Source organism: Pteropus alecto, unplaced genomic scaffold (genome assembly GCF_000325575.1).
Source record: "Pteropus alecto unplaced genomic scaffold, ASM32557v1 scaffold25, whole genome shotgun sequence".
NCBI classification, from domain to species: domain Eukaryota; kingdom Metazoa; phylum Chordata; class Mammalia; order Chiroptera; family Pteropodidae; genus Pteropus; species Pteropus alecto.
In genome coordinates, this window is record NW_006441955.1 from 30950271 (window position 1) to 31000949 (window position 50679).

The 50679-nt window shown below is 32.8% G+C and overlaps 1 protein-coding gene across 3 annotated transcripts; it reads right to left on the reverse strand.

Moving 5' to 3' along the window:
- Window positions 1–9759: 9759 nt before the first annotated feature.
- On the reverse strand, window positions 9760–45149 carry ODF2L (outer dense fiber of sperm tails 2 like). Of its 3 annotated transcripts, XM_015595306.2 has the most exons (17): window positions 44931–45149; window positions 37996–38165; window positions 36050–36182; window positions 35265–35393; window positions 33837–33896; window positions 33613–33684; window positions 32946–33062; window positions 29190–29375; window positions 25898–26007; window positions 24815–24950; window positions 20185–20295; window positions 18843–18947; window positions 16768–16926; window positions 15391–15476; window positions 15152–15314; window positions 12729–12854; window positions 9760–10350 (listed from the first exon to the last, which is right to left on the reverse strand). In XM_015595306.2, the coding sequence occupies exons 2-17, from the start codon at window positions 38106–38108 to the stop codon at window positions 10222–10224; spliced, it is 1935 nt and encodes a 644-aa protein (XP_015450792.1). In that variant the 5' UTR covers window positions 38109–38165; window positions 44931–45149; the 3' UTR covers window positions 9760–10221. The 3 variants fall into 3 exon arrangements, with proteins under 3 accessions (XP_015450792.1, XP_024907854.1, XP_024907855.1); XM_025052086.1 differs by lacking the exon at window positions 35265–35393; XM_025052087.1 differs by lacking the exon at window positions 16768–16926.
- Between the last annotated feature and the right edge of the window lie 5530 nt (window positions 45150–50679).

The window sequence follows — 50679 nt, forward strand, 5'->3', positions numbered from 1 at the left end:
AACAGGTCTTAATCATCTTCGCAGTTTCAGCATCTAGCAGCTACGTTTTCTGAAGGGGCAGTTGCTGACATTGGACATGGCTAAAAGCTGAGAGTTCAGGCTAGGTGCCTCACAGAAGACTGCTTCTGGGGGTCAGAGAAACGAGCAGAGCTTTTAGCGGTTGCTGGGAAAAAGAGGGAAAAAATTGGAGGCTAAGGGTCCCAAATATATAGCATGTTTCCTCGTCAAGCTATTTCCTGAATTCTGACAACTATGTGGGACAATTGGCCAAAATCTTAACCTAAAACTCTGTGAAAACAAAAGAAAATTACCTGTAGTCAATAAATGCTGAATTATTTGCAGTCCATCAGACTCTCAGTGCCAAGACCAAAAGGGAGATGTCATTGGAAAACAAGTGACCAGAGGTTGATTGAGTCTTATCTAAACAATAACTCAGGCTCAAATCAGCTAATTGGATCAAGGTGACTATTCCATCATCATTCAATCTGCCTGGAAAAAAAAAAGTGTAGACCTCTGTCAAAAAAATAATCTTCAGCTTCTACAGCCTTTTAGTAGAAGGAAATTTGTAATAAAAAAATACTTGATTGATCTAGAAGATAAATCAAAGGAGAGAAAAAGAAACATAAAACAAGTGGATCATTTCTGTCAATTCTTTTTAGATAAATTTTTCCAGCAGACTTACACTGCAAAACACTTTAAGGAAGTTTTTTGGACATAAGGGATATTAAAAATGAATATAAAAAAGAAAGAGTGCAAGAAATAGTAAGAATGAGGGTAAACATAAAACACGTTTTTTCCTTATTTTAATCACTTTGAAAGATAATCGTCAAAGCAAAAATAATAACAATGTGTTGTGAGGTTTACAGAATATATAGGAGTAAAATCTTACAACAATAGCAAAAAGACTTGCAGAGAGGCAGTGAAATTATACCATTGTAAATTGTCCTAGACTATGAAGTGGTATGTTAGTACTTGAAGGTAGACTATAAAGACTTAAAGATGCATATTTCAAACCTTAGAGAAATCACTAAAAAATGAAAATAAAAGGAAAATATAATAAGCCAATAGTGGAGATAAAAATTAAATAAAATTATATTGTTAATCCAAAAAAGTCAGGAAAAGAGGTAAAAGGGAACATAAAATGACAAATGAGACAATTAGAAAACAATTAGCAAGAAAGATTTAAATTCGATCATATTATTAAATTACATTAAATACAAATGTATTTAAAAAGCAGAGATTGTCAGATTGTTTTCTATAAGAAAATTCTGTTAAATATAAAGGTATAGAAAATTAAAATGAAAGTATTAAAAGTGAAAGTCATAGCATGCAATCATTACTTAGAAGAAAGCTAGAATGGCTCTATTACTATGAAACAAAGTAGACTTCAGAACAAAGAATATTGACAGAGAGAAAAAGAGACATTATGTAATGTTGAAGGGTCAATTCACCAAGAAATGACCATCCTAAATGTATATTCACCTAAAAATAGAATTTCAAAATATATAAAACAAAAACTGATAAAACTGAAAGGGAAAATGTACAAATTCCCAATTATAGTTAGGAACTTCAATACTACTTTTTTGGTAACTGAAACAAGTAGACAGAAAATATTAAAGCTATTTTGAAGGACCTGAAAAATATTATCAACTAATTTGACCTAAAACAAATCTCAACAAATTTCAAAGGACTGAAACAATATAAAGTATGATCACAAAAGAATTAAACTAGAAAACAATTACAGAAAGATATCTGAAAAACCTCTTAGTGTTAGGACATTAGAAAGATAATTAGAAAATACTCAACTGCCTAGAAATTAGAAATGTATTGATAAATAATCCATAAATTAAATGTTAAATCAATATAGAAATCTAAAAATATTTTGAACTAAATGATAATGCAGATATACCAAACCTTGAGGGATACAGATAACTAGTGCTTAAAGGGAACTTTTATGTATATATAAAAAGGAAAAATGCTGAAAATTAATGTCCTATGACAACAATATCTATTCTCACTATTTCTATTCAAAATTGTATAGGAGGTCCTATTCAGTGCTATAAGAAAAAGAAAAGAAAGGCATAAGAATTAGAAAGGAGAAATAAGAATATTTTCATTTACAATTATGTACATAGAAAATCTGAAAAAACATATAAACTATTAGAATTAAACAATTTCATCAAATATCTGAATACAAGATGAGTATACAAAAATTATTATAAATCATTATAGCAACAAAGATATAGAAAATGAAATTTAAAAAAATAATACCACCGATAGGAGCATTAAAAAAAAATCAGACACCTAGGACTTACAAAATCTGTGCAAGGCATTTAATTAAAAACTACAAAACATTATTGAGAGAAAATTTTCTAAAAACTCTAAATAAATGGAAGGATATACAATATTCATGAATAGTAAAGATGTCAGTCATCTCTCCCAAATTATGTATATAGATCCGTAAATTTGATACAATCCCAGTTAAAAGCCCCAACATTGAATTTTTTAGATGGACATTGACAAACTGAATCTAAAATTTATATTGAAATAAAAAGGACAAAGAATGGCTAAAGCAATCTTGAAGGACAAAGCTGGAAGATAGAGTGGTTGGTATCGGTGCAAATACAGAAAAAATGAACAATGAAACAGAATAGAGAGTTCAAAATGAACCTACACATCTGATTTATGACATCTGATCTATCTGCCTCATGACAAAGGTGACACTGCAGTACACTGGGGAATGAATTTTATTTTCAATAAATGGTGTCATGTCAGTTGGATATCCACATGAAAAAAAATAATCTTATGTCATAGTTTGAACCATATACAAAATCTATTCAATATGGATTGCAGATTGAAATATGGAAGATAAAACAATAAAGCTTTTAGAAGAAAACATAGGAGACCATCTTCTGTAGTTTGGAGTAGGCAAAGATTTCTGAAATAAAACACAAAAGGTACTAACCATAAAGGAAGCAACTGATAAACTAGACTATATTTGTGATAACTTTATGTAACAATTTGACTAGATCACAGTATGCCCATATATCTGATTAAACATTAATTCTGGATGTATCTGTGAAGATGTTTCTGGAAGAGATTAGCACTTGAACTGGTGGACTAAGTAAAGCAAACTGCCCTCCCTGATGTGGGTGGACATCATCCAATCCATTGAGGCCCTGAATAGAACAATAAATGTGGAGGAATGGAAGATTCACTGGCTCTCTGCTTGACCATTTGAGCTGGGTCATCAATCTTCTGTCCTCAGCACTCCTGGCTTTCAGGCCTTCAGACTCAAACTAGAATCTATACCACTGGCTCATAAGAACACCACAGGATCTCCTGGGGCTCCAGCTTGCAGATAGATCATGGGATGTCTCAGGCTCCATAATCATGTGAGCCAATACCATACATATTGTTTCTCTGGAGAATCCTCATTAACTCAACATTGAAATAAAGAACTGTAATCATAAAGTCACAGTTAAGAAAATGAAAAGGCAATTCATAGACAAGTAGAAAATATTTTATATATCTATCTAAAATAAAGATTCATATTTGGAATTTATTTTATACTATGATCTAATGTGACTTTTAACAACATAAGAAAATTTTAATACAAATGGATAATCAAATAAATAGATGTAAGAAAACAAATGTCAGCTTTAGGTATTACTTGAACTGCCATCGACTGAGTATTAAAGAGAAAGAAAAATACAGTATGACTAGAATTATGAACATTAATACTACAATTTTAGAACTCCTTATTTTCAAAGCATCTTCACATTCCTACTTTATAACTAAAATTAAGAGATGACCAAATTGGTAGTCATTTGAATGTCAAACGGCAAATTTTAATTGTTCTTAGTGGGTGCCAGGCATTGGCTAAGCAATGGAATGGCATAACAGAAGTATTTCCTGCCAGCATCTAGTTATTACTTTAGAATAAATGCCTAAGTTGTAAATTATTGAAGCAAATGGCATGAACAATTATGTGTTTCAAGAACTTCAAATTTTTTTCATGGGATTTGGTAGAATAATTCACATGTAAGCATTTGTGTAAAGTAATAATTAAAGGCAGACAAGGATTTGTGCATTATGATATTCACTGCAGAAAAAATTATAACAGAGAAAACATGGAAACAACATAACTCTTCAACAATAGAACAATACTTAATATATTATGGTATATTGAGAGATGATCAGATAATAAGTCCCATTGTTAGTATGTGAGAATTCTCATTTTACCCCATCTTTTCAATAGTAGGAATTCTCTCTTAAAACTTATTAGTTTCTTGGTACTAAAGAAACTTATCTTTAATAAATCTGAACATTTTATAAACATGTTTATTGGCCATTAATAATTCTTCTGAGTTGTCTGTTTTTGTCTTTGGTCCTTTTATATGATTTTATTAATTTATTAATTTAATTATATTAATTGTATTAATTTATAAGAGCTCTTTATATGTTGGACAGGAAAAAGTATAGCAATCTTTGTGTCTGTTATATTCACAAGTGTTATGCTTTGTGTTTTATGAGTCACTTCATTTGAAATTAAAATTCTTATTTCTCGAAATGCTTCAACATCTGAAGTATTCAGGTTAAAATACAGCTTATCGAATATGACAAGATCAAAAGAGTAAAAATCAAATTAGACTTCTAGTGTGGAAATAAAAATTTATGCAGGTTTAAAGTAATTAACTGTGCCTATCCATAGAAGTAAAAACAAATCTTTTAAAAATAAATTTTTAAAATGAATTTATTTATTTTAATTAGTTTCAAGCATACAGTACATTGGTTAGACATTTAACTAGTTTATAAAATGATGCTCCTAATTGCTCCTTCTCTCCTTTGGTTTTCTACCTACCCAATATATTAATGCTAACTGTATTCTCTATGCCATGCTCCCCATCCCTGTGACCATCTACCAACTACTAATTTGTACTTCTTTAACCCTTCACCCCATTCTTCCAGCCCCTCAACCCCTTCTCCCCTCTGTCCATCACCAAATTGTCCACTATATTTGTGTGTCTGTTTTTGATTAGTTTGTTCTTTTTGTGCCTTAGATTCCGCATGTAAGTGAAATCATATGGTATTTATCTTTCTCTGACTTATAAAAATAAAAGTTTTGGATAGTATCACATTCAAGTTTTTGTTATTAATTATTAAAATCAAATAATGATTTTTTTAAAGGATCATTTATATATGCCTGCCACCTTGGATTTAGATGCCCTTTCTATTTAGTTCTTTAAAAAAAGATAGGAAAAGATATCTACTTTACAAAAAAGTTGCAAAAAATAAAATTTAAGCTTGCAAAAGGTGGTCACAGTGTATAATTACAATGTTTCTAATCAAATAATGTATGACAGTCACAGTTTTAATTTATGTAAACCATAATCTGTTGTCAATATTAACTTCATCTTACAACAACAAACTAGATATAGAGGATTCCTCACAGTTTTCCCTTTCTCCAAGCTCCACCCCAAACTATGCCAAAGTAAGAAGAAAACAAGCAAGTTATTTTTAAAAATAAAACTGAACTTCGCAATTTTAAGTTCTCTTAACTTTTAAGGAAAAAAAAAAATGTTTATTTTTTATGTTTTTTTTTCTTTCGCGGAAGTGTTAAATCTTAAAGTACTACCATAAATTGTAATGTTAATAAATCAAAAACACTGTTACACTTGGGATTTAAGCAACTTTCCCAATCCAGTAGTATCAAAAGAAAACACTTGAGATTTTAATTAATTTTTAGAGAGAAAAAAATTAAAAAAAAATTCCTCTTTAACTATCTAAAGCAAGCAGCTATAAGGGAAGCCAACCTCCTTCCTGACTCACTCTCAGTACCAACTTCCTCCCATTTTCCACTGTAGCCTCTGGAGCATGTCTGATTATAAACAAGGTCTCCTGCACCCCAAATCTCTTTAATCTCTGTATCTGCCTGAAAGAAAACTAGACCCCTCACACAAAAAACTGCATCACTTGTGGCCCTCAAGAGTTAGTTATTCATTCTCCAAGGCTCTCTATAATTTCCCTACCTTTCTTAGGCAAATGCCCTCGCCTCACTTAAAGCTCACTATTCCTCCTTCTATATACCCTTCCAACAAACATGTACTAATGCCTGCTATATAGCAGGCTTCAGAACTATATACCCTTATAGAGGTTAAAATGCACTGAGACATGAGACAAATACACACACACACACATACAAATTGCTAATTATGAAAGAAAAGAATAAAAAGGTATATGAGAATGATTTAGTCAGGTCAAGAGTAGGGGAAAGAACATTTTAAGATAAAAGGAAGGAAGGAACTTGGTTTTCAAGGAAATCAAGTGCAAGTGGAGGGGAGTAGTATGAGAGGGTGAGGAGGTGGGCAGAGTCTTGAGGGTCATGTGAAGGACTTTGAATTTTATTCTAAATACAACAAAAAATAATTGATAGAGTTTTAAAACCTCATTCCTATCACAGTCATCTACTTATCTGCTCACATTTAATTTTCTTCAGCTCTACCCCAATTCCTTCCAAATCCTAGACAGCTTGAACATCCAAAACTTTACAGTTCCTCAACATCCAGGACTTCAGTGGCATCATCTCCACCTCAAGCAAACTTCCCTTTACTTTTTCCTTGTTCCAAACTACTCCACCTCTGAAAATCAATTTTAATATTTCATTCTTAGACAATACCCCTCATCGATCCTATTCTTCTATTTCCTACACCTATCATGCTTGTCCTTCAACCATTAAAAATTTTCATCTGATTAGAAAAAATTGGAAGTAATACAATTTCATTGGAATAAATAAAAATTTATTACTATTTCTTCCATCCCGACCAAGGCATTTAGGCTTCTTGACACCCATCTCCATGCTCATACCAGCATATGAGAATTTATATACACAAAGAAAGAGATGCTTGTTTTGATTATAAAAAGTGAATCATGCCAAATACATAATTATGTGACTTTTCTTCACCTAAAAATAAAAACCATGGACAAATCTCAAGCCAGCAGATATAGATTGAATTCCTTCTTTAAACTGCTATAACATACTTATTGACACCAGAATATCTCAAAGCAGGCTCTTCAGTGAAGTGCTTCTAATTTTTATAGTTGGAAAAGAACTGATGCTTGTGACTGAAAATGTCTAGAAGAATGGTTTCTCATAGCACTTCAGCAGAGGGTAACAGGTCTCAGGCCCATGAGAACTAAAGCCATCATCATGCATTTTACCATTTGGTTTGCTACTGCCCAAGAAATATGCAAGGCAGGCTGCTGGCAGATATTGAAGGGACCACAATCATGAGTAGGCAAGGAAAATTAAAACTCACTTATGGGGCTTGGAAAGAAAAGATGGCTAGCAGAACAGAAATCTGAGATGCCTACTGAAGTAGAACCAGTGGAAGAAACAGAAGAGAATTTTAATAAAAATATAATGGAATTATGACACTAAACAAAACAAACCTCAACACTTTCAGGAACTAAAAAAAAACACAATTTCTGAATTAGAAATTGCATGTCCAACAGAAAAAAAGAATGACTGCTCTGAGAACCACATTAGTGGTCAGAAAAATCAGGTGGAAGAAATATCTCACAAGAAACCCAGTGACAGACACCCTGAGGAAAAAGTCAAGTTGGAGGTCAGACCCAGGAGACAAAATGAGGAAGAGGAAAGAACATGTGGAGAGGCAATATCATATAAATAATGGAAGAAAATTTTCAGAATTTAAGGAAGGGATGAGGCCCTGAATATTGAAGACAGGAAGAAAATCCTGCCAGACTGTTAGTACTGTGAGGACAAGGGCATTCTGGGACAGTGGGAAGCTGAAAGCTGGGACAATTTTAGGGACACCAGGGCACTGACTCTGGACCTCCCTGAGTTTGGTTCACACTCCAGAAGATCCCAGTGTCATGTGCTTAATGCTCCATGTGGAAACATTAAGCAAGAGATTGTGAAAGTTCTTCTAGGGTGTGGCAAACTTCCTTTGTTGTCCTGTGACACTAGCACTGAACATCATCCTTAGGGACTGCACAGTAGTCTTTCCTTCCATAGTCCATCTAAAACATTGCAGGTACCAACTTTTAAATGCCATATACAGAAATTACTTTGATAAAAATTAAAAATATAAAAGAGAATGCATTCAAAGATGAGGTAAATGCATGATTGTTAAATTTTAAAAAAAAATTTATTTATGAAATGTATATGAAGGTAGCATGGTCATAGTTAAAATCAGAGATTCTGGATGCGTGTCATTTACTAGCTGTGTGACTTTGTGCAAGTTACTTAGCCTTTCTGTGTTTTGGTTTCCTTAAAAGCAAATGGAATAAATAGCACCTAGTTCATCAGACATAAAGATTCAAAAAGTTAATACATACGACATACTCAGAACTTTGATACACAATAAGTACTCAATAAATAATAGCAATGCAGCTGCTGGGCTGCTGCTTTTCTACTGCTTACAGTAGTAGGAAAGCAGCACTGTACACAGAGCTTCGATTTTGGAATCAGAAGACTTGAGTTCAAATGCCAATTTTAAAACAAGTTTTATACCACAGCCACAGTAGTTAATCCCTTTATGCTTACATTTTTTCATATCTACAACAGGAATATGAATATCTTCCTCTGTCAACATTCAGCCATCTATCCACAAACATCAACTGAGTATCTCCTTTATACCAAATATTGTTAGTAGCTGAAATAGAAATATGAATAAGGTACAGTTCTCCCCTTAAGGAGCTCACAGTCTAGTGAGCAACACTCAAGAACTTTAATTTCCTTTCATGTGAGTATTTCTTAAGGCTCCCTTTGCCTCAGGGATGAAGAAAAAACCACGAAGATCAAGCATGTGTGCAAGTACCTCAAGTACTATGATTTAAAAAAAAAAAAAAAGGAAAAGAAAAAGGCAATGCTAATATAGTTAGCAACTGTTGAACAAAAAATGTATCTAGTTTCTGAAATTAATATCTTTGCTATTTTAAGAAAAACACTATGAAGCAGTTGGGTCACTGGGGACTAAGTCCCTGCAGGTGATATAGCTGTGTTAGGAATGAGGGGACCAGAGAAAAGTAGGTCCCCATTTCTGATCAGAGAAGAGGATAAAACATCTTGGGGAGATCGAGCTTTGTTTATAAGCTGGACTGTGTAGTACACAACCTGCCTCTTTGAATGATCTTTTGAGACCTGGGCATCCTCTGACTAAACAGCTCTCAAGCCATTGTCTGAGAGGAATCACTATTACGTGATCCCTTGTTAAGTACATTCACCCCCTTTCAGGACTGTCCTGCTTTAGCATGTAGGGTGGGAGACTATGGGGAACAAGTTCTCCTCTACATATCTCTTTTACATCATTCCCAAAATAAAGGCCTTATCCTAAAGCTTCTTAGTATTAAGAATGCTTATTTTGATTGATTCATGTGAGTTGGTCATGGGTAAGGGTGAGTGAGACAAGTTGTTCCCCTTGAGTCCTTTAGTTAACTCAAAGGCTTTAGAATGTCTAAATTCTAAATTATCAGATAATTACTAATATAAAATGAAGAACAAAATAGACTATAAATTCAAAGGAGAGACTGAGAGCCTATTCTTTATAAAGAAACACTGTATGCCAACATGTTTTCATCTATTGCCATCAGTTGGCATTTAATAGCTATGACTTAAAATTCAATATTTAAAACCTCACAGATATTATAATGGCATCTTAGCATATACCTGAAATAATATTAAGTAAATTGAGGCATTGGGTATCTTTAGAAAATATGTAATTATATCATTATTAAAAATTAATATGCAGAATATTTCCTTTATTATATTAATATATATGTACATAGCACCACAATGTAAAACAATTATGTGTGTTATTAAAAATCATGTATTTGGCTCATAAATAGCCTAGATTTATTACAAATTCACTTGGATGGTGGGTACAGAAACACAAAGAATGATTCTGGCTTCTTTTATGTGCACATAAAAAACATTCTAAAAACCAATATAATATAAATAGAAAATAAACCAGAACTAAGTAAAAATTATCCAGCAAAAAAAGAATACTGATATCTATCTTGTTTTAAAGTTTCAATTGGATAATAAATTATGTTTCAAAATCTTTAAATAAAAACTCTAATTCTACCACCCACAAGTCATAAAGTAGAACAACAGATAGTATATTTATTTTTTACCTAATCACTTTGTAGACTCACAGTAAAAATCTATTGCTTATAGAAAACAAATTCAACAGTTTATCCAAACATTGTTACATAAGAAGTTTTAAGAAATTGTAAATAATTCTTAATACTCTCGTTTTGATTCTCCGACTTTTCAAGACTATGTTGTATTTCTTTCAAACATACTTCCTGATGTTGTGCTTTCTAAATAAAAAAAAAGAAATAAAGATAATCATTAATGACATTCATATCAAAGGAGAGTCATAATATAAAATTTATATATGTATACAATGATTGACTACATGATTTTTAGTTTTTCTAAAAGAAAGAATCCTAACATCTGATTTGTTCATTATTAACTCATCTTAGAGCTGACTTTCTTTAAAATCCCAAATAACTAAAGCCCATACATGGCTGATCTTACTATGAAGATATAGTTTGTGGTAATATACATTCACTTAGCCCCAAATTATTACATATTTAACATGATTAACTGAATAAATGAGTTTTATTTAAAACCATCATAATTACTCTTACATTTAACATGACATATTTAAACACTAGTTTTTACCATTTTCTCTGCCTAAAATCCATATTTTATGCCATAAAAATGACTTTTACTATCTTAAAATTGACAGAATTTTAGTTCTGATCATATAAACATTTTATTTTTAGAATCCTTTAAAAAAATAAAAAAGAACTCTTAATAATATAAATGTTCTTTATTTGTGAAAAAAATTTAAAAAATAAAAAATAAAAATCTAATTTGAGAAAAAAATAAAAATGATATTTTAAAATATTTTTTAAAATATTCAGTTGCATATAAATTCCCAAGTACATCTGTTCACTAAAAATACTTTAGACAGGCCACAAATACTATTTAACTTCCAACTGAAATGTAGGCATCTTGAGAAAAAAATCTTTTATTTCCTTCCTATCAGGTGTTCAATGATACCTGATACCTTCTGAAACTCAGTAATGCCCCTCAGGTGAAGAGAGATGATATGAAGCAGTGTGCTACAGAATGAATATAATGAATCTTTGTGGAATGTCAGTTTTCCTCAACAATTTGGAGGGGAAAATATTAATACAAACACACTTATATTGTTGGGCAGAATGCAAAATGTGCATGGATTTTAGGATAATACACGTGACTCCAAAGATATTTTAGGCCTCAGGAACACTGGCTTGTTTTAAGCTACTGAGGTCGCCATTGGATCTATGCATCCACTCTGCCTCTGACTGGAACACTTGGGCAAAAAATCTCAAGAGGCCTGCTACTATGGGCAGAACACTGTGGAAGACACCAGGATACAATCAATTATGAGACAGGCTCTCAGGGTGCTTACGATTCAGTTGGAGTTCAGGCATGTATACAAAATAAATACTGAACTGTCCTCTGGAAGAGAAAGAATACATAAACTCATTTTCAGCAATGTCTAAATCAATGCTTAGAATTCTAGATTTTTATTACTGTAAAAATCACCGGGTTTAATAAAATATCAAATTTTAAATCTATATATTTTGGCAGCTTTTGCCAAGTACTGGGAACATTATAGCAAAACCCATATCATCTCAGTATACCTATGTTATTTTTTCAGAGGCTTTAATTACACAAAGAACATCACACATATTTACAATATCAGCAACTCTGACAGTGAGTAAAAAGAAACAAACAAACAAACAAACAAACAAAACATTTAGAAATAAGGAAAAGCCTGTGCTAAATTAAAAGTGGAAAACATTTAGTTCTGATTAAACTGCCATGGAGCTTTCAATGGTGATAAAATTAAAATAATATGGCATGCCAAAAATCATTTAACTTTTGAATCTTTCAGGTTTTCAACTTTTAGATATTTGGGGATGAAAAACTAGTTTTCATGGAGTCTCTGGCTCCTGGAAAAAATTAAGCATCATTATTTTCCGTGTTATGGTTAAATAGAGTTTTCAAGTAATTTAGTCATGACTAGTGCTAGCTTTCATAATATCTCCTGCCAATTGGCTATCTCATGACTATTTAGGAAAAAACATTATAAGACTAATTAAACACAGCCAATTTGGTATTCTCATTTCATGACTGAGTGGACCAAAGCATCCATTTCATATGCAGATATAACAATGCTAAATATTTACTTAATACCAACTTATAACTTTCTAAAATATAATATTCATTATTCAAAACGGGTATCAAAATCTAACTCATAATAATAATTTAAATTGTGTTTATCTTTAAAAAAATGAAAAATTTATACCAGAATGAAAATAAGTAGATTATATCTGTAACTTTCATTAAGCAGCTGTCATGCAAAAGCAATATGTAGGAAAAGGGCCCAATGAGAATTTGGGGGAAATGGAACAGAAGCCACCAAGGATGAGGACAATAATTCTTTGGCATAATCTTGACATTTTTAATTTTTATGATTTGCTATTTTTAATGTTATCAGTAAAGCAAAAGGCCTGATTCCCCTTACTTTGTACTTTAACTGTTTAAGAAAACTGACATGGAATGTTAAGAATGTTAAGAATGTTAAATGCTAATTTATTTTTTTTAGGAAAATACATTAAGCCATATTAATACTTACATTGTTTATTTTGCAAACGAGTTGATTTTGTTCTTCATTTTTCTTTCTAAGCTCAGTTTCCAGATCTAATATTTTAATTTGTAAAGCCCTCTCTCTAGATGACATTTTCTCTATTTCTTCGGAAACCTGTAATTTTTATTAAAAGAATAAAGTAACTAAACGCACTTTCTTTAAAGTATGATTGAAAGCCTTGACATAGTTACACCATATATCTTTTTTCCAAATAGATATTAATTGAATGCTAGACATTTTAATTACAAAATGTTTAAAAATGTTCTATCTTAAAGAAGCACATGTAGTATAAGTATGTATATTTGCCCTTGCAGTACAAGTGTCTGCAAAATTAGCTTGGAGGTGTATGCATCTGCACCGCTCTGTGACTTAACCAGGTGTTTTCCCTAATACTATATTTTTATAACCTATTGAGACCAATTGCTATGTTTTATGGTATTTATATTCACCATGGTGGCTAGAGTGCTAATGGAACATAGAAAGTTGTTATTAAATACTGATTATAGACTTGAATGGAAAGAATTGGGGGCAGGGCAGGTGATATATACACCTCACACATAAAAATGAAATTGATTTTTCACTCATTGACTTCTAAAGTGGTCTGAATTTGAGTTTTCACATTTCTCTAATTGATAATTTTAGTAGAAAGTCTAACTTCGCTATGTTCATCCAAGGATTCAGATATGTGGGAGCCTATTTGCAAGAATGTTAGGTTGGAGCCACCAGAATGAGAGTGGAGGCAGAAACTACTTAAGCACCAAGGAGCTAGTGGGAAGGGCTGTCCTCTAATCTAACTCCTATGGACTCAGTTCTAAGTTATTATAAAGTGATTTACAAACATATCTTGTGCACAAATTCTACGGGTGACTGTGAAAGAGGGATGCTGGCAGTATTTGAAGCTGTGGGAGAACGAGCACTCGGAACAAATGTCCATGCCCTTGACCATGTCTCTTAGTGTAGACAATGGTGACAGTGCAGTGACAGCACTCCTCATGGGGCAGAAACTAGAGATAGCCCCATATTTCATGGCAGCAGGAGGAAAACGAGAGGGCAGACATATCTCTGAGGACTCTGAACACATTTGAGCAGGAATCTGAGAGACCTATCATTTCCAAAGTTCACTTAGGCTGAAAACAAGATAAAAGCACTTATTTTCCTCCCAAAAGTTGGTGGCATTGACAAATCTGGATTACATTTCTACCATTGGCAGTACATTTTACTACTTAGCTCTTATCCAATGATATGTCTTTTAATATCAATTTAAATTGGTTTCCTGGAGTTAAAAAAAATTAAAAATATATATGACACTTGTGATATGAGAGCCACATTTCAAGGATATCAGATTTTATCTGACTCATGAAATTACCATTAGCAGGCTTGAGAAAGAATATGCATAGCAGAGACTTTAGAAGAAAATACTCAGAATTTGATGTTGGAAATATTAAATTTGAGATGCTTCTGTTAAGTGGACATGTCAAGTAAGTAGCAGAATATATGAGTTCAGATTTCAGGGGAGAGAGGCTGGGGTAGAGGTATACATCTGAGAGTCATCTGGTATTGACAATCTCTCTTTAGCATCATTCGGTCCTATGAGAAACACATCATCCCCATCTTACCAACTAAAACACTAAAGTTTTAAGAAGTAACTTGTCTGAGGTCAGGGTATAATATGCCAGAGACAGAATTCAAACCCAGTTCCTGCTGGACTCCAAAGCCTACTTCCTGTCCTTTCAAGATTACACTTTCAAATCATTTGGTAAATTTACCTCTTCTTTGAGATCTTCCTGAATCATTTCTCCTCAACCCCAGGTTCAACTGCTTTGTACCCTCCCTTTATACCTACATGCTGGATAATGTTTATTCATACTCTATCTCCCTACGGAACTATGAATGTCGTGAGAACTGAGGCCAGATCTTACTCATCTTTGCATCTCAAGGACTAGTAGAGACACACAGTGAGATATTTATTAAATGCTAACCAAATGGATTTAACCGGAATTTAATTCTTGCATGCATTTATGTAACAATATTTGCCAAAAGAAAAGGGATCTGAGCTTTATAGCTTACTGGGTCTTGACCAAAACCAAAATGTTCAATAATTTGCACATTTGCTTTGGTTTGATTAAAAAAGCGGTGGGTGGGGGAGAACATTCCTTCAAAGTGTTTTCCATCTCTGCCCTTTACCCTGCCACATCATCATTATCTGGTAAAGTAACTATGGACAGTAATATATTTGTTTAGCTCCAAAAGTCAAAAGTAGGTAAAAAAAAATAAAAATGTAATTGCTCTCTTCACCCTGTCATCAGGATAAAAACAATAACTGTAAATCTGGCAAAATGAGATATTGTTTGTTTGAAAAGAGGACTCTTTGGTAAACTAATTAAAAAGTTCTAAATAAAGGCCATCTGTACCTTTTGTCTTCCTTCTTCTAAAGCAGCTTCCAGCTGTCTGGCCAATGCTGTATATTCTGCAGACTTCTCTTTCAACTTAAGATTGCTGTGCTTAAGACATTCTTCTTGGTTTTCCAGCTTCTTTTCAAGTTCTTTATTTTCTGCATCCATCTGTTCTAATTTTCTTTTTACAGAAAACATATATTTTAAAATATATAGAAAAAAATATAACACCAATTTTAAGTCGATTTAATACTTACTGTTTAAGGTTTTCACACTTCAATTGAATAAGATAATTTTCTTCCTCCAGAGAAAGTTTTGTCAGAAGATTGTGATTTCCATCAATCTAAAAAAGAAAATATTTTTTTCTTGGTTATTTTCTTTATAATCAATTTCCAAAGAAATCTATACTTTATTGTAAGAGCAATCATAAAAATCAAGAAGGTATAAATATTATTATTACTTCTACACAGAGAGACACCAAGAAACATTGCATTGTTAAAATACAAGTTCTTAAATTCCTGATTAAGTTTAAAAAATCTATGCTGTCTCATGGCAACTCATCTACTACAAATTTTTCTGAGAGATGGTAATTAAAACTTCCTGAAAAATGTTTTGTTGAAAAAGGACATTTATTTTTATTAAGTGCGAAATTTTAAACAGTATTAATCTCCTACTGTAGAATATTTGGGGTTACTTTTATAGTTTTTTGTTTCACCTAAATAGTAATTGATAACTGAATATCTATGAAATTGTAATTATGAGTAAAAACCATATTTGTGAAAAGCAAATTGGAAATCAAAGGCACACTAGCCCATGCTAAGACAGAATGTTCCTCTCAATTGCTTCAAATACTATATTTAAATAGTTTCGAAGCTTTGAAATAGAAAACTTTTTTCATAATTTCAATTAATAACTTACTTATCTATGTAATTTGACATTTTTCTAAAAAAAATCTCTTCTCAAAAATTTAAATTCAGCAAAGTTTTGTTTGTATGTTTTTAAAAATAGGATGTATTTCAAAATTAGAATCAAGGCTACAGTGAAAGATAGAAAGGGATCATTCCTAAAATAGTTTTACAAATAAGAAAAAAGCTTGCTGCCATCCTTGGACATGCTTCTTGGAAAAAAAAGAGGACTTAATTAAAAAAACATTGACTAAATGCTTACTGTGTGGTAGGCATTGAATTAGATGTCTATACAGTAACTAACAAGGCACCCATAATCTGTGGTCCAATGGAGTAAAAAAGCATATACCAAAAAGAACAATTGAAATAATCCAAGTAAACTTGATGTACAATTCTAATTAAAATAAATTCTAATTTTTGTAAGATAAATTACAAATTGTAAGATGTTTACAACAAACATAGCATTGCTCCTTTTCTCTTGTCCGTCTATGTCTAAATACAGATTTGTAAGAGTAAACTAAATTAGCAATTTTGGTTACCAATTTTTTGCTATAAATTATTAAAATAGCTTGCAAAATAATATTACAGTATCTACATAAAACTGATATTTTATCAACTGACAGCTGGGAGAAAAAAAATCAACCCCTGACATGAGTGCCCTCAACTGGTGAAATCATTCCAAAGCATTTCTTTAACACATCTAGCAAAATCAGAATGATGGCTAGACACCTGGCCCTGAAGCTCCCTAATGGTGTGTGCTTGGTCTGCACATTTCCCCTTGTAGTGATGCAGACTCTCCTGACACTCTTGAAGCTTCTGTTCCGCCGCCGTCAAGGAATCGCGGACGCACTCTAACTCCTTCAGATGAGACTCCATCTGGCCTCTCATCTGAGTTGTAGCATTAGGGAAATAAGTGCAAGATCACACGTTCAGCATTAATGATTTTACTATCTTAAATACTAGATACACTTATATGTATTTTAGGTATAATGGTTTTAAATAAAATGGTTTAAAATAAACATGAATAAACATTAAGTTAGACTCTACTAAATAAGAACATATAACTCAAAAGTGGTCTGGACGTGAATTAGTTTTCAAAAAGTTTGTTGATAAATGATTATAGTAATATTAGCTTGCAAGGAGAATGTTTAACCTACTTAGGAAAGCAAACTTTCTGAATCTTTTTATTTATATTCAAGCAGAGATATTATTAATAAAGCTGGTATGGACAGTGGTAGTTTTCCACTGTCTAGGCATCAGTCTAAAGTAATTGTCACATTTTGTCATTTAATCTTATAACTCAGGTATTCCAATTACAGCAACCTTGCTGCACTCATCTTAGTCCAAATTTGTGGGGTTTGCTGTACATTATTGCAAGGTAGCTAATAACATTAGTCCATAGTAGTCTATTTGATCATTAATGTTATTATGAAATAAGTCTCTCTAATTTTATCTATATTAATCTCTTTGGTTGCTGCAGTTCCTCACTGTAGCAATTAGTGCTGTGACAAGAAGCAACAGTACAAGATATGCTTGTACTGTTAATTATGAAAAAATAAGCAGACATACGGCATTTAAGATATTCATAGGGAAGAAAAACAAGAGCTAGCTTCTTTCCCTGACACAGGAAACACCTAGAGCTACTATGCAACATCCGGCATTCTTAGTCACAAAAGATAAAACTAGAAGGAAGCATATCTCTGGGTCCCCAAACACCTTAAGAGCTCATACGAAAACTAGGAGACTTAAAACAGTGGAAAAGTAAAAGGAAGAATTTCATTTAAAAAAATAACTTTTCTGGTTTAATACAAATAAAAAAAACACTGTGACCTTATAGGTATCTGAAAAACACAGGCTCCTGCCCCATCTGCCTTTTGAACACGTTTTTTAAATAGGCTTCTATTTACACCGCTGCTTAGCAAAAGAGGAGACATTTGAATTGGTATGCCTATTGAGAAAAAGAGACCAAGAGACATGAAATGATTTCTTCTCTGATCTGCTAAAAATAGGTGAAAAATAATTTTAAAAAAGTAATAAGTTGTACATTTGATGGGTTATCTTTATCTCTGTTTAACCAGCAAAATGTCTGCTCTGGCTGACCTCTTCTTCGCATTGGTGTCTCACTTGAATGTCTCAGTCCCAAGATATGGAGAAAACCCAGAGACAATCACCTTATTACCCTCAGCTGGAACTGAACAGTAACATCCCATGACACTCCAGCCAAGAGTTAGCATCCTACGACTTTCACTGCTTTCTTACCAAACAAGATGAAAAGACTCAAAAAGGGATGCGGTTTCATTTAAAAACTTAAAAATATGCACAAAAACATCATAACTTGCCAACACTGGCTTTCCCTTCATTCTGTTGCAATAGGGTGAAAAAAAGGAAATAATGTTTTTTTAATGATATTATTTTTTTCCAACAAAGCATTTAGCAGAGAATATTTACTTTGTTTTTTTAGACACAAAAAATTTACTACCAGAAAAATAAGGTGAGATTAAAAATGAGAAAGAGGTATTCAAGTTTGCATACTTATGGTTGATATGACTCAGTGATAACCATTTTTGAGCTACTTAAGTCTGCTTTTGAATAAGGAAAATTAAACATTTATGATGTTTTCCAAAAATTATGGAAAAAGTGAAAAAACATTCATACAAACAAACAGCATTACAAGCCTGGAAGAAACGTTATTTCCTCAGAAAACAAACTCCTACAGAGATTGAGAACTGATAATTCCTAGGTCTATTTATAAAGTATGAAACTTAAATAAAATGTTATTTTATTATTTAAAATGTCAAACTTACCTTTTCTAATTTTTTATTTTTGTTTTTTGTTATTTGGTTATTTTCACTTAGCAAATTTTCACATTTTCTTTTCACCATTTCAGCTGCTTCTTGTAACTTTTGTATCTGAAAATAAAATATATTATTAGAGTAACATGTATTATTTTATTATTAGGATCATAATTTGAAATAAAAGGCTAACTATTTGAATTTTCAATTTTAAACAAATCATTATTTCTCTAGCAATACTCTCAGTATGTTTACCTTATTCCTTCTTTAAATACTGGAATCACTCAATGCTCTCTTCTAATCCACAAACCTTTTATGATTTACCTGTCTTTTCCCATCAATACTCTAGACTCTTCGTTTGAGTTCTGAATATTAGGGAGATCTTCATTTGCAGGTCAATGTTACTTTAAAAAATCAACTTCTGGTTCAAACTAGCTCCTATACCAATTATTCTACCCTCCAAATCAAAATCTGCTCAAAAAATATCTGACTGAGCCCTTTATACAAGGCATACCACCTAGATACGGTAACTTACCCAAAATATTCTTGTTAAGGGATTAAACCCAAACAACCATTCCCAGATAACACAGGCCATTGTCCAACACAGGCTCCATTCTGGCCTTGATGACTACAGTATTCTAACTGGGTGTCTCAACTCCATTTTCCCATCTAACACACCCTGATGCAGCCCTGTCCTAGTTACCAACAGCTTTTATCTTTAGTTCATTATTCTTTAATTCAAATGTCCTCTTCCAATAAAATCATACTCTTTATTGACCAGTTATTACCCATCATTCATGGACCTGCATAAATCTCATCTTCTCATGGAGTTTTTCTTAAACACTACATTTCCAAAACATAATCTTTTCTATAAATTATCATTGAATACATGCTCTATTCTATATATATTGTCATATGTTCCTTCCTTGGTCTTTAATGGGAATAAATTTGAATTATACTTTCTTAATTCATTGAAAAAAAGGGAGTATTGGGCTTTAATGACCTTGGAAGGGAGTTATTATTCTAAATTAATACCATATACAAGATAACAAACAAATATAATCAAGATTAACAAGATTACACATAAGGTTTACATTATGTCTATGCAATTAATTTTAGATCTACTTTTAGAAATATCCAGTGCATACGCAGGCAATGTTTGAATCATGAATCGGCAGAATCATCTTTTTATAAAAATATTTGGGACCTTAAGAAATATTTGAGACTTGTCATATTCGATCACAAAATAATAGCTCCACCTTTCCTCAGTTCTGCTTATTTAGATCATAAACAAATGTAGTGTTTTAAATTGTCTACCAAATTTAACAAACATTAAAATAAATGTAGTGGTCACCTGAGTTTTATACACTTCAATAAGGGTTTTCTGTTGTTTTTCTACTTCTTCCAATTCTAAGAGTTCATTTTCAACTGAAACCACCTCATCCTTCAAAGCAGCAAGTGTAGTCTAGCAAGAAATATATAAATATATGTTATAAATCATTAAAATTCATTTGTACTCCAGTGCTCTAGGGTTATAAAAACATAACTCATTTATCAACAAAGTTAATAAAATAATTATTTTTGATTAAATATAATTATCACATAAAAATTTAGGAATTTCAAAAAGTAAGTAATACTTACAAATAACCTTAAAAGACTGATGCAAGACATATTTTTAAAACTTTTAAAATTTACTCACACAAAAATAATTGTAAGATTGACCATGTTCTTGTATGGGAAGACTCAAAACTGTTGACATGTCAGTTTTTTGGCAAATCAACAGAACTTTAATGTAATTTCAACCAAAAATAGAACAGTTGGGGGAAAGGAGAATATGACAAAATTATTTAAAATTCATATGGAAAAATAAATAGAAAAGACTAATAAAATTTTGAAAGGAATACTAAATGGAGAATTTCAGTATTTACTAGATATTAAAATGTATAAAGAACTAAAATTAACATAATAATATAAGAACATAGAGGTTAATGGAATAAAAAAAGAAAAAATTATATTTATTGCAATTATATTGCACTAAAATTATATTTAGTGCATGACAAAGTTTGGATATTTAAATCAATGGGGAAAATATAGATCACAAATAATGGTAATAAGATAACTGTTTAACTATTAGAAAAATATAGATTACTTGCCTCTACCAAACCCTATGTTTTACATTTATTAAAAATAAAACATAAAGCTATAAAATTTTTCACAGAAAATTTTATTTGATTTTAGGATAGCGAAAGCCCCACTAAGCATAAATTTTTTAAAAAAAGATAATAAGTACTGTAAAGATCTGAGATTTTACCCTCCAAGTTTATAAGTTAGCCTAGCACGGTTGCATGGATGCTAACAGAAGACACAAGACTCCTAGTTTTGAGACACAGGACTTTATTACTCCCAGCAATAGCCAGATATCAGCATTTGTGTTAACTTTCTAAGCCCCAGTTCCCACAGGCCAGCTGACACCTATACATGTATTGGGATACATTGCAGAAGAGCAATGCTGAGTTTTGGGAACTTGTGTAACAAGCAGTAAACATGACTACCCTTTGGTAGAAGGAAACATCGCTATCTTCCAAGCATTTGAAAGCAAGCATTGCTATCTTCCTATCTTTTTCTATACAAACATCCTTGAAAAGATAGTCTGGCTCTATAGGCAGTCTGTGTCTTTGCTTGCAAGATGTCCAGAAATATGAGATTCCCAATAGAAGCCATAAAAGAAAAAAATACACACACACAAGCACACAACTACACACACACACACAACTATACACACACGTGTGTGTACATGTATATCTCCAAATGTCATAGGCCCCTCAAAAGATTTAACAGGCAAGCAAAATATGAAAAAGTAACAAATTATGGCAAAAGATTAATACCATTTATATATATAGTTCTTATATATTAATTAGGAAAAAAGACATAAAGAATAATAAGTAGATAATTCAAAAAGGCAGAAATATAAATGATCATTAAATACATGATATATATGTGTTATTTACATGTACACCATGTCAAGATAGACAAAAAGAAGAGATTGATGGACGAAAAACAAGAATAAGAAGTAAAATAATCATATGTGAAAGCAGGATAGGAATGATAAAGAGCCTCCTGAGAAAAGGACCTGTGACTTTTTTCTTTTTTTCTAAGAGTGTGACTTTTTGAGGGAAGAGGGTTTTGGTCGAGAAAAGCAATGGTGGGAGAAGCTCTGGCCAGTTAGGGAAAAAAAGCAAGAAGGCCAGTGAGATAGGAAGGGAGAAAACAAAGGGAGAGTGGGAGCAGATGAGGTCAGAGAAGTAATGGGAAGCCAGATGGTGTGATGCCTTGTAAATGTTTACTCTATCAATCAAGGTATCATTTGGAGAGTTTTGAGCAGTGCCATGGGTATATTTTCATAGAAACTACTCTACTGCTACACTGAAGGCTAACTGCAGGGGCAAGAGAAGAGTTAGGAAGTCAGTATAACGACAAGAGACGATGGCTTGAACCAGGATAATGGCAGTGGTGCTGGTGAGAAGTGATCAAATTCTGGGTATAACTGAAGTAGATTCACTGACAGAATGGAAGCAGGTGTGAGAGAAAGGAGTCAAGGATGACCCAAAGTAATAGAAAGGATGATTGCCATTAACAGAGATGAGGAAAACTGTAGGAGAAACTATTTCAGAGGATATAGGAGCTCTATTTTGGACATAACTTTGAAATACCTATTAAATATCTAAGTGGAGATTTGAAGTAGGCAGTAGACTATTGTCTGGAATTCAGGGGCAAGGTCAAATCTAGAGATATAAATTTGAAAGCTTCCGGGATACAGATGATAGTTAAAGGCCTAATGCTAGATGAGATCATCTGTCAAATCTGGAGAGATTTGCTTTAAAATTGCTTAGTACTAGAAAAAGTATATGGGCCCATTTACAGTGGATAATTTGGAAATAAATAACACCAATATCAAAAATTGGCCTCCCTTTGACCATATAATTCCACTTCTAGAAATTTACCCTAAGAAAACAGACATGCAAAAAGACTCAAAGAAACTATCCACATTTTTATTTAAAATAGCAAAAATCTGGAAGTAGTCCAAAGTCCCAAAAAATATATATATTCTAAGATACTAACTTTAGTTATCTTTGTTGTGAGGTTCAAGGTGATTTTTCAATTTTTCTTTTTGTGCTTTTCTGTTTTTCTAACTTTCTATAATAAATAAATAGAACTTTATAATCCTTCAAATAAACTTTTGTTTTTTTAATAGAGGAGGTCACTGGGCTTGGAAGTAATATCAGCTAGCTTCTTTTTCATTTGAAAGTATAAAATCTAAAATTATTCTAAAGTAATTAAAAGCATCAAAAATATAACATCTAGGCAATTTTACATTGAAAATAACATATACCAAATATATCTAGACTTTTTTTCCTTAAACAAAATCCAGAGAATGCATAAGAAACACGTTTCTGCATTATTAATAGAATAAGATGCGAACTTTAACTCAATGATTTTATATCTATGTAATTTAAAATTAATTCCATTACCATGTGATTAAAACTAGATTTATAATAAATGAAATATCCTTCTAATCTTTTCTCTCTGAAAGATATCAAGGAAATTAAGAAAATAAACATAATAAAATTGCTTCCTCTTCTCAGATAAAACATTTTAAGCGCTCACTCAATAAATATTCACTGAGAGCTAAGTATATGTCACATCACTCTTGGAGTTTATAAGAAAAGATTCATCCTAAATGAGAAGATTTAAGGTGTTGGCGGTGGTGGGGGTGGGGAGTAGTATTTGAGTTAAAATTTAAAGAAAAGGTAGAGTTTAGATACTGGGAAAAATAGAATTCCAAACTGTAAGAGTAATAAAACTATAGAAATAGATACAGGAAAACATGAATGAATTGCAGGAAATAAGTATTCATATTTGGCTAGCGCTCAGGATAACTAGTAGACTACATTTCTTAGTCTCCCTTACAGCTATGTGGGGCCATATACCTAAATAAGTAGAAGAGCTGAGTGGTATGAAACTTTCAGGAAGTCTCCCTAAAGGGAAGGAGATTGGGGGGAAATAAAGGGAGATAATTCATCTTTCCCGCTCCCACCTCTATTTTGTTGCCTCCAACTTAGCTATAATGGCTGGAGCTCCAGCTGTCATTTTAAATCATGAGGATGAGCATCACAACCTAAAAATGGTAGAGTAGATAGCTAAAAAGAGGCTAGGTTATCTGATGCCCTATCAGCTTCGAACTTCCAACTCTGGCCATCTCTTACATAAAAAGATTCTTTTCTGTCTTCTATTCACTGTCTTCCGAAAATAATAATATGGAACTGAAAATGACGCCATTGTTTTCAGTCAAGTTTTATCTTGACTGAAGAGGTTACATATATCTCTGAGAACTCAAATATCTTTTTTCCCAGAAAATATAAAAGCCTTTTCTCATCTTTTCTCTGGTACACATATAAACCAATCACCCCTTGGATTTAATTAAGTTGGAAAATTCTTTCTGGTTATGAAGCAGCCAAGAACATACTTTCTGGTTTCAAACAGACCAGGCCTGAGGTTATATCATATCATAACCATGACACCTAGAAATAATCTTCTGCATTAAAGTTAATGTAATTTTAGATGAGTCATTTAACTGCTAAAATTGGAGAGTAAATAATCTTTTTTGGTTGAAACAAAGAGACAGTTATTCAACCTCATAAGTCTTATTTAACACTGCTGAAAACAATTTTAACATGTATCTGTGTATACAACTATAAACTATATAAATATGTGTATATACATGTCTATACATACAGACATATAAAGATAGATCTGTTAGAAGTTACTGATTATGATACTCTGAGAAACATAAGGACAAAATGATACAAGAGCATTATTCTAAACATGCTGTTATTTCCAGCTACTGCTATTAAGTAGCCTAAGTTGCCCTTACACATTACACACACACAGACACACACACACACACATACACACACACACAGTACCTTTAATTTTGTATTCTCAAGATTCAGAGTTTCACTTTCATATTCAATTGACTGAAGTTTTCTAAGAATTTCTTCACATGATGTTTTCCCATGGTCTTCCATTTTCTTCAGGTCTTCCAAAAGATTAAGGATTTGCCTTTACAAAATAAATGATGTATTTGTAAAAAATTATAGAAATTTTCATTCAAATAATATATTTTAAGTGTGTTTCTAAAATTATTTGGGTAGAATAAACTGTTTCAAAAGTTAATAGAACTCATAGAACAAGGAAAATATGAAGCAGTTACCTATATAAAGTTACTACCTTAGTAACCTTGATTAGAAATACTAAACATTGATGATGCCAATAAAAAATTACACAACATTCTCTTTGCTATTCAATAAAACATCTAAACTAATCCACAGGTATGTTTGTCTGTCTGTCTCTCATTCGCACACATGCACACACATACAATTTCAGGACAAGGATAAATAAAAGGATGAGGTGAGGCAATAACTAATCTTTAGAAGCAAAGTATATATGCTCATTTTCAATAATAACATAGAAAGGAATATATAAAAAGCAAGATATTTAAAAGCAAATATTCAGGGTTCATTGGTAGCTTATCAATCAATTTCAAAGCATAAAATATATGTATTTTTATCATTTTCTTTTTTATGCATTTCAAGCACTTTATGGAATAATATTTTTTAGAATTTTGAAAGCATTTATGCTTTTATTATAAACATTATTATATATTCTTACTAATACATTCTTGTTCAGTAGAGAAATATCACTTCCATTTTAAGACAAAGTTAGTGTTAACATTTACTACAACTAATAGATGACAGATATCCAAATACCACATACTTACGAGTTCAAAGTTTTGAAATGTGAATACCAACAGACTTTTATTGGTAATCATTTTTATTATATTTTTTTAGAGCAAAGTAAGAAAAGTTTGTAGAATTATAAATAGAAAAATATCAAATCATACAGATAATACCTTTACTACATGTAATTCAGAAGAACCAAAATACAAACCAAAGGAAAGAACTGAAATGGTTATTATACTGTAAAAAGATTCTAAATTTTTTTCTTACTTTTTCATTGTTTCTATCTGAACTTCCAATTCAGTTTTTTCTATTAAAATTTTCTCATAATGACTTTTCCAGGCATTGGAAGCTAAAATTGCTTCAGACAACTTGGCTTCCTGAAAAACACAGAAAGTACTCATCTTGTAATTTAATAACACTTTAGTTTTGTTCACAGCCCTAAACACAAATACATTATAAACAAGGAAACATCCTGTAAAGTATAAAACTTCTGTTATAGAAAATTTCAGTGTATAACTCTGAATATAGGAATGTTTTCAAGTAAACTTTAATATCTTTATGTTACTATTATTTAATATGTACATAGTGGTAGTTCCAACAAAACATTTTAAGGATGTTGTTATAACTACTTCAAACAATGTTTTAGAATTAGTGAAGATAATTTCCTTTCTATGAACTTTTCATTTTGCATTCTATATACAGAAGATACTAACAACCACGTAAGCATCAGACAAAGCCTTCTGGTGTATATGGAAACTTCCTACAATTCCACAATTCCATAGCATTTACTAATACAGCCTTATTTATCTATTATAATGATGCCAGGCTGTTTTGTGGAGGTTACTCCCATTGGCCTTCAAACATTGTTACTGTCAGCAAAGAGATCAAAGTAGTAGTGGTGGCTTATCCACTTTGAACGCGAGCTCACAGAAGTAGAGATTTTTATCCGTTTTGTTCATTGCTAGGCCTTTGAATACAGTGCCCGGCATACAGCAGACTTTAACAAATAACTGCTAAATGAATCTACTCTTTACAAATCCACCTAGTGAGCTATATAGCCATTGTGTAACCCGTTTACATTCTACAAAAAAAACAAACTCCCTGGAATGACAACAGTGCCAATAGTTACTAATCAGAAGGCCCAGAAGTACAACAGTACTTATCCACGGGGGTTATGCCCTAAGTCCCTCGGTAGCTGACTGAAAATGCTGATAGTATCAAACCCTATATGTGCTATGTTTTTTTTGTATACATACATACCTATGATAAAGTTTAATTTATAAATTAGGCACAGAAAAAGATTAACAATAACTAATAATAAATTAGAACAATTATAACAACATACTGTAATAACCGTTACGTGAATGTGGTCTTTCTCTCTCAAAATATCTTATTGTACTATCCTCACCCTTCTTGTGATGTGAGATAATAAAATGCCTTAAGTTGAGAACTTTCAGCTTTTCACTCAAAGGAAGCACTTTATGGCTTCTCTTTGGCATATCCAAATTGCCAGCATCTCTACTCTCCTGTTTTGGAGACATTATTAAGTAAAATAAGGTTTACTTGAACATAAACACTGTGATACTGCGACCATAGATCTGATCATTGAGATGGCTAATGAGTGACTAACAGGCAGATAGCATATACAGTGTGGATGTGCTAGACAAAGGGATGATTCATGACCAGGCAGGACAAAATGGGATGGTGCAAGATTTCATCACGCCACGCAGAATGTTGTGCAATTTAAAACCTACAAATTGTTGATTTCTGGAATCTTCCACTTAATATTTTTGTACCATGATTGACTGTGGGTAACTGAAACTGAGGAGAACAAAACCACAGATAAGGGGGGACTACTGTAGTAATGATTAGAGTTAACATTTATTGGGTGCTTTCTTCTGTCCTTCTATCATTCACCCAGTTGTTGAACAAGTAGTTATTGAACATCTACTATGTGCAAGACATTTTTTGTTTATATTGTTTACAGTATCATTTTTGCTGTATTGAAGAAAGGCTAGTATTCTGTTTTTATATTTTGTAAAATAAATATGCACTATGAAATATAAGCTGGGCAATTATAAATTAAGATATTTAGAAATTTTACCTATAAAATAAATGCTATGAAGAAAACTTAAGACATTCATATGATTAACTGGTGTGGAGCTACTTCAAAATGAGTGATCAATGAAGGCCTCTGAAGAGATGTCAATTAAAAAATGATTAAAAAAAGAACCAGCTATTGTGAGCCGGAAAAGAACGTTACAGCCAAAGGCAATAGCAAACAAAACAATGAAACAAAAACAATGAAACAAACTCCTTGTATTACAGGAACAGAAAGGAGGCCAATATGGCAAAAATGTAATATGGCCAGGCACTGTGCTCTGACATATATTTTCTCATTTATTCTTCCCTATAAGCATGAGACAGATAGTATTATTATCCCTATTTTATAGATAAGAAAGGTGAAGCTTAGAGAGGTTAGGTACCTTAACCAAAGTCACAAGGTTAATAAGGGGAGGAACCTTCCTATACTACTATCTGGGGCATGGATGATATGGCACGATTTAAATAGGAAAATCCTAAAAATGGCAATGACTCAGATGGTTTTTATCACTCAGGAATATTTTCAGGCATTCAAGTAGGTCTACAACGCTCAATATTTCGAACCTAGCCCTCAATTCTTTTATCTAGTTAAATTCTTCTGAATGTAGGTAGGTTAAATATTAGTCTTAAAATGTTAACACTTGCGATTATAAAATATTACATTGTTTTCTTTACATAAGCATTTATAAGTCTGTTTTCATTTCTAAAAACCTCAAATAATTCTATGAGTCTTAATATCTTAAGGTCTTAAGAGGAGGAATACCAGTGAGACATTAAAAAGAGTGAATGCTTTATTAATTAGTAATTGAGTAAATATAATAATTTGTTAAAAACAACAAAGTACTAAGTCCATTTTTCAACTTTGTACTACACGCAAAGATAACTTTCACATGGTGTGTTTACGTCAGCAAATGGTTTTAAATGCATTACAGAGTTTAAATGAAGTGAATTACTGAATGAAGTCATATGGCCTAATAAAATAAATCAGCATTTCCCAAACTGGTGTTCCTCAGAACCAGTTCCAAGAGCTGCTTTGTGGGTTAAAGAAGGGTTCTGCGGTTAAATAAGTGGTGGGAAACTCTGAGTTCAATATCTTCCATTACATTGCTTTACTTTTACTGAAGCCTTCTCAGTGCCTCTAATATGCTAATGTACACTGAAAATTTCAAGGGAAAATATGTATGAAATTTTACCCTTAGTTAGTTGGCCATAGAAGCTTTGAGACACACATTTCCTTTAAGTAAAATTCCCCAGGAAATGCTGATATAACTCAATATATAATTTGACATTTTATGTAATCTTTCAAAATAAAGACTAAAGCAAAACACTATGAGTAAAGTTTTTCTAGTATCAGTAACATAAAGAGAAGAATAAAATTATTTTATTAAGAATCATGACATTAACCACATAAACTGAGTACATAAAATAGTTCTTTAAGAAAGAATTTTATACTTACCTGATCTCTAATTTGGGAAGTAAGGTTTTCAATGTCTCCAGTAAAATGTTCAAGCCTTTGTTTGTAAACTTTAGATGCCTTTTTGAGGGCTATAACTTTTTGCTGACTCGATTCTTTCATTGCTATAGTCTCCTGCTTATTGTTTTTCAATTGCAAGTTCCACTGGGCTATCTTGGTCTCCAAGCTCTAAAACAAAATATTAGCAGCAATTATTTTAGAGCTCCAATGTTTATGTAAACATTGCAAAAATATGTAAATAATCTTCCACATAGAGTTTACTAAAAGGATTCATTGTATGATTAATAAAAAGCAAAACAGTGATGAAAAGATGATTTCATCAATGTTTATCTGTAACTAGTCGCAATACGAATTTAAGATACAAAAGTTTACATAAAACAAATGCTACTCTTCTTATAAAGATACCAATATCACTGATTACAGCACAAATACTAACTTCCTTAAAACTATTGTGATTAACTAGAACTTCGCATCTAGACTATTACACATAGGACTAGTTATTTTAAATCAAAAAACAATAATTGAGCGGGAAACAGTTCAAACAACAGGTACACAAAGCTCAAAGAAATCAGTAGCTCACCAAAAATATTAGGGCTCTCTAGCTAAAATGAGAAAGGTTTTAAGGATATATGATCAAAATCTATAGAATATGAAGGGTAGGGATGAGATAAACACAGATAAAATTACCAAATTTTAATTTACTAGAATTAAGGGGCATGTCTGGACACTTAAAAGAGTTCACCAAGGACAACAGAAGTACTGCTTTATCCAATGAGTCGTAACTTTGGGGAGGGCATTATTCCAAGATTGAACGAGTTTAGATAAGCAAATGACTACTAGGTCCATTAGAGTTAGTAAGAATAAAAAGATATTTGAAGGGGATGTTTCTACCTGTTGAGTTTAATAGTGTTAAGTAGAATGGCTGTTTTTTTGATGACATAATGAGACAGACAATATTAGGCTCGGAAGATGATGGATATGATTTAGTGTGACTACTATCATGGGTTTTTTTCCAAATTATTTTAAGAATTTGTATTTAAAGTATTTGAGTATTAGGTATCTAAGAATTTAAAGACTTAAGATTTTAATGCTTTTATACTTTTTGAATGTTGCGTAATACTGAAAAGAATGTAGAATTGTTACAGAATTTAAGTTTTAGTCTCCCATTCATTGGACAATCATTTTAATTTTAAAGACTCAAAGAAGTTATGGTAAAAAATGGGGGCTTTTCTTCTTAACTCTATAATCAGCAAAAACTATGCTTCTCCGTTTCCACTAAAATTAAGATTAAGATGTAAATCTAAAACAAGATTTAAAGACTTGATCTCTTTGAAAAGTGACAAGGTAGAATAGGGGAAGCAGTAAAATATTCTCAAATTGTCTCTAAAAATTTTTCTTAACCTGAAAAATCCCAGGAAATGTTTTAATGAGTAGTTGGGGAAAAACAAATTACTAACAATAAGTCTACTTAAGAGAAACAAAGACCCCTGCAGGAAATACAGCTGTTATTCCTCTGTGAAACCACAGGGTGTCATCATCACATCATGAATAATTGATACACTTTAAAAAATCCTTTTAAATATCAAAAGTGAAGTAAATTTTTTGAAAAAGGTTCCAGTCAAGACTTTCTTAATGGATCTATCAAATTCCATACTATTAGGGATTGTATTATCAAATTATTTTTAGTTTCAGAATAACTAGTCATTTGTCAAAACAATAGACACATATTTAAAGTCAATTATTTGCCTTTTTCATATTTCCAAAGAACTACACATGCTGCATATTACAAGTCATTCTGTTCTTCTAAAATGTAAAAATATTCTAACTCTAATTGCTATATTATAAAAATCCAAAAATAAAAATAGGTTCAAAGTATCTTTTGGTTAGTTCTCAGAGAATTATAACGTAATTTATATTGTTTAAATGAAATGACTCAACAATACTAAAAAATTGAGATTTCTGTTGCCAAATTGAGTTCACTGTGTTTGTACTCTAAAAGATAACTTGTTAAACCTAAACTGAAGAACTGAATTCTGACCCCCAATTACTTACTTAATGCCTTAAATTCCAAAAGTGTGTGTGTAAGAGAGAATGTAGAAAATTATAGCACGTAACCTAATGCAACTTCTTTTAATCATTTCTAAACAGCTGAATTTTTTTTTAAGTAATTTAAATTCAAAGTATTAGACAGTAGACTGTCATGGTAAAATCTTAGGATTTTAGCTTTATATTCTTTCCCCAAATTAGCATGGGTATATGAAGTAACCATTATATAATCTTTTTTAAAAAAATTATTTATTATTATTTATGCCTACAGCACCTGGTCTTCCTAGGTAGTCTCCCATCCAAGTACTAACCAGGCCCGACCCTGCTTAAGCTTCCAAGATCAGACATAGGGCTTGTTCACGGTGGCATGGCCACACACCATGGACTGAGGCTCCACTGGGGTGTGAACCCAGGACCTCCTGCGTGTAAAGCAGATGTGCTAACCACTACACTATGGAACCACGTCCATGAAGTAACTGTAAACTTTAAAAAATCACTTAATATTTCATTTTTAAGTTGAAGAAAATAATTTCAAAAATTTCACCAACTGCTATTTGAGGACATAATTAAAAATTGTGTAAGATAAAATTGCAGTGGATGATTATCTGAGATGTTAAATCATATGTATTTTCTTATATTAACCATGACAAGCAATGCAACAGCAACTTTAGTTCATGTGCAGTGCCCAGGACACTGATCAAAGGACACAGGAAGTCTATGAGAGAAAGTGCTTAAAGCACATGTAGGGGGACAGAGGACAAATTTTACATCTCCCATAATCCTGATTAGTGTCCCTTCGATAGGCAAAAGCTTTTTGCTATTGAAAGAAAAAAAAAAGAAAGACCCCAAGTGCATTCTTGAAACATGTGTCACAGATTGTGGGCATCTGCTACGATTCAGGAGCGCAAAAGCAAACAAATTTGACACAGAAGTCCTCACACCCAATAGGATTTGTCTTGGTATACTTCTCTTCTGAAAGTGGGAATACTTTTTGTTTTTCTTTGGCAAAAATATTGACAACAGATCCAATTAGCTTGTGTCATATCAAAGCAACCTCAAATTCCTATGGAAAAGTGACTGTGAGGCTTCCTAAAGAACATTTAAACCACTCAGTTTAAACCAATAATTCTTCTTATTTATACCGCTAAAAAAAAAAAACTATATGCCAAGGAGATTATTTGATTGTCTGAATACCAAACCTAAGTTATCTGATTTTAAAGTTATTACCATTAGTAACAAACACAAAAATAATAAACATTTATTGACTACTTACTAAATATGTGTGAGAGTATGTATGTATGTATGTATAGATGTAGGAAAAAAACTGGAATACTATATACCAAAGTGTAAACACAGGTTTCGGTATATTTATTTTACAAATTATCCACAATAAACATAAAAAACTATATACTAGAAAAGTTTTTTTGTTTGTTTGTTTGTTTTAAGTAATTCAAGCTCTACAAGTCATTCTTAGATTAGTACTAAAATGAGACAGCATTTTTATATTGGAATTTGGAGGCAAATCTTTAGACAGCTGAGAAATCTTAAAATTAAGATTTGCCTCAAATATATATTTCCCATGGCAACACTTCAGTTTAATTCTTTAAACACCATCACATTCCAGAATTAAGTAAAGGCTTTTATACTAGGTCATTAACTTTATCACAAACTATAAAAATGGATGAATATAACCTTTATGTATTCTTTTAATTTATCATTCTCTGATTCCTTTTTATGAATTTGGAACTGTAGTCGTTCATGTACTACTTTCACTGATTGTGAAAAACGGTTTGCTTTCAAAGCATTTGCCTAAAACAGAGAAAACAAAAAAATGCATTACTTGATATATTTCTCCACAATCTTTAACTTTACCCGTATTTAGACACAAACTGAAAAATTGATAAAAAATAAAGTAAGACTTTACATAAACCATGACCCCCCCTATTACAAAATATATTTTATGTAAGGCTTTTGGGATGTTTTCTCTGTCCTCTTTTTATTTAATGGCTCTTCATAATTATTTCTTTTTTAAAATTCCTATCTTCCAAAGTAAAATTATGGGTATGTCTAAAATGCTCCTACAAACACCCAAATTCCCTACTTTATACTAAAATTGAAATACAAATTTACACATAGTTCCTAACAGTGATTTATGCCAAGTACCCTGACAGAAACATCATAAAAATCTTTTAAAAAACCTTTAAATAATTAAGATGTCATATTTGTTACATAAAACTTGTAAAATACCAAAATAATCTAAAAACCTTTTGTATCTATTTCTGATATGGGGGCCAGGATAGAAAGAAGGTAAGGAATCAATATTAAGAAAATAAATGAATTAAGCTCAAAATTTGCTTACCTTTTCATTCTGAAACAAACAAGAAAGTTCTTGGATATACGTCTCCTTTTCAAGTACCTTCTTCTTAAGATTCTTCAGCAAATATAATGTAAGAGTTAGAAATATCATAACTTTAATAATGGTGGCTAATTTTATAAAGCCAAGCAACATACAAACAAAAAATAAACACAAAGCATAAAAAGACACAAAGTGTAAAAACAGACACAAAGTGTAAAAAGACTTACAGTATTTTCACTTTCATTATCAGTTAGCCTCTCTAATATGCTGGACAAACTGTCGCCTATCTGTGAAAAAAAGATTCTATAAATCAGTGTTTAAAAGTAGTAGAATGTGGAATAAGTCTCAATTAAGAAATTAATATGAACAACTACTATGCACAGTTTAGATTTTTTTTTAATTAACATCAGAAGGATTTTTGCCCAAGTTTTCCAAATTATGTTTTGTACACAAGTTATGAAATTAGTGGAGTTACTAAATTAATCTCTAAATGACTCAGAAAGTACAAGCCCATGACATAAAAATCACAAAAATCTTGCCTACAGAAGCTCACAGTGCTGTTAACAGGTCAAAATTATAAACAACCTAATTCTATCAATAAGAAATTTTTTGTAATTATACCAAATCAGTAACAATTCTACGTAGACATTTGAAATGAGAATAGAGAAGATCGTGTATTCATTTTGAGTGTTATATTCCCAGTGAAGAATGTGAAAAAGCTATGAATTCCTTTCACTCAAAGCACATATGCATATACATATAATGTAAAATCATATACACAGTTCGTGGACTTCAGGAAACACATCCTTATGTTCTATAAGGGCATTGCTTGGCATACATATATGTTTTCATTTCTTTAGGTACAACATATAAATGAATGTTCCCAGCAGCTTTATTCCTAACAGCCAAAAGCAGAAGCAACCCAAGCGTTCATCAACTGAGGAATGGAAAAGTAAAAGTGGTCTACCCATACAACAAAATATGGGTCAGCAATAAAGAGAGATGAAGCACTGATAAGTGCTACAGCATGGATGAACCTTGAAAACATGTTAAATGAAAGATGGCAGTCATGAACAATCACACATGAAATGAGCCCATTTATATGAAATGTCAAGAATTGGCAAATGCATAGAGACAGAAAGTAGGTAATAGGCTGGGTGGGTATGGGAAGTGAACTTCTAAAGGGCATGGAGTTTCTTTTTTGTAGTCATGAAAATGCTGTAAAATTGATTGGAGTGATGGCCACACAATTCTGTGAATACACTAAAAATCATTGAATTGTACACTTTAAAAGGGTGAATTGTATGGTATGTGACTTATATCACGACAAAACTGCTACCAAAACCCCCCATAAATTATAACTATAATGTACACAAGAGCTTAAATTCTAAGAGTATTCTATTGTAATCAACTGAAAATTATAGTATAACAAAGTTTTTGAGATATAAACTAAAAATATATTTTCTATAAAAATGTTGCTTTCTTGTAAGACTATTTATAAAATAATAAAAGTAGGGATTAGTTTAAGGGTTGCCATTTCAAACCAAAATTCAAGTATTATTTCCATTTCAAATATACCATTTTAATTTCTATGGTTTGAGAAATAATATAGCCTTCAAATGAAGGCTATTAAATTAGTGGTTAATGTTCCTTACTTGTTGGTATTCTGTCTTTCTAAGAAGATATTCAAAAGATTGTTTTACACGTTTAAAAGTGTTTAATTCTTTTGTTAATATCTCCTTCTGTTTAAAAATCTTCTTCAAATTGGATGCAGAAAGATTAGCCTGACAAAATATAAAAACCACATACATATTTTAAGATATAGCATTAAGATACTCTAAAATGTTACTATTATCAAAAAACTTTTTCCTAGTATCAAAATCATTATTTTGTACATAGTAATAGTAAATTTTGCCAAGTTTATTGATAGTAATAGGATGTTACCTAGTATATTAAAGTAAAATGAAATCAAAATAAGGGCTTAAACCCTAAAATATTTGTCATTTATTTAAATAAAACTAATAGAATACAATCCAGTGTTTTGTTCTTTACTCAAACTTTAGTATACTGAAATTTTAGAATACAGATTTCTATTTCCACATAACATTAGAGAAAAGAGATTTATTTCATCTCTCAGAATATTTTTTATTTTAAATTCACTCTTGAGAAAAACTGACTCCCTAATTCAAATCCAGGTAAATTGAGCATCAAGGTATGCAGTTTCTAGCTTGGCCTCTTATCAAGTACATGCTTGAGATTATCTCTGAGGAAAAGAGTTACAGTTACTGACATACGAATAAAGAACACTGATGATAAACCTGCATTTTTTTTATATCAAATACCAGTATGTGAGTATAACCACTTTAATATATGAGACCGTAGTTAATGCATTGAGTATTATGCTAACTTTTCATTTTATTAGATGTTCACAAGTACTCACATTTTCAAAACTAATTTCTTCAATGGTGTCCTTAAATAATGGCAAAAGTAATTCTACAGAGTAGGTTGCCAACTCGGCTTCCTTATATGTTGCTTCCAATTCAGTTGTTTCATTTAAGACGCCCTGCTGTAAACTAATTAGATATTCACAAACAAAATTTAAGTTAAATCTGTCACATAAACTAGGTATACTTTTAGGCAAACATATTATAGCCTAACTAAATATTACAGTTCCATAAATTGTTCTACAAAATGTAACAGTAAATTGTCACTGAAAATGTAATAAATTTTTCTATACTTCCATATTTTTTCTACATTTACTATAAATAAAGACAGTTTTTAAAATGTTAAGATATATAAAACACAAAGACCACCAACAGCAATGTTTCACTGTGCAATTTGATAATTAATCAACATCCCTTTTACAGTAAAATGATTTGTGTGCATGTTTGTCTATTTTAATTCCCTTCCTTCTCCCTCATCCAAACCCAAAAGATTTGTCTTTCCAGATCGTATTCCCAAACCTTTTCTTGAAACTTACAGTTCACAAAAAAGTCCTCCAGAAGAATGAATAACCTAAACTAATGGAACACAAAAAACCTAAAGCTCTCTAGGTATCTCAAAATCCTTCACATCTGTGTTCATAATTATCATTCAGAACAAATCTGATAATATTTGCCTTCCTGATTATGTTTTGCCTAGATAATACTGTGCAATATCTGTAAGATACATTTTTTGGGGGGAGGGTCACATTTTTACATCCTGAAATCACGATGCTTCTTGCAAACTTTGTCAATCAGGAGGCAGTCCTGAGCTGGCAATCCTGTACATGCTCAAAAGGTATAGAATGGGTGTCCAACGCTTTGCCAAATACCCAGAGATTGGGTGCAGCACTTTTTTAACCCCTAAGAATACAGGGTCATAGACAGAGTTTGAGGGAGTTAGTGAAGTAGGAATGCTTAGCAACATTTCAGAAGCAAGACTCAATGTAGCCTTGCTGTATATGGTAATTAAGAGCCCAGTAACAATAAATTTTATTTCAGTTAAAGATCCTAAGAAATGTCATGTCACCAATAATCTTAAAAGCAAGGACTACTTGAGTTAAAAAGTGACTCAGAAGAGTTGGACTAGTATACAGAGAAGTTTTGAGAATACCTAATTCATTTATTTCACTTACATTTTATTTTTATATAAGCACAGAGTTGTTTGAATAAAACTCTATGTATAATTAAGTTTGAAGAACTTTTTCAACATTTATAAATTCCAAGTCTTTAATTAGCAGTATTTTTCTTTCTGAAACATAATATAATGGCTCATCAGCAACTGATGGCATCTTAGAGGTTATGTCAAAAAGTAGATGTTTTCTTAAATACCACTGGCTTAAAATGATGGGCCTAAAAAGATACTGGCTATGAATGACAAGTGTCCATTATTAAAAACCTTGGACAGAAAGTCAAGAATGATTATATATGACCAAATATCTTCATTTGTAACAAGCTAAACTGGAAGCTAAACTAATGGTATTTTGATTGTCATTTTGTGGGGCAATGAGTCATATAAATAATGAGTATATTCCCCATCATAAAGAAGCAAAATATGATAAGTATTTGTTTGATCAATATGCCAAGTAAAAGTAAATTAATACTCATAAACTATATTTCCAAAATTCCATAGTATGTATATTTTCATTTACCTTAGTTAAAATGCTTTATACTTTAAAAATTCTTTTAGGTAAGGTTTTTGTTTTTAAGTGCTTTCATTAAGATTCAAAAAAACTGGCCAAATTTTGCTAAATGAGTACATTTATAATCAAATTAAATGTTAATTACTAGATTTGAAGAAAATATTCTTAAAAGAATGCTATATTTGATTCGAATAATTTACAACGTGAACAAAACATGAAACTCTGAAATCAGATAATTAGATAGCCCCTATTGTTGAGAATACCAGCTAAGATGACTTTCACTGGCATGAAGTGGTAAATGTTCTTTCTCTGGTCTACTTTGAAAATGTGAAAATAGTTCTTCTGAATGACTTCTATCATTTGCAGGCTTCTCCATATATTCAGGAAATGGATTGATAGATGGCTTCTACGACTTCTTCACATAAGCTGAAACCTAGGAAATATTTTAATTATTAAATTTATCATTTCATTAGATTCTTTTTTTCCTGTCATTACTCAATGATATAAGATAGAAATCCTGGAGATGTTTAAACGAATATTTCACAGACAAATTGGAACTCTTAACTGTTACTCATTGTGATAGTAATTCAAAATTGTATCAAAATTGCATAGCACAACCATTCAACAATTGCCAATTTCTATAAACATTTTCCAAAAGACCACTCTTTTCTACATAATCACAAAAATGTAGACATTTTTATTAGTCTATTTCTTCAAGCATTATAATAATATCTTAAAACAGACTAGAAAACAGATAGAAAAACCATGGGTTAACAATAGTGCTCATTGTTATTTATGCCTAGAAGATACTTTTGAAAGTATTTGACAATAGCTACAAAGATGTTATCTCTTTAAAAGTGGACCTTTCAAAATTACATTCATTCATTCTCATTTTGTAGCTCAATCTAGGATATTCCTTGGTGATAATGAATAAGACAAATGGCATTACTTCTAAGTTTTACTGAATAAAGTAATTGCTTTCACTCAAACTTATAGATGTCATTTTAAAAACGTGAATATTTATGAATTTCTTTAAAACTGTTCCAGTTTAATGAGTTACTGCTTCAGTAATCCTTAAGGCTGTGTTTTTACAACTCTGATATATGGTAATGTGTCTTCCTAACTTCATTTTGTTTATATAAAATCAAATAGTATATTTAAGGTTTTCTGCATTTTTTCAGATATTTATCTCTTTATAATTTAGTTTTATATATCTGTGTTATAAAATACTTATGTTTAAGAACTTTCAATACTTTAGGTAGATGAAATAAGTTGAAAATTACTCACAACATATATTTAATTAGCAATTTCGAAACCTTCCAAAGTGTCTGTAAAAATCTAATTTTGTCTGAAAGTTCTATATACCATAGAGGCAAATATTTAAAATATAGGCCAATGAAAAGCATTTTTATATTTTTGAAATACCAGAGACTCATGCCCAAATGAAACTGCTAAATAACCTACAGATAGACTAAGATGACCTACTTGAATGCTGCAAATATGTAACATCTGCTATTAAGGAATAACAATATTTAAGCTAGCTGTAGTCTAGAAGAATTAAAAGTAAACAGACATACAAAATCAAATGAAAAACCAAACCTAAGGGTGAAGAAGAATATGCTCTGGATAAGTCACTGCAATCAAAAGAACTATCGCCTACTGATTTCATTTGCAATAGTTACCCCACTAAAAAAAGAATTGGTATTTATCTTTCAGCCATTCACTTCTTTAAATATTTGTTCCTCTGTACAGTGGAATCTCATAAAAGAGCCTTATAAAAGTTAAGCAAAAATTAGAGAAGACTCGAGGTTTATAGCCGTTAACGAAAATGATGAATAAAAACTGTTGCTTTTTACTTATTCACCCCTCGATTCATCTTTTCTTGGATCGTTAAAAGAAAAATGGTTTCTATATTTGGAATAAAATTTTAAAAATCAATGTAAAGGAATAGGGATCTTCAATTTGTAGGAAATTTTATAAGATTCAGTTTTGTATCAATATTTTAAATGAGTTCTTACTTAGCTTTGTGGGCTACTGGGAGCTACTTATACAATTTTTCTAAGTTTCATCACAAGATAAAAGCATACATCATTTTTCTGCTTTATCTCCTATAAAAGTGACTGTCTTATTTTAAATGGTAAGCACTGTAAAAATTGGGATTTTAGATTGACTTTTAGTCCAACATTCTAAAAGTTTATCTTCATTACAGACTCCTCAGACCACAAAGCAGAGAACTATATAAATCAAGTCTCAGATATTTCCATAGAAATTATCAATAATCATATCCTTACAATCTAGAAATATTTTCCAGGATAAAAACTATTCAGAGGTTCTCAAGCATTCCACTATTTCCATGTTGCGACAATACTATAACTAAATACATGTGTGTGCTGAAGAACAATGTAGTAATTTTATTTAGCATAATAAGTCCTACAGTCATAAAAAATGCTATCATGTTAGTGAATCAAATGTATTATTCTTATATGGAAAAGCAGATGTTTTGCAAGAAAATGTTTTCCATTATGTAGAATAATACTGTCTTTGACAAATGTATTATACTTTTGAACAACTTGTTAGTAATGAACTAACACATGTTGTGCACATGAACACATGATCAAATCACTAAAGGTTAGCAATTTTTAAATATTTTTAATGTTTAAACAATTAAATCTCCTATATAGAGATGACTTTACCAGTCCCCTACCAAAAAGGCATGTACTTAAGTCTTTTTCCAGGTCTGATCATGGGTGTATGCTGATCCAGCTACACTCACTCAACTGTGTTCCATTTTGGCCAACGACAAGCATTTGAGAGATGGCTGTTCAGTGACGCTGGCCATGGTGAGAGAAAAGAAAGATCACGATCCATGACCTTCCTTAGCATCTAGATGTTCTGAGTAAACTAACCAGCTGCAGACACATATGTATTTAAAATTAATCTTTCCAAAGAGAAAAGCATGTGAATCTTGAAGATTTCTATTTGTTTTGCCAAACATTAATTCTTGAAAATTAGCTCCCACTGGCTTCAAATAAAAGCACATAGCTTCTACTGAAGAATTCACTATAAAATATTCAGCAAGGAACACAAAGTACATATAGTAATGCTGCTTGTTTCTCATTATTTCTAGACACTAGTCAAAAGTTTACTAGAGAAGTAATTGTGTGGCTTTTTAGATACCATAATGGAAAAAAAAAAAAGTATAGGAAATTTGTAAATAGGCAAAGAATAAAAATAATCACAGGTGGAAAACAGATCTTATGAGTAAAAATTACCAAAATTGGGGAAAAAAACCATTTTCTGGTATAATGAAGTTAACTTAGATAGAGTCATGCACAACTTAATGACAGGGATTCATTCTGAAAAATGAATCAAGTGATTTCATCATTGTGCAAACATCATAGAGTGCACTTACACTAAACCAGATGGTATAGCCTATCACACACTTAGGCTGTATGGTATAGCCTACTACTCCTAGGCTACAAGCCTATACTGCATGTTATTGTATAAGATTAAATCAAGTAGCAAGCTTTTTTTATAAGTAGAAAGAGTACACTCTAAAATAACTAGTAAATACATAAACAACATTATTATCAAATATTATGTACTGTATATAATTGTGTGTGGTATAATTTTATGCATCTGGCAGCTCGGGTTTGTTTCACCAGCATCACCACAAATGTGTGAGTAATGCACTGTACTATACGTTAGGATGACTATGACATCACATGTGATAGAAATTTTTCAGCTCCACTGTAATTTTATGGGATCACACCATCATCTATGTAGTCCAATGTTGACCAAAATGTCGTTGTGCAGCACAAGACTGTAAATAATTAGCTAACGCCTCTGTCCAATGAATAAAGGAATTTAAATATGAAAGAGTTGCAGATTGGATAATATAGGGGGAAGAGGAAATGGCGACATTGACTTATTTCTAAATATGCTATTCTTACTTCAAGGTCCAGTTCCTCCTTCTTCCCAAAATATTCCCCTGACTGCTCCAGCCCTAAATGTCCTAAACATCAAATAGTATTTTCGGAATCATACGGTTTAGAATTTAATTGCTCTGTAAATGCTCATGTTTTAGTTTTCTTTCAAACTTGCTACTAAATCTATAAGAGCAAATATCATACCCATGACCCTCTGCCCTCAAAAAATACCTAACACAGTTAAGAGCATAAGTAAGATTCTACTATGTAAGTTATGGTGATTGAATAATTTATTATTCAAACTGGGACACTTTTGAAATGAAGGGAAACCCATATAGAATCCAATTATCCAAGAGAGGACTGGACCAAAGATGTTCAGAATATCATCTAATCCCCAGTAAAATCTGTATCCTTTACCGGATAAACAAAGCATTTTCCTCCCCTTCCACATGAAGGCAAGTGCTGCCATTTGTTAAAGGAGCATTGACTGACTTTATAAACATCACCTCACAAAAACCCTTACAGAATTGTTATTAACATCCAAAAGCTATAGAGGGGAAAGACACGTTTTAGAAAAGTTAAATAGCTTGCCCAATATTATAACCAAGGAAGTGACAGAGCTTAATGTAGTCAGATTTTAACAACACTCATAAATTCAGTTTATATTTTAAAATGAAATCTGTTCTGTACAAGGAAATGTGAAGGATGAGTAAGGTTGAGCTCCTTGAAGGCAGAGACTACAAGTATAAAGAGATTGCAGACACTGAGCAGACCACTAAACTCCAGTGTGCTAAGGGCTGTGAGAGGGAGCTCATGAGGTCCCAAGAGAGCATACAGGATATTTAACACCAGCTGGCATGATCCTGGGAGACTCCCCAGAGGAGGTGAAACCTCAGTTGAATCCTGCAGAACAACTTTGAGCTTGGCAAAAAGAACAGCAAAAGGCATTCCAGACAGAGGATAAAACAAGCAAGGAATCAGGAGGGAACATGACTTGCAAGGGCAAGTGGCAGAAGATGAAACTGGACGAACTGAAAGCGGCAACTATATGCCAAGTTCAAGAGTTTGAATTTTTTCCTAAATGTTAAGACACCATTAAATAATTTTAAGAAAAGGAATGACAGATCAGAAGTGCACCTTTAAAAGATAAATCAAGTGGTCTTTTGGAGAATGGACTTAGGCATAGAGAGGGGAGGAGAGAAGCAGCCAAACTGATTTTTAGGGTCCCAGAGAGATGAAATTCCAACATTCTTTTCCTATAAAAAATTTCGATCAAAAGGTGTTTATATTGGTAATAAAAACATGAAGAACAATGAAAGAATTAGAATCAGAATGCCAGAATAGCAAGAAATCAGTGCAGCTTAAGTGATCAAACTCTTCATTTACCCATTACCATCTAAATGGATTGCTCCACATGTAAAAAAAAAAAATGCAAAAAAAAATGACAGCTTATCCCTTTGAGTATCAAAATTAACTTAGACGAGATTGAAGAAAATCTTTTAAAAGCATTTATTTTCTCCTTCTCAACAGAGAAGGAAGACTGAACATAATTTAACCATTCCTTGATGACCCAGAAGCAGCATATTAAAATGAAATACTGGGCCTGACTCATCAGTTCTTTGTCCTTTCGAGCCACCTGATATGGACAACTCTCACCCATAGCCTTGGTTTTCTGGTATTCAGAATGAGAGTAATCTTTGTCAGCCAAAGCTGTAGTGAGGTTTGAACAGAATGATTTAGAAACACTTACAGTTGGGGTTCTTTGGTTCTATTTAGGGCCCTCTGGCTCACTCTGTTGGGGCTGCTTTCCAATCAGGTCTTCAAATTTTTTCATGTTTATACATACAATAATCACCCTCAGTCAACCACAATTCCTGAAATTACTTGCAGGTCTGAATTATCTGTATAGAACCAACTCTTATAGTCAAACCAATTCTTTCAGTGTCTATTCTTTGTAGAATGAATACAAGTCATCTTCAATGTATTCATAAATTGAATACTACTAAACCAGAGCCCGGAGGAAAACAATTATTGACTTCCAACATAATTGTGCCCAGAGGGTAGATGTTAACTTCATTGCTATACGCAGTTTCCTGGGTCTCATTCATTTGTACAGACCAAGCACAATGATTAATAGTAATATAAACAACGCCATTTTCTCATACCCTTGAGTGTCTGGAATACAAAAAGCAATACTATTAATACACAGCAATTGCGAAACCAGAAGTAAATAAGTAGCAAAAAATGAATACCTAGCTTTTAAAGAATTACAAACATGACCATGACATTATTTTAAGCAGAAAGGAAGCAAACTAATTTTAAAAGCAAACATCTTTCTGTGGTTTAACTATAACTAACCAAGTAGTGCTTAAAACTGCTTCAAGTACGTCATTCACTCAAAAACACCTGAAACTTTACTCTGCATGAGGTTACAGAGAAACTCTCTCTACGACAGACTTCATCCCCACCAGCCAGTCTGGCAATGCATTGCTCAGTAACAATGACCACCACTTACTAACCACTCACACTCAAAACTTGGCACTAGTTTACTTGATCTCTTCTATTACTTAACCACTCCAATGTGACTATCATTGTCTTCTTTTACAGATGAGGATACTGAAGCCGGGACGATTAAGTGACCTGCCCAAGACCACATCCTTGAAGGGGTTTCCTACAGATGCTGGAACCTAGAAAGACCCTGAAGAAATTCATTCCTGGAGTAGTCTTCACTTAGGAACCCCAAGGCCTACCACGATGTGCAATATTAAATAGTGGGCGCATAAAAGCCAACCGAATGAGTAAAAGCACTATTTCCGAAAACAAACCCCGCCTTGCCCCGGGCCGGCCCAGTCAGGGCTTCCTTGTGAATCCCATCTCACTAAGATCTGCCCTGCTGTCCCAAGGATCACACCCCCTCCTAGGAGTACGAGACTCGCTCCTTTTTTCCCAGCCCAGACAGCCAGTCCAGGGGAAGTGGAGGGTGTGGGCTTCAAGGAGCTGAAGTATGGCCCTGGGTGGACACAAGGGACTTCCTCTCCTGGGACCCACCACCACCCGCGTGTCACACGTCCGAAGACCGACACGGTGTCCCTCCCAACCAGCACCCAAGCCCAAGCTTCCCCCCGCCCAAAAGCGCGCCTACGCCCCCACCGCTGCGTCAGCACGTCGCCGTGACGTCAGCCCGCTTTGCTCTGCTTGAAATGGGTCCGAAGGGGCCACATAGAATGACGCCGCGCGGATGTTAGTGGGAACCCGGCAGGCGAGCATACCTGTATTCTCTAGCCCTGGGTGGGCTAGGAGGGTGCAGGAAGCAGTGGGCAGTGCGGTGGGTAAAAGCTAGGAAGAAAGGAAAGGGCTCCGAGGCAGAAGCAGGCGAATTCTTAGAACTGCTAGCGGTGGAAGAGTGCCCGCTAACGTGCCAGTGAGACAAGCAGAGCTAGTAACCAGCAAGGGTTTCTCTGGCAACGGCCGCCTTTTCCGTTGGGCCCGCTGTTGCGCAGCCGATTGGTCGGCGGGGAAAAGAGCGCGCAGAGGCCTGTTGCTATTGGCTGGAGTGAGGGAGGGCGGGGAGAGGCGCAGCATCTCTCAGTTTCTTAGTTTCCCCCGCAAACCTTTTGTTTTATTAAAGGACAGAATTTGTGTGTAGTTATAAAAATCCATAACCAGAAAGAGAAATAAGTATGATAAATTCCAAATTTTTGGACACGTGTTCTGGAAGTGACCTGCTTTTGCTTTTTTTTTTTTTATCCTGGAAAATTGCCTTGTGCTTTATTTTTTTTTTTAATTTATTGGGGTGACATTGGTTAGTAAAATTATATGGATTTCCAGTGTATAATTCTATTATACATCTCTGTATATTGTACTGTGTGTTCGCCACCCAAAGTCAATCTTCTGGCACCAGATATTTGATTCCCTTTACTCATTCATCTTCCCTTTGCCCACCATTCCCTCTGGTAACGACTGAATTGTTGTCTGTGTCATGAGTTTTTGTCTTGTTCATTTGTTTTATTTTTATATGAATGAAATGATAATGGTTCTTGACTTTTTCTGATTTACTTTGCCTAGCATGATATTCTCAAGATCCATCCATGTTGTAGCGAATGGCAATATGTAAATTGGTACAGCCACTGTGAAAAACAGTAGGGATGTTCCTTAGAAAATTAAGACTAGAGTTACCATATGACCCAGCAATCCCTCTTCTGGGTATCTACCTGAAAATTTTGAAAACATTTATTTGTGAAGTTGTATGTACCCATATCTTCATTGTAGCATTATTCAGGGAGGCCAAGACATGGAAACAACAGAAGTATCTTTTGATAGGCGATTGCATACAGGAGGTATGGTACATATATACAGTGGAATACTACCCAGCCATAAGAAAAGATGCTTTTGCTTCTTATAGGGGAGATTTTTTTAAAAACCAAGGTAACTACTACTGGAAGAAACCTCATTTTAATGTATGGTGTTATTTACCTGCGATCCTTCCCTGGTCTCTGATTTCTTCCATTAAATGGGGGAGCCCGATGGTGATCACCAAGATACTTTTCAGGTCTCAAATTCTTTGTATCTATGCTACACCCTGATGGTATGGTTTATAAACTCCTGAACAAGCAAAATTTTTTCCAAATATTATTTGGAAAAATATAAAACTTTATCCAACACTTTATCTTTCATGTTAAGGATCCTATACATATTAAGTTCACAAATAGAGCAACTATCAACTGAGCAGTTTAATTGTGGCATACCTCATTATTGATTTTACTAAAGAATATTTTCCATTAATGATTCTAGCAATTCTTTTTTTTCCTCCATAGCACTGTTATTGTCCAGCCAAAAGTTCATGAGAATTAAAAGTTCCTTCATAATAAATACACTGTTTCACATATGCAAATACTAAAAAGCACTAGAGACTGGAGATTTAAGTATTTACTTCTTCACTGATGGATCATGACCTTGGCAACTAACTTCTCTGGGCTAGTCTTATCACACACACACACATACACACACACACACATACACACACACACACACACACATACACACACACACACGTGGGTGGACAGGTGGAGTTGGGGCAAGAGACATAATTTCTAGGGCCTTTCCAACACTAACCTAGGATTCTACCTAACCTTGCTAATGTCATAAATAGAAAATTAATTGTACAGAGAAGTTAGTCTCCTCTTATGAAAAGTACTTATTTTAATTAAATTGCATCGGTATTAAGTATAACCACCATGATAAGAATTCAAGAGAAAATATTTACAAAATCTCAAAATGATTACATAAGGTTCTCAAATTGACTTTTTAACTGAATTGTCCAGGTAAAGTAAATATAACCTCCCTCATCCTCTAAATCTGATCTGTTCCTAAGATCTGGTTGGACATTGAATTATTAGAAAATACCTTTTTCCATTATTATTTAAATGGAAAAAAAAATAATTTATTCCAGCCCATTCAAAAACCTCAGTTTCTTTAGATATCATTAATCACTTGATAACCTATTAAACAGTCCACCAAAGATTTCCACATAATTTAAAACAGAGGGCAACATACTTTTTCTGCAAAGAGCCACATATTATTATTTTAGGTTTTGTGAGTTATACAGACTCTGTCATACTTAACACTGCCATTGTGGCATAAAAGGTGCCAAGGAGGATACATAAACAAATGGCTTGGCTGTGTTCCAATAGAATTTTATTTACGAAAATAAGTACCAAGATAGATTTGGCCCATAGGACATAGTGTGCAGATCTCTGATATAAAGCATTTAAAACATCAAGTGCCTGATTTAAAAAAAAAACAAAAAACAAAAAAAACACCTCATTCGTTGTGGTACATTTGCGTATAGGATGCAACAATACATTATTGATGAAAATTGTGTTTTTCTCCCTGCGACAAATATATACTGTAATGTAAAAATTGCAGAAATGAAATAATAGGTTAAAGATACTTGACAAATACAAATAATACTTAGCAAAATAAAAAGCAATTTAAAAAATTTTTTGGTGGTAAACTGCTTCCAAAGACGGCCTCTGAACAATTGTCTCATCGTTGTACACCCAACACAAGTGGAATCTACTTCCCTTCTTGAATTTGAACAATAGAATGTTGTAAAAGTGACCCTGGGCCAGTTCTAGATTTAGGCCTTGAGAAACCTAGCAGGTTCTGGTTTCCTTTCTTTGAAGCCAAGTACCATATAATTACCCAATTATCCTTCTGTTGAGCAAAACCCAGGCAGATCCCAGCTGACAGCATGAGGTGCTAGACATGTGAGCCATTGATTTTCAAGGTCCAACCATATTCCCTCTGAATGCAGCTATGTGAGTGACCCTAGCCAATACCATGATCCAAGGGGATGAAAGGTGAAACAACTTTCATTCTAAGTGGGTAAACTAATATGGTCCAGACCATTGGACCCAAGAAAATTCAGAAGTAGGAGAACCCTAAATTTTCATAGAGTTTATCCCCTCCACTTTCTCAATTGTATGTTTCTTTTCCAGCATGTTTTGGTTTTCTTTTGTTGTTATAACAAACTTAGTGGTTTAAAACAACTGTTTTGTTCATGATTCTGTGAGTGAGAAATTCAGGCAGGGTTCAGCTGGGTGTTTTTTCCTCCATATGGCAATAGCTGGGTTGTCTCATATAGTTGCAACCAGATTGCTGCTGAGGCTGAAATATCCCACATAACTTTAGTTATATGTCTGGTGACTTAGATTCATTTTAAGGACGAGGACTTCTTCCACTTTATCCTTGTGGCTCTGTATGTGGCTGTGTGTGTGTGTGTGTGTGTGTGTGTGTGTGTGGTAGCTGTATCCCAAGAGTGGGGGCTCAAGCAGCAAAGGCAGAATTTACAGATCTAAGGCCATGCAAGTTACACAGAATCACCACTGCTGCATTTTGTTATCTAAAATATATCAGAGGGCCAGCCCAAATCTGAGAGAAAGAGTGAAAGATTCCACCTCTTGGACAGTGTTAAGGTCACATTGCATCTACGGAAAGACAATTTACTACACAAGGCATCTATGGTATATGCTATTTCCTGATCAGTGGGTCTTAGTAGCACAATATCATACATATAGTAGACAAAAATGATATCCCATAAGGTGATGAAATGATCATAGTTCCTGCACACTAAATTATGAGAGAGAGCTAGAGAATTAACATAGCCCTTACATAAAGCAATAAATTCTCTCACTTCCAGATGAAAGCAAATAACTTAGTTTTTGCATGCATATTAGGATGAATAAAACATATTTGCCAGAGTGATATTTACATACTAAGTGCTAGGAATTGTGCTCATTCACCTGCCAAAAAGACTGCACCCAAATCAACATTTTAGATGACACTTTCACTTCTACACAGGCCAAATAAAAGATTAAATGAGGATGTAGTGAAAATCACCATCCCTACATCTTTCAGGTATTTAATGGTAGCACTAAATGCTATAACTCCCCCAGGAACATGGTATTGCTTTGGGTTTATTTACTCTTTTGGTAGAAAAGGGCAGTTCCAGGGACTACAGATTGGTTTTCCTATTACAATAGCAATGAATTAAGAAGCCAGTGCCAAGATGCTGTAAATTTCCATTAAGTTTATGAAGTTCAAGTCTATTTTCATCAGATCTAGCAATTTTTTGTTATACAGATCAAGTAGGATCTTAATAGGCTGTCCATCCATTTTAATTCCAGGGACACCACGATCAGTTATCCACCGCTAAAGATCTCTTTTACTTAAACAACTGTGATTATTGCCCTGCTGCCTATAATGATAACTGCAGCTACCTCATCTCTGATGGTTAAGTGCTGTCACTTGGCTTCTGCTGCTTTGAGATATTATTTCCACTAGGAAGTTAGGGATCCCATTCGATGGCTGCATCTCCTAACTTCATCTCTGGGCTTAGAGGGCAACAGCTACAGCACTTTTATAGGATTCTGGCATTCTCCTCCCCAGTGTTTTCCCAATACATTAGTGACAAGAGGGTCCTCTGAGCCCTCTCAGGACACATTTGGAGATAGCTGACTGGATCACAAATGATAAATCCATTCCAACCATCCTATCTTCCTTAGTCTTTTAAATCAATCCTCTAAAATATATCAAGAGATCTCTAGCATCTCAACTTTATTTAGTGCATGCACCACTGAGCTCGGATTTTAACCAACCAACTGAGTAAACCTTTAGAAACTCTATTGGATGCTCAGGCAAGCACAATGAATCCAGTCTCTGGTAAGTATATCTATATTGATAATTTCAGCCTCATCGAAATCATATTCTTTCATTCCTAGTCTAACACCCTAGGAATTCATTATCATAGGTTTCTGCTGATATAAACAAGCACATTCTTGCATAGTTTTTAGTATGAAAGACCTGGTCAGTATGAAAAACTCTGACTCTCCCGGGTCAGAGTTTTCACTTGTGCCCTGGAATGTATTGAAATCTAACTCTATGCAGATCTATACCAGTGGTTCTTGACTTTTGTTTTTGAGTCACAACTTGGAGGATGGGTGCAGGAGAGATTACTATTGGAATCTAGTGGGTAGAGGTCAGGCATGCTGCTAAACATCCTGCAATGCACAGGTTAGCCGCACAACAACAAAAAATTATTCAGTCCATTTCTTACTGATGTTAAGAAATAAGAAACCATGGTCAAATATGGAGAATACAGAGGCCACTAGCCACTGACGGATATTGAACATTTAAAATGTGACTATTCTAAATGGAAATATGTTGTAAGTGTAAAATACACACTGATTTTGCATATGAAAAATAATGTAAAATATCTTAATTTTTATGTTGACATGTTGAAATATTTTAATATATTGAGTTGTGTAAGAAATCATCAAAATTTAATTTTAACTCTTGTTTTACTATTTTTAATGTAGCTATTAAAAATTATAATTACATAGGTGGCTCACATTATATTTTTACTGGATAGTGCTGGTCAAAGGGTATAAAGAAGTGATAACAGTCAGTTATGAGAAGAATCAGCAAGGTAAATTCTTCAAATGAAGTTATTTTAGA

Bases quoted from the DNA above. Each gene is read 5' to 3' on its own strand.
- ODF2L (XM_015595306.2), bottom strand. From the start codon at position 38,108: ATGGAGAAGCCTGCAAATGATAGAAGTCATTCAGAAGAACTATTTTCA. The intron at 33,685-33,836 runs GTAAGTCTTTTT...TATTTGCTGAAG, and splicing joins ATAATGAAAGTGAAAATACT to AATCTTAAGAAGAAGGTACT. The intron at 24,951-25,897 runs GTAAGAAAAAAA...TATTTTGTAAAG, and splicing joins CAGATAGAAACAATGAAAAA to GCAAATCCTTAATCTTTTGG.